At 43.0% G+C, this 53,525-nt stretch overlaps 3 protein-coding genes across 10 annotated transcripts; 1 reads left to right on the forward strand and 2 right to left on the reverse strand.

The window, feature by feature from the left end:
• The first annotated feature begins 8,977 nt into the window (after positions 1–8,977).
• On the forward strand, positions 8,978–23,272 carry LOC143165881 (F-box/LRR-repeat protein 21-like). Of its 8 annotated transcripts, none has more exons than XM_076349700.1 (8): positions 8,978–9,066; positions 12,729–12,824; positions 14,253–14,393; positions 14,799–14,920; positions 16,799–17,250; positions 18,523–18,645; positions 19,351–19,522; positions 20,907–23,272. In XM_076349700.1, the coding sequence occupies exons 5-8, from the start codon at positions 16,879–16,881 to the stop codon at positions 21,548–21,550; spliced, it is 1,311 nt and encodes a 436-aa protein (XP_076205815.1). In that variant the 5' UTR covers positions 8,978–9,066; positions 12,729–12,824; positions 14,253–14,393; positions 14,799–14,920; positions 16,799–16,878; the 3' UTR covers positions 21,551–23,272. The 8 variants fall into 8 exon arrangements, with proteins under 8 accessions (XP_076205815.1, XP_076205817.1, XP_076205822.1 ...); XM_076349707.1 differs by lacking the exon at positions 8,978–9,066 and adding an exon at positions 9,212–9,230; XM_076349701.1 differs by lacking the exon at positions 8,978–9,066 and adding an exon at positions 9,257–9,353.
• Positions 23,273–24,965: 1,693 nt separating this feature from the next.
• Positions 24,966–29,720, reverse strand: LOC143166043 (myeloid protein 1-like). The gene is made up of 7 exons (XM_076350058.1): positions 29,639–29,720; positions 29,022–29,154; positions 27,971–28,149; positions 27,261–27,431; positions 26,365–26,479; positions 25,640–25,791; positions 24,966–25,203 (listed from the first exon to the last, which is right to left on the reverse strand). Exons 1-7 carry the CDS (start codon positions 29,682–29,684, stop codon positions 25,013–25,015), a joined length of 987 nt encoding a protein of 328 aa, XP_076206173.1. The 5' UTR covers positions 29,685–29,720; the 3' UTR covers positions 24,966–25,012.
• A 7,138-nt stretch (positions 29,721–36,858) lies between these two features.
• On the reverse strand, positions 36,859–39,868 carry LOC143166044 (leukocyte cell-derived chemotaxin-2-like). Its single transcript, XM_076350059.1, has 4 exons — positions 39,808–39,868; positions 38,276–38,372; positions 37,988–38,133; positions 36,859–37,460 (listed from the first exon to the last, which is right to left on the reverse strand). The coding sequence occupies exons 1-4, from the start codon at positions 39,851–39,853 to the stop codon at positions 37,294–37,296; spliced, it is 456 nt and encodes a 151-aa protein (XP_076206174.1). The 5' UTR covers positions 39,854–39,868; the 3' UTR covers positions 36,859–37,293.
• Between the last annotated feature and the right edge of the window lie 13,657 nt (positions 39,869–53,525).

The raw sequence follows: 53,525 nt of genomic DNA on the forward strand, positions 1-53,525 counted from the left end.
AACAACCTGGCTGTGCTAAACAGTTTCCAACGCAGGAATCACAGGGCTGTGTGGGACGGAAAACTGTCCAACCTAAAAATAATCCTTCATTTTCCATCCGACTCTTCACACAGCTGGGAGAGGGCGAAGAAGAACAGGACTGTACCTGCACTGGGTGCCCTCAGTTAAGTTTAGGCACATCATGAAATTGTCCTTGGACAAGTTGTCGGTTTTTCTGTTCAAAAAAGCCAATTCTAAGCGCATTCATTAAAGGTATCTTTTCAGTCGACACCCAGGTAAGTACTTGTGGCAACATGCTTCATCCTCTTCAGATTTATCAATAATGAAAGGAAACCTGGCATAACTATGACTCCTTACAAATCTTGTCTGACCTATAATGAATTCTTACAAGATCTAGCCGAAACTTTTTCATACTAAATGTATGATCTAAATGGCTGTGTCCTCAAAATAGAAATATCTTCAAGCAGTATCTATCCATTCATATTCCCACTGGAAAATTTAGGGAAATTTTTTTCATTTTCAGCAACTGAAAACTAAGGAAAACCTCCTATTTTTGAATGAGGTGTTCTAAGAAAATCTTAGGAGAATTAATAACGAAGACTAAATGGTTTTTGTTCCCATTCAATTTTTCCTCAAAGTTTCTTGGCAACAACCAAACACTTCCACATGGTTCTACAGTTGGCACTCTTCTGGCTCCATTATGAAGTTCAGTTATCACCATGCTTTGGTTTTACTTCACACTTTGGTAACTATATATTTGCAGTCACCGCCACCAAAATTCCTGATCAAGCTGGAAGACCAGTTATTTCAGGTTAATCCACAAGGATGAGCGTGGCTGGAGCCCAGACTCACAGAGTAACAACAGTATCCTATCACATACTCTTTTCCAAGAAGGACCATCCAGTCATGTAACTTGGCTATATTTATTACAAAAAGACACATATACACTAGTAAAGGGCATCTAAAAGTATATCAAGACACAAAACAAGTCCAGATTCAGCAACAGCACACAAAAATATTACAGCAGTTAGAAGATACAGCCCTGGAAGGGTCTTCACCTGACAGTGTGTTTGTGCTTACATCCAGGTTGCAGTACCACGTGGTAAGTCCTAACAGCATGAGACATGTTCATGACTGTACACCTGGCTTGAGGTCTAACCTTACTATTTGTAATTTTCTTGGACTAATCCCAGACTTTTAAGATCTTCAAAATTAGATTGTGCAAACCTTATTCCACCAAGTTAAACAAACAGAACAATGGTATGCAGGTGTGGTGCAACTGAATTAATAATTGGATTATTTAATAAATCAGACGTGCAGATTACAGATAATGATTAGTTACGCATAACCTTCTCTTACAAGTTACAAGACCAGTAGCCCTACCATCTGATAGGGCTGATAAAACTGACAGATATCCATGTGATTTGTGGTTCAGTAAGCAAGCTCAGGTTAGGAAAGCTGCCTCTCCTATCGACAGTGCTTTTCACTGCATAAACAAGAATCAGCTTAACAGATTCCACTCTGTGCTTCTTGAAACTTGCACATCTCTCCAAACATCTACTACCAAATCCCAAACAAAATACATAACAGTTCTTCTAGGAATCAGCCCTATGGCGCAGGACACCTTCTCTTGTCTCAAGGACCCCAAATTCATTGCAACACACCACCGGTGTGTGGCCCAACATCCACTGCATCTGTAGCAGTGCCACCAGCCACGGTGGGGATGTTCTTCATGATGCTGTATTTGAAGGGCAGCAGTTTGTGCTGGTTTTGGCAGGGGTAGAGTTAATTTTCTCCATAGTAGCTAGTATGGGGCTATGTTTTGGATTCGTACTGAAAACAGTGTTGATAACACAGAGATGTTTTTGCTATTGCTGAGCAGCGCTTACATAGCGCCAAGGCGTTTTCTGCTTCTCACCCCACCCCACCAGCGAGCAGGCTGGGGGTGCACAAGGAGTTGGGAGGGGACACAGCCGGGACAGCTGACCCCAACTGACCCGAGGGATATCCCACACCATATAATGTCATTGCAACACACCACCGACGTGTGGCCCAACATCCACTGCATCTGTAGCAGTGCCACCAGCCACAGTGGGGATGTTCTTCATGATGCTGTATTTGAAGGGCAGCAGTTGTACAGAAGGAAAACTTGAAGGGAACTAAGGAACTCACAAGGTGTTGTGGTTTTTTGTCAGAGGACAAAACAAAATGTGCAAAATGGACATGATACATCTGAAAGACAAACCAACCAGGACTGCATGTTGCAACTATTATCCTATTACGTAGCTCGTGCTGGCATAGTGCAGTAGGTCTGCACTGCTTCACAGCCATGGGATAAGCTAAAGAGCCACTACAATTTGTGCTCAAGACAGCAGGGCTTAACGGATCTGTGTGAGGGACCAGACACACCCCAGGGGTGAGACAAGGTAGTTCACTTTCACACAGGAAGGTTGCTACCGATTCCTAAGAAACCAACCACCCTGAGCATCTACAACTCAAATACCAACAAATCCAGATCCAAATCCAGCTACTGAACTGTCAGGGGTTATCTTGTAAGCTGTGCAAGGGCTGTCTTCTCTAGCAGTTGGACAGAAACAGCAGCAAGGTTTCCAAGAAAAGTTTCCATACTGTGCTCAGTTTATTAGGGGCATTTATTATGTGCTTTCTTGAAGGAACTTGCAAATACATTAGCAGGATTGCTGGCCAATTGCTTGACCAGCGGGAACATCAGTGTAGGAAGATGTGTGACACCAAGTTCTGAGGACAACATTAATTCTCAGGTTAGAAAGCTCTGGATTTATAGGTTTGTTTATTTTAGAAAAATGAGCGTTGAGCAGATTGGATACAATCCATGCTGCTGCCACTGGCATCTAGCAGAAATTGAAAATTAATTAGTATTTGAGTTTGCTCCTTTAATGAACACAGTTAACAATCAAACAATATGCATGCACGTTCAGTACTATGAATTCTGGGACAGAACCCAAGTACAGTCAAGTTTTGGCTGTCAAAGGACTCTCTGCAAAGGTGAAAGGCGATCCTGGGCTCAAAACAGAAAGTTAAAACTAAGGGCTGCTCAAAACTATTGGTGAGAGTAACGCCTGCTGATCAGGCTCTGCTGGGATGGGGCGCGTTCTGCTCCCTCTGTGTCCTGATACCGTAAGTTAGTATGAGTTTTGAGATTTACAGAACTGCAGTGTGAGAACAGAGACAAGCCACAACCCATGAGCATATCCCCATGAGTGTAAGATATATACCCATGAGTGTATGAAAGTTATTTCTGTGCCATTCTAAGGCTCTTTTCTGCTGTCATGCCTGCTAGGGTTATTGTTCCTTATTTCTATGAATGGTCTGCATTCTTTGGTAACTAAAAGGTGTGGGTATATAAATATATATAGATTTATATATGCACACTTACACGTCACACACATGCATATCCTAACACATTCTTTTTATTAGTCTGCAGAGACCTCAGAGTTTTAATATAAAAAATAAATCATAGAGACCGATATGTGAGTTCCCTCTTGTGACCAAGTGATGCTATAGCAACACCTGAAAGTAAACAAATATAATATGTGTTTAAAAAAACAGACCTTTAGCAAGCAAAGAAACAATTCAAATTGCAGAGAACATGCCAGTTCTGCATTTTTTGTTCACTGGCCTTTCATCTAACACTTTGAAAAAATATTTACATCTGTGCATAGTATAGAAAAAGAATTAATAGAAATGTGTCTCTGGAAAAGATTGTCGCAAATATGAATCAAAAAGTAAGATAAGGTTGCTAAAGCTAAAAGATTATTTTATCTATGCATGAGCCCTAGGTCCCACAGACAAAATCCAAAGAGGGTGGAGGAAACTGGTCAAAACCCCTTTTATAACCTTTATCGTTGTTACAGTTTTCCTCCCTGGCAGAGGAAGTGCAACAAACCCACCTCCTCCTCCTGCCAACTTGGTGAACAGTTTTTCTCAAATCTGTGAAAAAAATGGGCATTTGCCAGTAGCATAAAAAGGAGATATGGACGTAAAGAGAGCATGAATGATCGAAACATGGGATTGAAGGGGAACTTAAGAGGTCACTGAATCCCTTCCTCTGCTCTGAAGTGGAGTTTTATGTATCTAGACCATCCTCGACCAAAATTTTGCTTGCCTGTTCTGAAATCTTCCAAAGAGGATTCTGCAGCCTCTGTGGGTAGCCTGTCTGAGCATTTACTAGCTACAAAAATTCAACCTTTTTCTTAGTATTAAAACTGAAAATGTTTGCTGCTACTTCAGCTGCTAACTTATGATCAGTTATTTCTATTATCAGCTGATCAAATTAAATCTTCAGCTCCTACTTTGGACAGCCTTAGTTCTCTAAGGTTGGTCTTTTCTTTAGTCTGGAGGGCATCTATTTATTGAAGCGGCTAATCAGAACCACAGTTATTACAGCCGACATCTTAAAGACAATGTCTTGTGTGCTCAACTCAAAGACATTTATCAGAATGCAAGTGAATACAGCCATTTCTGAGGATTTCATTACTCAACTCAGCCACACTGTGGTATTTACCAAATAGCTAATGACATAAAAAATCTGAATCAGAGAATCTCTTTTTTTTTTTTTTTCTTTTCCCAAAAATGACAATCTAGATATCAACACCAGTAAACAGAAGTTGAATTAGCTGGCAATTTACTCTTAACACTGCTCAGATAATATTCAATCAGAGGATCAAATAACCTGTGTTTTATCGATTAGTGGGCAGAGTTACCTATCAAAAGTGTCAGGGCCCCAACACATTAATACCCTAATCGGTATTAATGGCCCTGAGCAGCCTCACCTGGGGCCTCACCCACACCCGTGTCCCAGGGCCCCAGGTGCCGATTTAAGCTCAGCCCTGGCCCTTCAATCCCTCCCTGAGCAATGCTGGAGGAGCGTTGGGTCTGCAGCCGCTGCCACCCCTGCGCCCGGCCAAGGACCCTGACGTGGCTTGACCTTGGACCTGTCTCATCGCCAGGGACTCTTGGTTGAACCTGGCTGCCATCTCCGGACCTGCCTTGCTGAGCTGCCTGGGGAGGCCCCTGCCCAGCTGGCTGCGGTACCGCCCTAGCTCCCAGCCAGCCCTCGTGATGCCCTGGCTGAAAGCTTATTCAAAAAGTTAATGGTGGAAAAACTGGTCTCTGCCAGTTAGAGATTACACAATTTTTTTTTTTTTAGTTTAGAGATTAAAACACACTGGTCTAATGGGATTTTAATAACACGCCTATAGTATACCAAAGGAATAGAGCGTCTCTGCTCTACATAATTTATTTTCAGACAAGTTAAAAAACTATTAATGTGCCTTTGTGGTGGCTCTTTCTACAGAAAGTACAAACAGCACCTGTATCAATAATTTTCTTATTCTTGTTTTGCAGTTTAATGGGCACTGTTAACTGTACCTATTATCAATTTTGTCTGAAAGACATATGTCTAGTATATATATAAAACAATTGTAATATACCATCTTATATTCACACCATCAGACAAAAGGATAGGATTACAACATACTTGGAGTTACTCCCTTTAGTGATTCATCCTTATTTCTGGAGAGATACTATTAGACTGTTATTGCGTTTCTAAAAGCTTAATATCATCTCATGAAGATTTGTCCATGTAAACCCATGTTTTAACTCTTTCTTATAAAGGAAGGCATCGGTAAGCAGGCATGTAAATAAGCTATTATTTTCACTAATTTTATTTCAGATTCAGTGTGGATTATAGAAACTTTTACAAAAGAACTTGGGTGATTTCTATTCCTAAGACAGGTCGTTTCTTGTTGCCTGCCTGTACAGCAGCTGGTGTCTAGCAGAGAGCTCACAAGCCTCCAGCAAACATGGCATGCAATGTTTGATCACAAAGTTTGAGTATTTGGGTTTTAAATTAAGAGTAACAGTATGTCATTGTGTTTTCAATACTCTTGGTGAAATACATGGTTCTTTCTAAAATTAAGCTTTTAAAAGCAGGAGCTGCAACATGGTACTTATTTGGCTTAGCACACCGATACAACTGCAACTGCTTTCAGAGAAAAGCTAGACTGACTCTGAGTTATCATTCAGCATGGCAGCGATGGTGCCTGCGCGAAACTTTGGCCAAAGCCCTGCACCACGCTATCTTCCAAGAGTTCAAGATAGCAAGCGCGCAACCGTGAGTATCTTTTGGTTATGTGGATTTGTCAGAATCATGGTAATGATGAAAACGAAGCAGGGCTTGCATTAAAATGTAGAAGTCCTGCTGTGAAATTCAGTTATGCTGAAGCTAGCATATCAAAAAAGCTGGTAGTGATTTCTTTTTCTGAGAACTATTTGTATGAACTATTGTTGTACAGCACAATATACTGCATGGTTTCCTACTTGATCTGACAATAAACATCCTTGACTCTTTTTTCTTCTTTTTTTTTTCCCCAACTCTCTCCTCTCCTGGAGTCCTTCTGTTAAAAACTAGTTAAGAAATGGCCAATAATCTCAAGAGACTTGTCTTTAACTTTCCACACAGCTCTTGTAAATCTTTCAAGTGCATGGCGTACTGATTCTGAATTGACACGTGTTCATTCTTCAGTCTCAGGAAACTTTTGATTTCCTGAAAGCTTTCTTATACTAATTAACTCATGAGTTTACTCAAATTGTTTTTCTTGATTACTACTTCAAAGCCCAATGATAAAACACGTGAATATCACTGTTGATCAAAGTACAGAAAGGGAATATTATGAAACCTGTGTGAAATACTATGCCAAATATTCCTGTAACTATCATAAACAGGAGATGTGAGTAGAATATCTCTTTCTGTAAATGTCTCCAGGAGAGACAACCACAGGAGGAAGGCTAAGCTTGTCTTCGAGTGGCTGGATGATATGGGCAGCCCATAGTAGTGGGTTAGATAAGGAAGGCATATATCCAGCGGTGCAGCTTGCCTTCAGCTCTTTGCATCTTGTGTATGAGATGAAGGATCTGGAGACACAAGCAGCAGCTCTGTGCCAGGCACCTATTTAATACCTGGAAGATGAGTAGAAGATAGAAGCTCCTGGTGTGTGCCCATGTTTGTGCTTGTTTTCTTCCAGTACTGACAAATCCATAGTTCGGGGTTTTTTTTTTTGTTCGTATATGCCTGCAAGCATTTTAAAACAATAATGAGTATAGCTATAAAATGCATAGAATTCTTCTATACTATTCTATAGTTCTCCATTTTAAATTAGGTATATAATATGCCTCTGCTAGACTAGATCAAAAGAAGAAACTCTTCTATATAGAAAGTCTCAGAGATTATTCCATATGAATCTTTCTAAAGTACATTTGAACCTGTTCCTGTACAGCAGCCCAAAGGCTATTGGCAATGCACCAAAGAAACCCCTGACCGCTGGATTTAGATACTAGCTGCAAACGTCCATTCATCTCTGTTTACAGTCTATCCTCTGTTACTGTCTACAGATAGTAACTCCTAAGTTAAAGGTGCTTTTTGTAGCAGTATTTACTGAAAAATCAGTTTAAAAACATATACTAGGAACAAAAGACTTGGAAAAAATTACCTGGAACTTAATCTCCTACTTCCTTTCAGGTCTGAATAAAACAGTCGAGAAGCATATAGGTAAGAGTGGTTTTGGTAAGATTTTTCTAAACTAAATTGATTTTTAAATGTGCAGTGTGTTTTGTCATTCCGCTTGAAGAAATTGCGCACTTTGAAGAAGTCACAGTCACTGTATGATAAATATTCCTTTCAGTTTGTTTCATTAGCCCTTTGGCATGCTCATTTTCTAGTTTTTCAGATCTGCTTGAAGAAACTGTATTTTGATGTCACACAAACACCCAGTTGCATTTTGCCCGCTTTGCTTTTATATGGGGCAGATATAATCTACCACTGAAATGCTTCATATGTTTAGTATTATCTCTTCATAAAAAGATGTTATAAAGGCTTGTTATTGGTTCATTATTGCTATATGCCAGAGCCAGGAAATCTGTGGTTGTGAGCGTTTTGTAGCAGTTGGTAATAAAAACTGAATTGTTCAGATATAACTACAATCATAAAGAAACACTGACTAGTGATGAGCTGTTATGCAGTATGTCTGCAGAGATAAAATCTGCATTTTTAAAAATTATTCTTTAGTAAATCAGAGGTGTACTTTTGCCCTCTGGTTTAGACGCAGGACCCAGCGATCAGCCCTCTGTCCCTGGCAGGGTGATGCGAAGAGGCAGGCAGCGAGGATACGCAGAGCAAGCGGGGAAAGCCTTGCTGTTCACAATGAGGCCCTTTTTGGCCAACAGGTAGCTAAAAACGAGTAAAAGCTGCTTGTACTCCCATCTTCTTTTGAAGTCTAAGCATTCACCTGGGGACTGACCGGCCTAGGCTGGCTGAGGCTTCCCTTGAGGGGGGCAGAAATGCAAGGCTGCAGAGAGGGTGTCGCTCCTGCATCTGTTCTCAGCCTCCAGGCTGGAAGGACAGAGCTCCTTTGCTGCAGCGCCACAAAGCTGCTTCCCGGAGGCCTAACTGCCGACGGGAGGCACACGGGAAAGCCGTGCCTGGAGGAAGCAGCCTCCTGGAGAGGCTCCTGAGGCAGTTTCCAAAGCCCAGGACTGCCCCAGCTGAAGGAAGATACGGGGTTACACGTACTTTATGTCAGGAAATGATGCAAAATACGCGGGGCAGAAGATGAGTGGGAGAGAGCCCGCAGCAGGGGCCTCAGAGGAGCAACCGCCCCCGCTGCTTTGGGAGGAGCCCTCCCTGCCTGGCAGGGGAGCACGGCCGCCTCCGCAGCGGCAAGGCGTCACCCCCCCACCCCCACCCATTTTAGCCGCGGGGCGACGCTCGCCTGGGCGCGAAATGGCGCCCGCCGTCACGTGCCGCCACCGCCTCTCCCGGGGCGCGGGGACGGGGCCTCGCGCGGTGCCTGCGCGCTGGGACGGCGGGGCCGCGGCCGGCTCCTCCCCTCCGCGGGCGGTGGCGTGGGCAGGGCGTTCGGCGGGCCGTTCGGCGGGTCGGGAGGCTTCGGGGCTCTTCGCGGCTCCTCCCCGCTGCTCTCCGGCTGGCCTCGGCCCTGCCACTGAGGAGGGAGCCGCGCGGAGGCGGCGGTGAGCGGCGGGGCGGCGCGGGGGGAACCAGCCCTTGAGCGGCGGCCGGGCGGGGAGAGGCCGCGGGGTCCCCGGGAGGGGCCGGGCGGGCAGACGCACGTCGCGCCTGGAGACCTTAATTCTCCCTGAGCCGTGCGGAGGCCTGACGTCAGCAGGGCTCCCGCGTACGTGTGGCGTTCGTAAACCCTCGCCCTCGGCCTGAGGGGAGGTCACTGCCCCGGGCTGCGGTCAGGGATCCGGCCGCGCTCCCCCCCCAAGGGGAGCTGCGGAGGGCATCTCCGGGAAAGGTAACGCCCTGCCCCGGGCTGCGTTCGCTCAGAGCCGCCTTGTGCTGAGGGTTCAGGTGAAAGAAACCGCAAACCTCTCGGTGCAGGAGGGGCTTGATGTGCTTGATAGTCGGCTCGTACCCTCTCGTACGTCGCCTGGCCGTCTCCACGCAGGCAGAATAACTCGAGAGGGACCTGGCGGGTGGGCGTCCGGCCGAGCGCGTCGGGAGCGGGGCGCTGAAGATGCCCGGGAGCCGTCGGTTGGAAGAGAAGGGTTTTTTTCCGATGTAAAGAGCTTAAATGGCTTGTTAAAGTCGGGTCGAAACATTTCTGGAAAACCTATGGAAAGAACGTGCGGGTTTTTTCTGCCGCGTAATGTTTGGGTGAGCCCTCAAGAGAACGCTTAAAGAGCTGTGGAGCTTCAGGTGTGTCAGTAAAACGAGGGAAGTCTTGTGGTGTTCGTGGTCTAAAAGCTATTCAAGTGGGGGTGGCTTTCTTCTCAAATAGTGCATCAGCAGAACCCGAATAGCTAAATTTTGTCACCTAAATAACACTAAAAGTGGCAATGCATTTCTGTTTCTTCAGTTAAAACTAATGCAAGCTTTAAGATGTTCAGCTGAATGCTGTTATTTTTAGGTCTCTGAGGTTTTGTGATAAACATATTAAAAATGTGATAAATCCCTTGAGAGAGGCTCAGAGGCTCAGTTTTGAGAAAAATGAGGATTGGTATAAAAAAAATAATAAAATAATCCTGTTCAGAAGCAAAAATGCCACCCGTTGAAAGATAGCTGTGTCCTAACAGAAGCAGCAGCTTAATCTTGGACCTCATCACACTGGAGGACTAGATCTTCTGAGACATAAGCTTAAAATGCTTTTTTGATCTATGTTTTGAAACATGCTCAGCAATTGAATTTGAGGCTGCATCAGCAGTTGCAACAGCTTTCCTGTGCTGCCTTTCTTGTGTACAGTATCTGCTGCTCTCGCTCCCCAGAGGGACTCTGAATTCCTTAACGTTGTGAGTGGGTGACCTTGATACTATCACTGAACTGTGATTTCTTAAAGACGCTATGATTAATGTGACAAGTATTTCAGCTGTTAAAGGCAGATCCATAAACATTCATTTTCAAGTGTTAGAAAGTTAAAGCTTAATTACCACGATGCCTGCTTTATCCCAGTGGGTTTCCAAGCTTAGTTATTTGAAAGGTTTTTTTATTTCTCAGGAACTTAGTTTCTGCTGGATTTGTTTTGGTTTGGGGTTTTTTTTTTTTACTGTCTCTATTAGAAACCTGATTTTATGGTGTTTTATTTTATTAATTCCTGCTGAGTCCTGGTGTTGAGAACTGAAAGGGGAATCTACAAATCGGAGGAAGCAGTTATTTCTTTGTGACTTGAATCTGTAATATGTTGGGTTATAGTAATAAAACCTCTTTTTTGCAACTGACATTGTAGCGTGGGAAGTAGTGAGCAGCTGCTAGCATAACTGAGCTGCTGCTGACCGCTTCTCAGAATGCCCCACCGAGACCCCATGTCATGGGAGAGATTTTAACATCTTAATTTTAGCAGAAATTTACAGTTCTGTTACCAGGATAAGCTGCAGAAATTTAACTTGAATTTTTCTGGATCCCTGTTGATTTTTGTGGGTTTCAGTTTGTTTGAGTAGGATAACATGCAGCTGTGCAAAATAGTTGATCACAGGACACTGAGGTCAAAGAGTTTCCAGAGGGAAACAGCTGTATAGGGTGGTGCACCAACATTTGATACTTTGCTCTACATGAATGAGGATATGGATAGATTTGATAAAAAGTTATTAAGGGGTTTCATTTCAACGACTGTGGTGCTGCTGTTTATTTTTGATAATAATTTGGGTAACTCTGCCTTACAGTAACAACTCACTGTTATTTACGTAACAAGCTTCTATTTGATTGCACCTCTGATAACTAGTTATTTTTTATTATAAACATTTTTGCTTAGATGAGCTGACATAGTTTAAGCTGCTTTGGATGGTTCTTGTGGCCTTGGACACTTAAAGGAAGCATCATTAGACTGTACACCTGATTAATTTTTTTGTTGTTAACAAGAACTTTCAGTAACTTTTTTATTTCTTTTTAAATGTAGTATCTAAAATTTTGCCACTTTTATCTGCAATGTAAAAGTATAAACTTCCTTCTGCACTGAGGGATTCTAGGACAGGTCTGTGAAAGAGAAGCTCGTTTCATCGAGAGGTAGTCTGTGGTTAGGAGGAAGTGTTCAGCTGTTACAGGTAACCAGTTCAAATATTTGTGAAAGTCAGAAGCCTGCTGACTGTTGTAACTAGTCTTTATTGACTACATTAATAGAAATATATTTGACGCATTTCTTACTATAAAAGGGTATTAGTATCCTTTTCTTAATTTTCAGATGTTATTTTACTATTAACAATTGCTTTGCTTGCAGCCCCACTGGGAAGCGTTGGGAAGAATACTGAAATCCTGAGTTTAGGACAGATGGAAGGGTAGACCTTCCTTCCGCCCCCTTCCCCCCCCCAATAAGGATATAAAGTTTATCGTGAGGAAGATTTCAGTTATTTGGTGTGTTTTTATAAAAGCAAACTTAGTGATATTCTTGGGGGTAAAGCTTTGAATGAGTATTTATGATGGAAGACACTGAAACACAAACTTGCCTGTAATGTAGTATTAAAAGAAAATAGCGTGGAGGCAGGTAGGGGACTTTTAATCTAAGCCCCCTTGATGTGGTAGTTTGTGATGCACCCGCCAGGCTGTACAGACTGCCACCTGCTTTCTGGGAGCTCATAAACAGGGAGGAGGCTGCAGGCTGGGTGGTTTGTTGTTGATGGACTGCAGCTCCCGTCTTGTTCCTTGCCATGTGACTGTACCCAGGGCTGTACCAGGCTGGTGACTTAAGGCTGTTGCACATTTGGTGGTAGGAAGCTGTGCCACGTCTGTGTTTTGATCATCTGTCACATAGTTCCCTAGGCCAATAGACAGCCTTGCCAATGAAGGGGAAAAGGCAGGAAAAAAACATTTTGTTTTTTTTCTGTTTTCCATGACACTCACATTACATTAGTAGTTATAGACAATGTTGTTTACCAAACTTCACTACTAATGGTAATGGCAATGCAAATATTGAATAATTTACTGTTTACGTTGTACTGTTTACATTTGTTTCCCATCAGTTTTATGCGTAATCTGAAGTCACGTTTCTATCAATGACACAGTATTTGCAATGTGGGATAAGCTACCTTGTGTTAAGATGATGCCCTCAAGCTCCTTCACTAAAGCAAGAAAGTGCATAAATGGGTATCGATGTATTTTCCTGTAATTTTTGCATGGTATGTAATACAAGGATTTTTTTTTTTTTTAAACTAATAAAGGTTTTTGTGGCATTTTATCTGGACAGGAAGGGAAAGCAGACAGATGCTTGTGAGTGCCCCATGGCTGCAGCTGCCTCAGTTCATTCATTTATTGCCTATTGTAACTTGGAAGCATTCTTTAGGTAAGAAAGCCACTTCAAAATACATTGTGTGGTTCATAAACTTAAAGGTTCAACACAGAAGTGTATTAAATTTTGTGTTCTCAATTATAATGTTATTTATGTGTTCTGTTTACGTGTGTCATTATAAACCTATCTTCTATGTGTTAGAAACTGCCAGCACTTTTGCAAATGAATTCTACGTGCCATGCAGAGTTAGCAAAGGGACAGTCTGCTCACTTGACAGAAGAACACGTAATGCTCGTAGACTGCGTGCCATACAAGGCCACCATAAATTACAGACTTTTCAGATGCCATCTACGAACAGAGTTACTAATGTATATCAACTTTCTAATTATAGACAAGCATAACTATGCAGCTCTTAAATTTGCTGATGTGGGAGCTGAGCAGCAACATTACTTGCACAGACTTCAGTACTTGAGTTTGATTTTGCTTAGGAGATAGGGGCAGCTTCTCTTGTTGTATTCATAATTAACACGTGTACTACACTTGTATTAAACTCTACAACTATAAAGCTGATATTAACTGGGTAGTTTTTCAAAAGATGATGATATGACCTGGGAGAATCTAAAGCCTCATGTCTCCCATCTTTTAAAGAAAAATAAGAGTTCAGTGTTAGAAGGTTTCTAAAGATGTTACTACTGGTTGAACACAATACTTTGTAAACATCTTCAGATTTTAAACCTCCTTTTTCATTTCAAACCTGTCATGATCTAGTAAGATGTGTGGTGGTGTTCCTATAGCTTTCCATTAAACCATCTTCAAATAATGTAAAATGGGTAACTGAATTTGGAGGTTTTGGGTATACTTTCTTAGAGCAAACAAATATACTCTTCCATGCTAAGATACAGGGTGGTTTTCTTGTATATGAGTACCTTTGTACATCATCGGTATCTTTTTTTTCCAGATAGCGCTTAATTAGCCAAAACAGTTTGTTTACTGTAAAGATTATCGCAATGCAGTAAGCATACTTTTGGAGTAAAAGTGAGTAACGTTTAAAGCCAGAGTCCTTAAATTTTAAAATACTAGAATTCGTATCTTTAACTATTTTGATTCATGTGTTTTTGGTATACAGTAAGCTGAAAAAATTTAACGTTTCTTATCCAAGTTTTGTAATTTCTTTAAGTAATATTCGAGAATCCAGAGGTGTATCCGTGTTGCATAAGAGGTACTGATGTGACTGAAATTGTGGATAATGCAAGAACTAGATTTGTGCCAACAGTTACACCTTCCCATTAGTTAAACGATAGTTTTAGATAACGATTGGTAAAACTAATTTACTCGTCACATTCTGTTGTTCTACTTCCATGTCTGTCCTGCTGTGCGGAGTGTACTATTCATCTCAGTCTTTGTTCCAAAACTGAGTTTAGTCCCTCCAGAGGGTCTCCCAGACGTTGCAGAACAGTTTTTCTTTGGTTGGTGGCTTCACAGGTCAGTTCATCTTCTGGGACCAGTCCCTGCCTTCTGGTTAAGGAATCCATGCACACATACAGGATGACTCAACAGTGGGATGGATGTTCAGATACCAGAAGGGTGCTGGTAACTTGACAGGAACTTCCACATTCTTTGGAGGTATGCGTGCATGTAAACCTGTCATTGAATACTACCTGAATTATATCACATGGAACTATAATTTAGTTAACTTGTGTTTTAAAATACATACTCTTCGTAGTTTAGGTATTCAGAACGAAAGAAGCATTCACATTTTCACAGTAAATATTAGGGCTTCATGTCTGATAAAAACTTTGTGATATATAGCCAATGGAACCTTTTTCTGGCTTTGCATTCCACAGTGAGTAATATAATGTAATTTTGTTAGATTTAAAGTACTGCAATGTAGAATACTAAAAATAGAAATTCTAGAGTTACCGGTTTTAAAGGGATGTAGCAACAAGAACAAGTTACGGCCACGTTCCAGCGAGAGCGTAGATACTATGTACGCCATGCATACCTTGTCCCATCTCTTCATACGTCTAGACTGGATATGCTGCATCTGGTCTATAGCCTGGACTGTGGTTTAGGGGAATGGTGTCCTTTCTGGTAGTTCTCAGATGCCGAAACTTCTTTGTGGGAGCCAAAACAACACCCATGAGGCTCACGTAAGTTTCAAATAAGAAAGTGAAAATTTCCATTTTTTTCCGAAACTCACATTTTACCGAGATGTTGCGGATTTGCATGAGAATAGCAAAAGCATAGAGAAGCTTCTCAGACAACAGCATTTGTTTAATTTCATTTCTTTGTTCTGGACTTTAGTTTTAGGAAACAGCTAAATTTGTAATCCCTCCCAAGGAGGGAGGAGGGGGGAAAAAAAAAGCACAAGTGTTTGACTCAGGCTAAATTTAGCAAGGCTATGAGCAACTGGAAGAGAGAGTTATGTAGTGGTTAATTACTATATCCACACATAATGCTTTGGAATGCCCATTCATTGTGTGACTTAAAGCACTCAAAAGTCAAAACATGGTTGTGTAGATGATAATTTGATAAAATGGTCTAGCAGCAAAATGTTTATTCATGCTGAGCTTGCATCTTCGTTACATTAGTAACAGTAATGTATTGTTTAGAAATACTGCTTTGTTTTGGAGCATATTGTTCTTCATTCTCTGACTTGCTGCCTTTGGTTGGTAATGCAAGGCATGTGTCTATTCAGGGAAGAAAAACTTCTGTTATTAAATAAAATTTAAGAGTGTTACTAGCTTATCCTTCTGCATATCACCTACCACTGTCATAAATGGAACTTTAAAGAGACTAAGTGAAGATTTCTGGAAACATTCCAGGTCAGGTTGGACGGGGCTCTGAGCAACCTGATCTAGTTGAAGATGCCCCTGCCCATGGCAGGGGGGGTTGGACTAGATGACCTTTAGAGGTCCCTTCCAACCCAAACTATTCTATGATTTCTGAAGACTGCTAGAATAAATTCTTTGGTGGTTGAGATGATTTGTATGGAGAACAAACAGTAGTGAAGCTGGTCATAAAAACAGCTCTCGATTAATTGGCTAGGTTGTTCTTTCCCACTTCTCAAAGAATGCACATGCTTTCTTTCCATAAAAATGGAGTTACACTTGCGTGTCAGACACGTCATCAGCCATACACATCAGGTTATCATAGAATTGTTTAGGTTGGAAAAGACCTTTAAGATCATCAAGTCCAACCAGGCTTTATAAGGTGGGGAAAATGCCAGATAAGTTTCTGATAGGATAGTCTGTATTTTGGCAGCTGTTTCTGGATTTTGTTCTGCTTCATCATGTGAAAGCAGAGCTTTTCCTTATGCTGCTCTTTCTGACCTCTGGCTCATGTGGCAAACGTTCCTTAGTGAAGCAGATTCATGCAGTTTGCTGTATTCCAGGATCACTGTCCTTTTCTCCTGCTGAAAAATGGCATGTGAACCTCGCTTACTTTGCCCTGTTTTGATAAGTGGCCTCTGAAGTTTTTTGGTGTTAGTTATACAAACATTTTTTTTCCTCTGCCTGGCATGATGTAAAAAACAAAACAACCAACAAAGCAAAGCAGTGGGGGAGGCGGGCAAAACTTTTGAATCTGACTCTTCTGAACACATCTGTTCCAAGTTCATCAGTGTTTAAAAAGAGAGTTTATGAATTGGGTTCTGTAGTTGATAAAATTTTTCTAGAAATCGTGAGTAGATTCCGTAGTTTGCTGAGTTTAAACTTAAACGTACACAATCTGCTACTGTTAAACTAAATTGCTGTTACAAAGTGCTTTATATGCTGTGAAGTACTAACACATGAAACTACACTTGGTAAATTAACAAACCCAAGTTCTCCAGATTCAAATCAAGTTGTACGAAATAAAAGGTATCGAGAAAGAAGGTCCTTGCTAATGTCTGTGCACTGGATATTTACATATGGACATACCTTTTTTCATAGTAACATGCTAGATTTAAATTTTACTGACTTGTTCTCTCTTACTGTGTTTTCACTGCCTTCTCTCCCTTCCTCCCCTAATCTTCCGTATTTTTCTAGAGACCTACTGTACGTGAGACCTTTCAGGAAACTGTGCAGTTTGAATACATCGGATCGTTCCGGTACCTGAAACTTTCACGATGAAGAGAGCTAGGCAGAAAGTTGTGGTTGAAAATGAAGCTCCTCAAACATCACAGAAAAGCAAAAAACAGAAAACTTGTTTATATGGCTCACTGTTTGGTGAATCTGACTCGTACACCTCAATGGACTGGGGAAGCCTTCCGCACCCTGTTATTCTGCGTATTTTTCAGTTTCTACCTTTAGTAGATCGAGCCAGGGCATCTTCTGTTTGTCGAAGGTGGAATGAAATTTTTCACATCCCAGATCTCTGGAGGAGATTTGAATTTGAACTTAGCCAGCCAGCTACTTCTTACTTAAAGTCTACACATCCTGATCTCATTCAGCAGATTATCAAGAGGCATGCTGATCATCTGCAGTACGTCAGCTTCAAGGTAAGTCTTGGATGAATGGAGGCTTGTTTTGTCACATTACTGTGCATAATGTATGCAGCTTCTCTATGTCGGTTGGCTCAAGTGTTGTACCTGGGAAGTCTTACATTTAAAAACGCAACTCTTGCAGCAACTTATTTCCACACATGCACGCTGTCTCCTTCCAATTTTTACACTCTAATTTCTACAAAGTAAAGAAAGAGCTAACCTTGTGCAATACGGTGCTGAAGATTGAATGATATGTTTTCAAAATATGCAGAACACGTAGTTTCTGTGAATCAGTGTTAGTGGCAGTCTGAGTACTCAGCAGATTATTGTGCGTAACAGTAAACTTGATTTAAGTGAAGGCTCTGTTTGTGGTCTCAGGATTGCATAAATGTGGGCTTGTTTCATTTGAATACTTAATACAGTTTACTCTGTTTATCTGAGAAGATCATAGTTGGAGTTACAGGTGCTTTGTTCACTTTTGGCAGATGCTCCTCCTTAGAGGATGTCATAGTTCTAAGCTGTGAAGGAAAAGCAGAAGAAAGGATTGATATTAAAGCTAGGATGAAAATCAGAAGCTTCTTTTTTTCAGCACATTTGGAGATACCGTGATTTGCTTGCACAGCAGTTCATGGATAATCAGTTATTAAATACTTGTAACTTCTGCACTTCATATAACAGATTATCATGAATTGGCATTATAATGTCTTAAAGCAACTTTTATGCTTTTTCAGCTACTCTTTTGTCATCTCGGCTCCTACAGAGGAGGAAAGTGAGATGAAATAGTGATTTGTCCAAAGTTAGTTATCAGGCTTATAGAAGAATTGCGAATCAGTTCATTATTCAAGATGCAAAGGTGTTGTCCCTGCAGGTGAAATTGATGAGTTTGCTGGAGTATACCTAGGCTTTATCAAGTCTTTTTTCTACTCTGAGTTTAGAATTGGCATTTAAAAAAAGGTGCATACACACTACTGCCTATCTAACACGAATACTAATTACAGTTGTTTAGGAAGGCATGAGGTTATCTGAAGACAAGTCTTAGGTTTAAGTTCTTTGTTCATACTGGAAATACCCAGCGGTCATACTCAGGAAAATTTTCGAATAGTAACTTTCCTGAACTCTTTTCTTGTCTTGAAATTTCTAATTAGTGTTGCGTTTTGTCCTTGTGGTAAATCCAGTCTGGTGCAGCACAGCAAAGTGGATGTGGACCTTGCAGCCTTGGGTATCCATGATGCTGTTTTCTAAATAATGATGAAGAATGGCTTCATGATTTTTAAATTGCTTTTATAGGTTGATAGTAGCACTGAGTCAGCAGAAGCAGCCTGTGACATCCTTTCTCAGTTGGTGAACTGTTCTATCAAGACACTGGGTTTGATTTCTACAGCAAAACCAAGCTTCATGAATGTCTCTAAGGTAATGTTCTACAAACTGTAACTAGAGTGACTTAACTCTTAAACCACTTCAGCTTTCTTACTGTGTTGTTACTCAGTTGATGGTCATTTTTATGAAACAGTCTGTATTTATTGGTGTATCTTCTTTAATTTGTGGCATCCATTAGTATTAGGAAAATAGTTAAATGTTGATTCCATTCATTAAATTTAGTAGTGTTGATACTTTTTAGTGTAGAGATGGGGAATCATTTAGAAGGCTTGAGTTTCCTCATTTCTAGATTAAAAGATGCGATGATCACATGCTGCAACATATTCTTAAAATATTGGGGAGATTTTTTTCTTCGACTCTGTAGGTCACAGCAGAGTTACTTTCTGGAAAGTAAAATAAATGCCATTTCCTTTTTTCTGCATATAAATTCTAGATACTTCAGGCTCATCACTATGTCCATTTATCCCTGTTTTATTACAGTGAAAAGATAAATCGGAGTGGATGAGTTAACTACTGAGTTTAAAGTTGACTTTTGTCACATGCAGCAGCATATTTTTAAACGAAGATTTCCTATGTTCATGTTCAAATAAGCCTGTCTTTGTTACACAAGAAAGGGGATGCCTAAGAAGTGATTATTTTTGTACTTTCTGCGCATGCAAAACCCGAGATTTAGATGCTGAAGTTCTGCCTATCTTTTCATAAGACTTTTTTTTTCCCTTCTTCAATTTCTCCAAATAGGCTCATTTTGCTTCAGCACTGACAGTAGTTTTTGTAAACTCTAAGTCACTATCATCAATCAAGATAGATGACACACCACTTGATGATCCTTCCCTGAAGGTTCTTGTTGCTAACAATAGTGATACTCTAAAACTGCTAAAAATGAGCAGCTGTCCTCATGTATCACCTGCTGGTGAGTAGTGAATATATATGAAAAATGTAGTAGTAAAGTATCATAAAACAATAGTCAAGCCTTAGTTTGAAACAAGTCATCATAAACCTTCTAGTGCTCTTCTGAGTCTCTTAGCAGAGGCCTTTTATTGACCTAGTCTTGGCTTTGGACAGTTGGAAGGGGAAGAAGAATAATGTCTTTGTGTTACTGAATGAGTTGGATTAATGAAGTTGGAGGTGCTCCTCGCTTGACTGCATCTTCTCGAATCCTGGGGATTTTTTTTACATCTTCTCAGCTGCTTCAGTAGCTCGGATGATAGGCCTTGAGGAGGAAGAGCCTCCAAAATTAGTGCAAGCCTTTAACACACGTTCCAAGGACTTGATGTTCATTGCCCGTTCTGTGTAAGGGTAACCAAATGTGTCCTGCTTAATGTGTGCAACTCGGTAAACTTAACTAACTGGCATTCTGTGGGAACACACGTGCAAAATCCCCGACCCATGAATCAACTACTGGTTGGTGGGATAACGGAGATGAAAGCAGTTGTCAACAACTGTTTTGCAAGGTGCTGTGAGTTTAACTGACTGAGCAAAAGTGTTAATACTTCGAAGTTGCATTTAAAAAAAAAAAAAAAAAATGGAGTGCATACAAATTTCAAAAACTAGTAGTGTTAAGACTGAGAGCCTTTCACTTTCTGTAGTGCCCTCGTGTGTCCAGATCTGGTAGTATGAACTTGCTCATTTTAGCATTAGTTGGTGAAGGGCTCACTCCCTTCAAAATACAGGCTTGCCAGAAAGTTCAGAGGGCTTTTGGGTCCCTTCTCACTTACCTTTCTCCTGAAGCCTTGGTGCTAGAGAAGGGGAATCCTGGTCTGGTCTCTTTCCCATATTCTTATCCAGAGTCTACAAAAGGTGATTTAATCTGTGTATTTTGTATTCCAACAGATTAAGAACTTGTTTATGTCTTAATTGAGGGAAGGGTCTGTTTTAGCATAGCTCTTAAACTAGGCTGCTGGTGGTCATTTAAATAGAATGCTTAGATGAATGCTGAAGGAAGGAGTATTAGGGAAGGGAACAGTGGCAACTCCAGCTGGATCTTACCCGATTTCAGTTGCCTCTTCAAAGTTGAGGAAATTCTGCACAGGGAAGGACAAAGAGGAAGAAAGATATGCAGATCGAAGATGAATGTGACTAGTTAGACTTGCTTCTTTTATTGATAAGTGTTTATGGCCAAAACCCCATAAAAGGATGTGGATATCTAGAACTTGATCATATTTCATGGTTTTTGGATATAGGCATGAATACTCAAGCTAATAGAATTAGTACTTGCTTGAGCTTTACAGCAAGCAACTGTGCTTATATTCACTTTTCATTTTACAGAGTAATTTTTTTGGTTTTTTGTTCCTCAGGAATTCTTTGTGTTGCTGACCAGTGTCATGGACTTAAGGAGCTGGCTTTGAACTACTACATATTAAGTGATGAACTGCTGCTGGCTCTTTCAAGTGAAAAACATGTTGATCTTGAACACCTTCGCATAGACGTTGTGAGTGAAAATCCCGGACAAGTTGAATTTCACACTATTAAAAAGCAAAGCTGGGATGCTCTCGTTAAACACTCCCCCAAAGTCAACATTGTGATGTATTTCTTCTTATATGAAGAAGAATGTGATACTTTCTTCAGAGAGGAAACCCCTGTTACACACCTTTACTTTGGTCGTGCAGTAAGCAAAGCAATGTTAGGTCGTATCGGCATGAATTGCCCAAGGTTAATTGAGTTGGTTGTGTGTGCTAATGGACTTCAACCTTTGGATGACGAACTTATTCGGATCGCGGAGCGCTGTAAGAACTTAACAGCAATGGGACTTGGTGAATGTGAAGTAACTTGCAGAGGTTTTATTGAATTTGTAAAGATGTGTGGAGGCAGGCTTACCCAGCTTTCTATAATGGAGGAGGTACTGATTCCAGATAATGATTATAGCTTAGATCGACTTCATTTAGAAGTCTCCAAACACCTTGGAAGAATGTGGTTTCCTGATATGATGCCAACGTGGTAAATTCTCTACATTTGTGGATAAAATGGTAGAATCAGGGTGTTGCTTTCTATGCAAATAAAGAATTTAAAAATGAAATATGAAAACTTCATTTCCAGATTTGAGTTTTTCTACCTTGAGAACCTCTAGTATAACAGCAAAACATTCTAGAATGTTAATGGTATATTGAAATAGAAAATAGATTAAGTGTACTTAACACTTCTGAAAGTATGTCTGTGGTTTACAGGTGCTTCAAACTTCAGTGAACTTGGGCTTCTCTGAGCTTCAGTTTAAATGTTCCATTCACATTAAAGATTCTTTTTTTCATGTCTGTGTTTACTCTTTTCAATGTAGTGAGAAGAGGACTAGAGAACCTCTTTTCCTTTAGCAAATCTAACTTTATAGGAAGCTGGATACAACTTGGAGTTCCGGAAAACCGTATTCTTTGTCGTGATGTTTTATGCAGCTATTTTTCAAAATATTAATGTTATAAATATAAAAGCTAGTACATTAATATACTTACACTAGCCCAGGTTACTGAAATATAATCTAGCTTAAACTCATGCCACTATATGAAAGTGTTCTGGTAAGTAAGCTTATGCTTACAAAAAACCATTGCAGTTTTAAATTGCACTTTCAATAGTTTTGTCAGATTAGCTAAACTGTATAGACTGCATTGTACAGTATGTTGTTTTTCTGTCTTACGCTTTAAATGGATGGGGAAAAGACCTTGTTAAAATTAATGAGTTTGGAAGTTTGGTTCTAGATTGATTGCTTGGGTGAATGACAAAGCACTTTGGAAACTGCCAAAGTATAAGGAATAGCTTCTGGGTTTGAGAGAGTTAAAGTCTTTGATTACAGAGATTTGATGTCTGAATACTGTTCCATGCTTTCATTATTAAGAGGTAAGAAGGATCTCATAAACGTGGCTAGTGAGAAGGGAGGATCAAATGGAATACAGTTGTCTTCGATCACTTTCTGTCTGGAATCAAGGGTTTAGAGCACTTTAAAAAAAAAATAATAAAAGATTATTTGCTAGTTAGAGGCCAAAATGGCCTGTAGTAATCTTGCCTGTATCTCGCAGAGCTGTGCTGTAAGCTCCAATTTCTAGAGTAAGGATTTCTGGAGGTGATGCTGAAATTTTTAATTCAGGACTGTTTAATACTTGTTGCTATTAATTGGCTTTTGAGGAAGAAAGTTTCATTTTATTTCTTTGTTTTCTTTAAAGGGGAAAGGAATGGTGAGTTGATGTGAATTAGAATATGTATTTTTGTGTTGACATTTTGGAGACTGTAAACTGAAATGCATTGTATACAAATTTTACTGTAATTATTTTCACGCTGTAGTTGTTGTCTTCCTATTTATAATGAGAAGTCTACATTTGATTTGCCACATCAGATAAAATGTCAGTTTCTTCCACACTTACACTTCTTTACTGCAAAAATAACAGCTAAAGGCTTAAACCACCATTGTCTTGGACAGACTTGTTTCCAGTTGCAAGCTAAAGGATTTAAGATAACATATAATGCCTCTCTGAATCAGTAATGCATTATTGCCTCTTGAACAGTTAAGAAGCATCTGACTGGTTGCTAGCACCTGTTACCCAAGCACTTGCTTCCATAATTGAGGGGATTATAATTGTCTTTTAAACAAAAGACTGAAATATTTCTAAACAGTATTTGGTTTAAGATGTGTGGTTTGCTTTAAATGTAAGTGTAATAAAGTGATCTAATATGTGCACTGCTATTAGACTCTTATCTATCTGTTGCACTGCATCCTCCTGTTAGGCAGGGTTCTGTCCTGTTAGAAACTATATACTTGACAAACCTGGGGAGAGGCTGTAGAAGCGTTTAACTCTTGGATTATAGCGAATTAGTCCTTGTCATCTCATGTTTGTGCCTCAAACTTGAGGATTTTTGACATGCTGAAACTGTAAAATGGATTGTGGACAAATCTTGTAGATGGTTGGTAGAGTTCTAAAGTCCTTCATGTCTCTGTAGCCAACATAACGGCATTAATGAAGTATCAAACACTAGTGGCTATATACAGAACTATAGTTCAGGAGGAAACTGTTAAAAGGCTTCTTTGAGTATTGTCCCTTTTTCTGTCCCTCTTACTAAAGCAGCTTTTCTGTGAAGCCACGAAGGTTAGCTTGCTCCAGCTCCAAGCTTCTAGAAAAATGGGCCTGCATTTATTAATGTTGTGAACTTTGTGATGATTTTTTTGTGCATTTGCTCTGCTAACTAATCTTAACAAGCAAGACCAATTGATACTTGAGTTTATAAATAAATGCCAACAAAATTGATACGTTAGTCTCAATGTGAAATATTGATTCTTCACTGGTAGTGTGGGAAGCTAATTTTAATTGAAAGGTAACTTCTGACATGTTAATGTTGAATTTTATAGTTGTAATGTTAGATTTGCAATGTTAGATTTGTTTAGTGTTATGTGTTGGTGCTAAGGTATATGCATTGTGCTTTGAGGAGTGTCAAAACACTGCCCTGTGTAAAGCAACATTAGTTCTTCTTTTCCTTCTTTAGTAGGTCATCCCGAGAGACTGCAGTGGAGGTATTGCACTTGGCAAGAGCCTGCAGATAGCTGCCTGCTGCCTTTACTTCCTACTATCCCAAGAGTAGCCTGTACTTCAGAGCTCTGCCTTGTCCTAGCTAAGGCAAGTTTTGTTTATTTTATTGGCTTTTCCTAGTTTCACTGCCCTGCAAAGGCTTTCTAAAACCCCATCTCTAAAGTGTATAATGCAGTGATACAGTTTGTTAGAGTAACTAAAACCCTCAAAATGAAGTACAGAATTTACACCCGATAGGCTAAGGAGGTTTGTAGGGTCACTAAAAAGTCCAGGTTACAGTGAGAAGCTAGCAGTAGTGCACCTTTTCTGCCACATGAGGGGGTGAGCTAGTTTTCATGCTCACTGACTTTTCAGACTCCTTGAGAAAGCTTATAATTAGTCATTGCTAATTTCCTGAATCTCTTGTAAATGCAAATTCCAACAAAAACTCAAATCTTTTTTCCCTTGCGTGGAGTCCCTTTTGCCATCCAATAGAGACACTGGTGGTTCTGGCATGACAACTCCAAACAGCCTCTCTTATGCCTTGTGGAGTGTTTCAATAAATTTCCTTCTACTCTTCCTCAGTTCAGGTGCCTTCAAAATCTAAAGTAATCTTGTTTGCCAAGGTGCAGTAAAGTTCATCGAGTAGCCCAAGATACAATGTTTGCAACAATTACAGGTACTTAAAAAACCAATACCTAACTGATACCTGGAGTGTATATTAATGTTAGCACCTTGCAATATTATGTAAGGCCCAAAGTACTGAATCAGTAGTAATGTAAACTTGTGCATATTGTATAACTTTTTTAATTCTGTAGAATACACTTTTCCCTTCCTTCACTGAGGGAGGCTGTCCATGTGATAAGGAAAAACAACTTTTGGATGCTGAGATGAATTTATTTGGAATTTACTACGTTTCCATTTCACACTCTTTGCCCTTTCCCCCTTTCGAGATTGCTAGTAGGATCTGAGTGATCGCAGTTCTCAATGTGAATATGAGATGTGATCCCAGGAAATACTCTTTGCATTGGCAACATTTTCCCAAGGATTTGTCCCTTAGAAATTCTACCGTTGTATCTGATGGGATGGATGCAGATTAGTTTTACACAGAAGCCTGGTGAAAACAAGAGGAGGGAAAACATCAGGTGACTGATGAAGCATTTGTTCTTCTGTACTAACTCTATTTCAGAAATATTAACATTTTCTGTCTTGTCCTTTCCACTGAGATAGCAATAGTGGAAATACCAAAATAGCAAAGATGCTGCGGTGATAAAAAAAAATAGAGTGGTTGGAGTTGTTGGCTTGGTGGAAGAGGGAAGATGGGAGGCAGGGAGAAGGTGGGGATTCCTGCTTTAGTAAAGAGAAGAGCTTGAAGACATTCTACAGAACTCAATTATTTGCATTCTAACTTCTAGCAAGAAGTTCTGCATGTAAATAAATAGAAGATGCAGTGTTTCAAAACATGTACCTTGCTTACCTTGCAGCTAGCCAAGTAGTTAATACATCCTATATTACCTCAAGACAAAGAAATATTAAAAATAGCTATTTACCTGATCCCCTGAGTTGGACGCCATCATCAATGGTATTTCCGTTGTGGAAGAATTTAATGGGTCCAGAGAGCTCGCCAGAAAAGGGAGCGTACACGGTTGCTCCATCAGCACAGATGACATCCACACCCGTGTGCTTTCCTTTACCGTTGCGTCTGAAAACATACATAATTAGAGAAGTCTCTTGTCAGGCCTAACATTGTCTAGAGATAGATGAGTTAGCACGCTGCAAGATCTGGAAATGGGTTGTTTGTACTGAGAGAGCATTGACATAGTTGACTGGCTGAAGAATCTATAAAAGTGTTTTGGTGTAGATGATGTAATACCATGTAGGGTTGATGATCTGTTAGAGTTGCAGTTTTGCAAATTGGAGGGGAAAAAAAAAAAAAGCCTTTCTTCCAAGCCTTTAAATAGAACTGTAGAGTCACAGAAGTGTTGGTTGGCAGGTACCTGTCGAGGACATCAAGTCCAACCTTCCACTTGAGTCAAGACTGTTCCCAAGACCAGGTCAGGTCTGGCACGGCTTAGTCTGAGTCATAAAAACCTCCAAGCACGGGGGTTTTATGAACAATGTGGGCAACCTGTTCTGGTGCTGCATTACCCCTGTAGTGAAAATGCCTCATGTCCAACCTAAACCTTCAAAGCTGTAATTCTTAAATGGCTTAAATAGAGTTCAACTCTATTTCAGTGGAGCAGCAACAAACCCCCACGTGTTCCACTTGTAGTACCTTGGAGCTCCGTAGTATCCACAGCCGTATCGATCGCAGCCTCTTAACTCGTTTGTAGGATTCCCGGAGCACACTGTTGCCCAGTGTGTGTCTTGTTGTGGGAATGGAGGAGAATCTTTGAAATACAAAACCACAGCAGGTCAAAGTTAACTTTCGGGTCCTGTTTGAAGTGTTGCATGTTTGTAACTACTATGTTTTAGTTAGATAGGAACATACTGGAATTACATCCCACGCATGGAGTTGGATGTCTTCTCCACAAAATTTGTCATCCTTTAGGAAATGTAAATAGAATGTAGACCTAAGGCTGGATTGTAATATTTCTAGATTAGGGTTATCTCATGTAAGGAACATGCTTTAAAGACAAAAATTCAAAAAGAGTATCACTGTTCCTAGAGTGTAATCTGAGGGATAGGAAAAGACTCAGTTTTGTTTCTTATTCTATGCCCAGGCTGCTGGGACTGGACTCTTCAAGTCCTCTTCTCCATTACTATCAATGTAGTATTTGCATTTGCAAAGAATCATCCCAAAGTCTGCTAAGATGCAATACTGAAAACATTGCTAGTAGTTAAAAGGGTACAAACAGAAGAGATGTCTGACTCAGTTTATTGCTGAGACTTGATGCTGCTGCTGCTGTCATGGGGGGCAGGAGATAAAATTTGATAAGCTGATATATTCTCCTTCCTGTAACACTGTCTACAGTCCTGTTATGCTGTATTTATATTGCATATTTTCTCTTTCAGATGTTGCTGTCAGAACCTAAGACAGAGGGGACTATTGCTATTTGATATTGTCCTTATTTGAAATGAATTAATAACTTAATTCTCGTTCATTATACTACTTATTCTGGGGTTGGGGGGGGTTGTTGTTGGTTTTGGGGTTTGTTTTTTTTTTTTTACCAGGCGTAAGTAGAGGAGTAGGATCAGAGTGGTCGCAGTTCTCAACATGAATGTGAGAGATAATGCCAGGAAATACTCTTTGCATTGGCAGCATTCTCCCAAGTTGTTGCCCTCTACGGATTTGGCCGTGGTATCTGATGGGGTGAATGCAGACAAGCTTTACACAGTAACCTGGAAGAGACAGGGGAGGAAGCGAGGTCAGGAAACAGCAGCTGCATCTGTTCTTGGGGTGAGCAAGAACCTTTCTGTGCTAGCCTCTTATTGGAGACTGTAGTGATGAAGCAGAAATGTAGTCAAGGTACCAATGATCCTGAAATCAAAATTACTTGGATTGCTATGGAGAAGAGGAAAAGAGGGAGTTGGAAAATAGGGACAGGAAGACATCCTCTCAGCAAAATTGAGGGCATATTTCTGATACTTTATTTTTACTGTTTCCTTTTTTTTTTTGATTTGGGGTTGTTGTTTTTCTGCTACCTGTTTTTCAACTCCCTTCCTCCATTCTCTCCAAGAAAAGCGTAGGAAAAGGACTACATCCTGCTGGTGCTGACTTCGATATTTCTTAGCAGCAGTCTAGTTGTGCTTCAGTGTAGGAACTAGAGAGGGCGTAAGATTAATCAACGCTTTGCTTGAACTGAAGAGCCACAGAAATCTTGAGTAAATAAAATGATTACTTGCGCATGCCTCACAACCGATCTGCTGTTATTACTTGCCTGATCCACTGATTTGGACTCCATCATCAATGGCATTTCCATTATGAAAGAATCGAATGGGTCCGGAGAGCTGGCCGCTGAAAGGAGCGTACACCGTCGCTCCATCAGCACAGATGACATCCACGCCCATGTGCTTTCCATGCTTTCCATGCTTTCCATGCTTTCCTTTACCACCGTGCCTGAAAATATAAATATGTAATTAGAGAAGTCTGTCAGGCTTAACATTATGTATAGATAGATCAGTTAACACGGTACGGTATCGGAACCTTGTCTAACAACATTTTTGCATCTGCAGTGAAATTGGAAGGAAATCGTTTATTATTGCAAAATGTTCGTATTACTCTGACCTTCTTTAAAAGGGGATGGGATTTCAAATTTTAAGCGCATTTTTAATTTTCCCAAGTTCATGGGATATTTCAAGCTGTTACAGAAAAGTACCCCTGTTCTACCCCAAAATACATCTGTGCCGGTGTAAAATAGAATCTTATGTTTGGCATTTTCTCATTTGGAAATTTGGAAGTTGCATGGTGAGGATGGACACTTCTTATAGCGCCTGGGGAGAGGAGACGACAGGAAAACGCAGGGAAGGCAGGAGTCAGTCTACGTATTTTTCAGGGAAATATAACCTGTTCTGTTATGAGGTGCCTACTTAAAGACAACAATGCTGGCAGACCTTTAGCTTGTGTAAATTAATCTACTTAGCTTCCTGTAAGCTGTTGCTGAATGTTAGTTAAATAGCTGGTCTATACGCAACAAGAATAAATGAGACAAATCCTTGAAATACTTTCCGTTTCCTTTACTCTGGCTGCTAATTTGTGTAACGGTCTCGCTTCTTCACCCATGCATCAGTTAGTAGCGGTGGTATTACTGCACTTCTGCAAGATGGCCAAGTAACGTCCCAAAAACGACTAAGAGGTCCTGCAGACAACAGTCTTCTCTCATTCTAAGTGTCAACTGGTTAAACTCCGCTCTCTCTCCCGTGTGAACATTTCATTTAGGAAAGCAACAGCAAACCCCACTGCTCCAGGTTCCCGATGCCCCGCTGTGGTACCTGTCAGCGCCGAAATAGCCGCAGCCGTATCTATCGCAGCCCCGGATTTTGTTGATGGCATTGCCGCTGCAGATCTGTGCCCAGTGTCTGTGTTGTTGTTGGGGCGGGTACGTGTCCAACTGTTTGGCGAAAACTTCACGTGCAAAAGAGGAAAATGGGGATAATTCAAACTTCTTAGTACGGTACAACAGAACATGTTAAGGTGCAAAATCGGGTGTTTAAAGTGGAAGACATGAGCTCAGGGGAGTTTATAATTTCAGAAACTGTAGGTAAAAGAACATTGTACAACCTGCTATATAGATTTGATCCCTTTTTCTTGAGGTCTTAAGGTACATACACTAAAACCAAAGCTATAGAGAAATTTTTTTAATATAAGTTTGTGAAATAAGTCAAACTAGTTTCACTTTCTTCATGAAACCTCTAAACACTTCAATATATGACTAAATGCACATCTAATTCCGTATTTTATAATAGTCATAACTGTGCACATTACCATAATTCTTCATAAAACTAGATTGAAAAAAACTTTACATTATTTATGTTTGAGTGAATTTCAATAATTTGTTAGTGTCTGCCTAAAACCCGTCAAGACCAACTGCAATATAGCATCAACTCACCAGTGGACACCAAGCTGACCAGAGCGACCAGACTGAGAGCCGGCATTTTGTGGCTGTTTCACCGGTGTTCTTTGATCGAATCAAAGACGTTGAGCAGTAGCTGCCTGGGGCATTTATGTGTTTTCGAAAGCCCAAGTCTGTTGTCTTGGCCAATCACTCTTGAGCAAAGTATTACAGCTCCGGGCAGGTGGTGTTGCCATATTAGGCACTGAAAATGTCTACAAATTCTAACAAACAGTTGTTAGAGCTGGTTGGGAAAGACTGATAAAATAATTGGTCTCTTAGCACACAGTAGCAGATGGAAATGAACAATCCCACGTTTCAGGAAGCTCTGGTTGAACTGTTTCTTAATACCTTTTCTCCCCCCTCCTGAAGCAAGGGCACTCTTTGGCCGAAAATGGTAGGAACCAAGAATACGGTCCAGAGGACTGAGTTGGAGGGGAAAAAATGGGCAAACTTCCACGGTGGATGTAACCAGTTTGTCCTTCGCTGCTCATTCTTGTATCATTTGTCTCATTTTGTATCATTTGTATCATTTGTCCTTCGCTGCTAATTCTTGTATCATTATCACTGCCTGGTGCCGGGTCCTGCACTTGGGTCACAACAACCCCATGCAGCGCTACAGGCTTGGGGAAGAGTGGCTGGAAAGCTGCCTGTCGGAAAAGGACCTGGGGGTGCTGGTCGACAGCCGGCTGAACATGAGCCGGCAGTGTGCCCAGGCAGCCAAGAAGGCCAACGGCATCCTGGCCTGTATCAGAAATAGTGTGGCCAGCAGGAGTAGGGAAGTGATCGTGCCCCTGTACTCGGCACTGGTGAGGCCGCACCTCGAATACTGTGTTCAGTTTTGGGCCCCTCACTACAAGAAGGACGTCGAGGTGCTGGAGCGTGTCCAGAGAAGGGCAACGAGGCTGGTGAGGGGTCTGGAGAACAAGTCTGATGAGGAGCAGCTGAGGGAACTGGGGTTGTTTAGCCTGGAGAAAAGGAGGCTGAGGGGAGACCTCATCGCTCTCTACAACTCCCTGAAAGGAGGCTGTAGCGAGGTGGGGGTCGGTCTCTTCTCCCAAGTAACAAGCGATAGGATGAGAGGAAACGGCCTCAAGTTGCGCCAGGAGAGGTTTAGGTTGGATGTTAAGAAAAATGTCTTCACGGAAAGGGTCGTCAAGCATTGGGACAGGCTGCCCAGGGAAGTGGTGGAGTCCCCATCCCTGGAGGTATTTAAAAGACGTGTAGATGAGGCGCTTAGGGACATGGTTTAGTGGGTGGTGGTGTTGGGTTGATGGTTGGACTCGATGATCTTAGAGGTCTTTTCCAACCTCAATGATTCTATGATTCTGTGATTCCAGCACCTCCTCCCCAGGTGTATGTGCCCATTAGAGCTTTCTAACAGAGTGCCAGAGAATGCACGAAGCTGTAATGTTTGGTGTAGCATAAGTATTCACTTAGGCTAAGAAATACAGATGCTTTTGCATGGAAACACGTCTTTTTTTCCTGTTCAGCTGAAATTATCACCTAGCCTGGGCTTAAATCCATGAAGTCTTTTCACTGAAACCCTAGTTTTTGACAACTAAATTCTTATTAAAACATCTTCAAGCTCTGAAACAAACAGTTGCAAACCCACGTTGCATGGCATAACTGACATGGAGCTAAAAAATTCTAGGTTTTAAAATGATTCGTTTAGTATCTGCTTGATTTCAGCTTTTGTACTATTAAGCAGGCTCCTTAGTGTCTCTTTTAATCCTTCAGTTTGATTTTTCTGCACTACTTAACAGAAAAGCATTAGATTTTCTTTACAGACATGTCTTAGTTAATATGAAATTTAAATGAGTCATGGCGCTTTCACATACACTATCTGATATTCCAAGTTACAGAAACCTCTGGAAGTCCTGCAGGTTTTATTCACAGGAGAAACAGATGTCTCCCTGCCCCACTTCTAGTTTGCAAAGAGCATCTGTACGTTGTGTTTTCTGAAAATCTCCATGGAACAAGCAGCTGGAGACAAATTTTTTGCTTGTGGTTCCAAGCTTTTTTTACAGCCAGCGTTTAAGCCCCAAGCAATCTTTTAGCCCTCCCTGGGGTTATTACAAGTGGCTTTGCTGATTTTATCCCTGCTGCTTTCTTCTGCATCCTGCCAGAAAGAACGGCTGGTTTTCACACTCGTAGCCACCAAACGAGTATTTATATAAATGTTATGTCCCCTCAGCCTAGTTTTGATGAGGCTTTTGGTTGTAATTTGCTCAATATAATGGAGTCTGGGCTTACAAATGATACAAGGTGCTGGTAATAGCTCTCGGTGGGTATTCAGGATTTGGGGATGCTGCTTACCCCTGAACTGAAAGATGGGGGGTGTGGGTTTGTGTGACCCTTGCCAGAAACAGCCTTTGTCGCTCGAAGCTGGGAGAGCTTGTGTAATGTGCTTTCCAGGCTTATTCACCTTCATTTGGCACGAGCCCTCCGCAGACCCCCTCAGCTCTCCTTAGCAGAGAGAATCAGCAAGGGAGGCAGTATGGGTGGCATCTTTCAATGAAGATTTCATACCGTAGAGGTAGTAAAGTATTTCTGAGCTTGGCTAGCTTGATACTAGCTGCTGTAAGCTTTTTTCCCTACTGGAAACAAAACCATTGAAAAATAAAGACTTTATTTGGGTGGTGCCTGGCCGTTCCCAGTTGAGGGGTCTCCAGTGGGGTTTCTGCAATAATGATCTCTCTCAACCAGGTTTTATTTCTGATTTATTCCTGACTGCCAGTTTGCACTAGTAGATTTTTAAATACCTCATTATACAAATTTTACCTGGGGCAGACCTGCCTTGAAAAGCTAACGATTTTTATAGACTTTTGTGAACTCACATGCTCCTAATTTTACCAAGGAATGAATTGCAGCACCTCAATCCGCTCTACAGTGTCTTGTGAAGGAAAGGCCGGGTGTAAAGCCAGCCAAGCTGGTAGGCACGAGGAGAGAAGTACAGCTGTGTTATAGGTGCACAGACACTGAAGAAGCTTTTCTCTGAGGCCTGTTTTGCAGTCTGGTATTTTATAAAATGGCTCTAAGCTGCGATTCTTTGCAATTTTTTCCATCTCATTTGTGTTACAGAGGTGACTCCAAATTGCTCGTAGCTGTGTACATTTTTTATATTTTCTCCATAAGAGATCTTAACAGCATTGTGTCTTGCTCTGTTCTTTCTAAAACATGTCAAAATGTCATTTGCTACAGTAATATATCTAATGCACTTCTGGTAAAGTATTCTTAATAAAACAGTTTTCAAGTGTATGATACTGCAGTTGAGATTTCTCAGTGTGTTCCCCATCTTTCCTGGGCGAGCTGGAAGGTGCAGACCTCTCACCTTGGGCACGAGGAAGCTCTGAACTGAAGTTGGTGGGATTCCTGTGTTGGGCAACGGAGATGCTAATATAACAGTTGGTAGGTGCAGTTGTGAAAGACGCGAACTGGCCGCTTAGCACACACTAACAGAAGGATATGGAACAACCAGCCGGCGTTGCACAGCCCCTGGGAGCTGCAGTTGCACCGTTTCCTTCCCCGCGGCGGGGAGCGGGCAAGGAGATGGAGAGGAGCCAGCGTGCAGCGCTGCGAGGAGCACGCTGAGAGCAGGTGGGCTGGCTGGGGAAATGCTGACTTCTTTCTCCTGCGTGAATGGTGCGAGTTCCCTGTTTTGCCCCTTTTATGTCAGTAGTAACTTCCCTAGCTGTGTAAGTCCCTTCGAGGTCTTCTCATGGACTGAGCAAGAGCGCAGCGAGCACATGTGAGCATTTGGGCTGATATCAACAGGCAGTGAATGAGTTAAGCCTGATGCTGGCCAGGAGAAATCCCTATTTTGCTATTCAGCCTTTCCAAAGATACCGTGACTCTGCTGTGTAAATTATGTAGTCTTCAGGAGGGTCCACTGCCCACCAGGGCTTTTGGATAGATGGTACCTGCCATGCGTGTGTCCATAAACCTTGCAAACGTTAGACTAGTCCCTCTTAACATATTAATTATCTTAACATCAACTCTTAATGAGAAAATGGTAAAATGATGGAATAAGGGGTTTGGAGGAAAAAAGCCAGAAAACTGTGAGACACACCTGGGCGATGGTAGTGGAGTCTTTGAGCAGAAACATCAGCAAAAGCCGGGGCCAAACCCTGAGCCGGGGCAAATCCAACCCCCCAGCCAAGGCCTGCGGTTTCCTCCCAGCTGTGCTGCCATCCTCCGTTTGTTGCCCACAAGTGAGGGCTGGTTTCTCCATCGTTTCCTTTACACGTGTTTCAGCTTGGTGGGATTCAACCAACGTCCAAAAACTGATGATTTGGTCCACCAAGTCCTTCCTCTTCGCAACCTCTGTGGGGCTGCAGCCCCAGTGAACCGGATAAATGAGCGCTGCACATCTTATTTCTTGGTGATGTTACAGTACCATAACTGTAGGTTTGCCAGGCTTGTTAGCAGGCGGTTGAAAAGGTAAATTCTCTTCCTAGCTATATTTTGCAGAACAATTGGCTTTGTCCTTCTTGGCTAGCCCGGTGTGTTCAGTGTGGGAACAAGTCAATGCTGAGCACTTGCCCCCCAGCTGATCTGCGCACATTATGTTATTAAAGAACCTTAAAAGCTGTTTCTCTGGAAAATAAATAATATTCTTTGTGCTAATCATTAAAAACAAATTGTGATTTAAAAATCAACCATAGAAGAATTTACTTGTGCAATTAGCAGCCCAGGCTTTCACGGTAAAAATCAAGCTGGCGCAACGTAAAACAACTTGCACTCGCTATTTACTCAGGCTTCTGATCGCTTGACGAGGCTGAGATAAGAGGAATTTTGCCACAATGATTAATTAAGCTTTGTGTACGCGGCTTATATTGTAGTATCGTTGGAAAATCAGCAGGTCGCGCTAGCTGGTCAGCCAAAAGGCATGCTTGGGCATGTCATTTTAAGGAGATAGCAGGCTGTAGGAGATCTGAGTATGTTGCTTTTCTTCTTTGCTAAGTATGAGCTGAAGACGAAGCTGAAGTTGTGCTGGTGCACAGTTCTGATCGAAGACTCCATCTCGAATTTATTTTGCCTTTTTGATATACTTGCTAAGCCTGAGCTAGGCAGGTTTTAATGGGGAGGATGGAGGAACATGAAAGAAAATCTTTTTTGCTACCGATGTCCTATCCTGTGGGGAGGACAAAGCTCCGGCTGAATCCTCCAAATGTCCTTTAATGCTCGGGGAAATGGAAGGGAATAGTGCAGATTTGGGTTGCAGCCTCAGGCAGTTAGGACTTTCACAGTTTGGGACCCCAGCTCATCTCTCTGTCTGGGACCTTGTGGTACAAACTTACAAAATGAAAGGGATAGTGAGGAAAAGATCCCTGCAGAACTGGTGCAGAAAAAAAGCAATTCTGCATGGCCTGAGTTTGCCAACTCTTTCCTGAAAAGCCTAGTTGCCCCGTTACTTCCCCCAGCACCCTTTCCCCTCATCTTGAATATTTCTAGAGCTGTGTATTTTACCAGCCCTTTATTTCCTTCCCAGAGTCAGCTACAAATTGTACTTTCCCTTCTTCTACAGCCATTTTTTTTTTTACTAGACTGAAAAGATAAAGCTGGATTTACTTATACTGTTTGCCCCAACTGCTCTGTAACCTGAAATAGAAAGTGTTATTTAATTTTTCTTCTCTGCTGCTGGGTGACAGCCCCAGCTAAACCAGGAACTTTTAGCATTTGCCCTCTACCTCTCTCAGGCACCTGCCGGAGCACCCCACATCCCTGCACCAAAGCACTGCACCTCCCTGCGCTGCTGGAAAAACTCGGATTAAATAATAGCTCCCTGAAAAGGTTTGTGAAACCACTCTGTGGGGACAGACCAGAAAAGTGCTGAGCTGTTGTCATTAATGTACAGGTGAAAATGTTACTTGTAGAGGAGCAAAGCTGGTGAGTTCGGAGCAGCTCCGTCACAAGCCGGGGGGACCACGAGTCCCTGGGAGCGGGCGCTGCTGCGTGGTCTCTCTGGACTGCAGGAGGGCAGGATGCTCTGCCGAGGGCAGGGAGAAGGCAGGCTGGGGGCTCTCAGTGCTGTTTTGGCATTCATGTTCCTCCCAGGGCCCTGATGATACCTGTGTGCTGTGCTTCAGAAAGGAGGTGATGGGATCTTCTGTGCCTATTAACAGGTTCCTGATGCATATGACAGCTGAGGGAGGAGGAAGGAGACAAGTGTGACCCAGGGAAGAGCTTACCTGCCTTTGCTGGGGAAAAAAAGTGTCGGATCATGTTTTCTTTCCCATACAAGGACTAAAATCAAGTAAAAATGTTGATTTTGCAGTCGAGTGTATTAAGGCTGGAGGCTCGGTGCCCTGCTCAGTCAGCAGGGTCAGCTCAGTGTTTCGTTAGGTTTTGCATGGAGAAGTGGGGGCTTGATTGGGACCTTCCCTCTTCAAATGTGAGAAGTTGATAACTGGGTTAAAACCTGGGATTTTAACCAAGTGAAACTTAGATGGAAGTGTTTCTTTTCTGCAGGCAGCCAACTTCATGACAAAAATAAAAAAAGAATTGGTCAAAACTGGAAAACCCTGGGGACTTTTGCTGAAATGTTTCTGCTTTCAGTATAAGGAAAAGGTTTTTTCACAGAAAACCCAGTTGTATTGACTCACCATCAGTGTCTGGTTGCTGTCTGCCTCTGCAGGTTTGGGCTGCGTGTTTATATGGACGTGCTGATGTTTCATTCACAGCAAAGTTAAAGGACACAGCAGGTTAAGCACTTTGCACAGATGTGGCAAATATCTTTCTGTAGTTTCTTAGGAAAAACAAATCTGCTGTCAGGACATACGCAGTTCCCGCCGAAGCAGCTTCCCTGCTTATCCGAGGCTGCAGTTGCGTTAGTAAATACGTGAGAGCCTGCAGCACTTGTAGAGCACTTTAGCCCTTGAGACTCCCGGTAGCATGTTGGTAGCCTTGGCCTGAAAAGCCCTGTCCTGTTAACAAGAGCTTGTTGTCCCGGGAAAGTCTTCAGCTGATTTACTAGTGGAAAGAAATGCCTCACTTGGACAAAAAGAAACCTGGGTGTGCCAAGGCAATCGTGAAGCAATCCCGAGTCTGGGGAAAAGGAATGAGCTACTTCATTAATGTTGTTTCATGTTTTTGGTCATGGGCCCCAGGAAAGATTTGTGTTTCAGCTTTATACAAGTTTTTTCCCCCCAGCTGCATTAAAAAAGCAGAACCCAGCCCAAACTCTGTGACAGCACCAAAGAAATTCAAAGCAATTTGTAGTGAAGCAGCTCTTTAATAGTGTGATCTTTCATTTGCAAGCAAAGTAAAATTTCTGACTTATTAAAGAAATCTTTGTGTTTGGCTGCAAAGAGAGCAGAGAAGTCCAAGACAAGTGAGCTGCAGCACGGCTCGCTGCGGTGCTGCTGAGCATCGCGGATCCACCATCTCTCAGCCACTCGTCCACTGCCCGCTACTTCAGCCTTCATCTGCGAGTGCAGTGATGTGCAAGACACGATAACAGCTTTAAAGCATGTGCTATACCTTACTCTGAGTCTGTTCACGTTCAGATAACCACCAGCATTTTGTTCATGGACACTTTTTAGGTGGAACAACTGTTTGAGGCTCAGTGGCTTCCGCTAGAGTGACTACCTATGCCCAAGCAATTTAATGAATATACAAGGTGGGGGGCTGAAGGCGCAGCCGCCCGTTTACAGGTTGGGAGTAGGATCCGTTAAGTCACAGTTCTGGATATGGACATGGGACGTAATTCCTCGGTAGACCCTTTGCATGGGCAGCAGGATGCCGATTTTCTCTCCCTTCTTGATGGGGCCGCGGTACTTGACGGGTTTGATGTAAAACACCTTAATGCAGAATCCTGTTAACAGGGGAGAGAGAAGAGGGGGAAACTGTTGCTCCTATGAAATGGTTTAAAAGCCTGGCAAAGTCATAACGTTCAGTAGCAAAATACAAATGACAATAAAATGATAAGAGATTCAGCAGCAGAAAAAGTTACAGAAAATGCTGTGACGCTGCTGTAGCATCAAGAAGAGAGAATAAGAAAAGAAATAAATTAACATGGAGGGGGGTGGGGAAGGGGATTAAGGTGGGTAAAATTCCATGAGCAAGTCAGAGGCTGTTCCTTTAATTATCCAAAATGTGCAAAGGGACCAGCTTCATCCTTTGACTTTTTTAATAGAGGTGAAATGCCATAATACTTTCAATAAATTTTCCTGCATTAACAGAACCTGGATTATAAAGTTACAGTTTTTGCTTGGATTCACGTACAAGCACACTGCAGTTCAGGTTGCGTTCATGATTTTTGGCTCAGTTTAAAGCTCTATAAAGGAGTCGGAACATTTTGCAATCAAGCTTGGCAAGACGCACGTCTTCCAGCTCTGGTACCTGATCCTGAAAGCTGAACTCCATCGTCGATGGCATTGCCGTTTCCATAGGGCCTGGCTTGTCTGTCGATCTTCCCCGTGAAGGGTGCGTACACCACCGAGCCGTCCTCACACACCACGTCCACTCCCATGTGCTGCCTCCTTCCTCTGAAGAAGAAGAGCAAGGCGGGTTAGCCCGCGGCAGAGCGCCTTGCCAGCTAGAAACCCTCCTCTCACCCATTTTTTCATGCTTATTTTTATTTTAAGAAAGTTTCAAGCACAGCCATCTCCCGTCATCCCAGCCCAGGACCTGGAGCGGTTGTATCCGCCGCAGCCCTGAGAGTCGCAGCCTCTGATTTTGTTTGCAGGTTGACTTGAGCAGATTTTTGCCCATTGTGCTGCAGCAGCTAGAAAAGAAGAAAAGAGAAGAACAGAAGATGAAACCCACAAACTAGAAAGGGGATTTCCCAGCCCGTGATGCTTAATCAATAGCAAGGCCCCTTTGGACTTTGCTGTAACGATGGATCAGGCTTCAGGGAACTAGAAAGTTGTGCATCTTTTAATGTAGGTTAATTTTAGGGATGCAATGAAATAGCATTTTTTTGTTTTATGCTTTGTCAAATGACGTTTGAGGGTACTTAAAGGAGCGACTTCAAAGCAAAAATGCAGAACAAATAGATCTGGAGGGGACATCACGGAGTGACCCACTCCTCTCCCATTGCCCCGGGGCAGTTGTGCTGCATTCACATAGCAGACGTGGGGCTGGAGCTACGGGATGTCTCTGCCTGGAAGGTGACCTGAGCCACCTGGGATCTTGGAATCCTAAACTGTAACTGTAAAAAACAGGACTGAGAGAGACCCACCAGGTCCATTCCTATTCCCTAATGTGGGATCCAGTCAAAAATAAAAGCTGTCATCCAGCTTTTACTAATTGCATTTTCTATCTCCCAGTGTTTCTACATTACTGTTTCAAAGTAGCAGCCAGTAGGGTAACAGCCTCGTATTTTTTTATTCCAGACTCCAACTATCATCACCCACAGCCAAACCCGTGCTGATCTCATGGCCCCAGTGATGTCTGAGAGAGGGAAGATGTTTATAGGGCGGCAGGGAGGAAAGGCAACCCCTGGCCTGGTACCTTCTACAAGCCTCTAACAGCCCTGCTCCCCCCCCCCAAACTACTAGGGTTTCCCAGGGGATGCTCTTGGGGCTCCCTATGGAGAACGGGGCTGGTCTAGCAAGAAGCAACGAGTTGAGGTTTATCCACGTGTGTGAACAGCTCGGCAGGCACTGTCCCCGTTGGGCTCTGGGAGTGTAGGCACAGAGGGGCAGTGATGTGCTGGCGCTGAAGGTCTGGTGCTAAAAGGGTGCAGGAAATCTCTAATGCCTTCCTTGAGCAAAACAGCCCTTTGTTCTAGGTAGTCTTCATTTATTTTGATGAATTGTGTATTCTTTGTGAAATCAAAGGTGATGACATTAAACACAGAAACATCTCTGGGAACACTCTGTGCTTAGCGGGCTGATCTTGAAGTAAAAGGTTTTTAAGAAAACATGCATGCTGTTAGTAATTGATATGCCTCAGCTGATTCTTTCTTATTCAGTCAACATCATTACTCCAACAAAATTTTGCCACAACTCTTTACCATATCTAAAAAGGATTTTTCCATGGAGGTTCCTATGCAATGCGAGAGGGGTTATTTTCAAAAGCAAAAAATGGCAGAGAGCAAATCAGTTCCTAAATCCTTACAGATACACTTCATTAAAAAAAAAAAAAAAAGAAAAGGAGAGAAAGAAAAAGAAGGCAGGTTACAATGAGCAATGTTTAACAAAATTCAGCTAACTCACCACTGGAGATCACAATTGCGAGGATGACTGCTGTGACCCTGTGCATTTTCACGTGCCTTGAGAGCTCTGCTTTCAAAGTGAAAGGTCTGAAATATTTTGCTTTCTATTTATACATCCCGACAGAGGCTGTATCCAAATTTTTCCAGCCAATCAGAAAATTTATGTGGCCTCGGTTCTTGTGCTTGCAGATTCAGGCCAGCAGCAAGAACTGGCAGCAGCCCTTGAGGTGTACCACCGGCCTGGCTAATTGGCGGTGTAGAGGCTCCAACCTATTTAGCAATAGCAGCTACGTGGGTTTGCTTGCTTTTGTTTACAATGAAACCATGAATATTAAACCCAAATTTTAAGGACAATTTGTAACTATTTCTCTTCATTCCTGCCTGTTGCACAATCCTGAAGTTTAGCAAGATAATTTGGGTGGAGAAAGGGAAAAGAGTTCAAATGAGCTTAAAAAAATATCTGGGCAGATGGATACCTTGCCCTCCCACCATGGCTGTTGCTTCATGGAAAGAAGTTCAGCCAGGTGGACACAGCTCTGTGCCACGCATCACACCCAACCTCATGCTGGAAAAATCGGATCAGGCGACCTGTGAAGTGAGACCCTTGCACCCCATTTTTATTAGCCGGCTTCATTAATGCATCCCAGATATTACCATGTTGCTGATGATGAACCTTCAGCATTAACAGTGGGAGAGACACATGTTTACAATCTTCACTGTGCCCCAATGGAAAATGTTAGAAACCCTATAATATTGTGGCTGAGCAAAATTACGGGAAATTGAAGCAGAAGAGAACACTGCAGCACAAACAAGGCCACCTCGAGTGTTGTTTCTGGGAAGGGAGGGAATGCGATGTCCTGGTTTACAGCCAGGAGCTGGAAGTTGTTTGTCTTCTCAGCTCTTTGGCTGCCCGGTCTGTGCCACTGGGAGCCACTGACCATTTTGTTTCCCTGTGCAATAAAAAACAGGAGCCCGGGTTACATACGTCTTTGGGTCGGGGTTCTCAGCCAGGATGCTGTGCCCTCGCTGTCTCTCTCTCGTGGCACCAGATGGGTGAAGACTGGCCTTGCATCCCAAAACCGAACCAAGAGCGGTTCTGCTGCACAGGATTCAAACCCATCTTTGCCAGTGACAGAAACATCAGCTGCCGATGGATGCCACTGACCAGAAGTTGTATTTCACGGGAGAAGAAGGTGAACCCCTCAGGATGTCTTCGAGACACACGCGCTGCCTTCTCCTTTCCCCTTCTCCCAGTGAAGTGTCATCCAGCTATGTCACTTACGTCTGTCATACAGTAACAGCGACAGGATAACAGCTTGGCTTGGACAGAGCCAACACCTGAACCCAGCTGAAGCCTGGCTGGAGTGGGCTTCATAGCCTGGTGGAGACCACGGGAGATGTTTCAGCTCCAGACAACCCACCGCAAATGAGCAAGACGAGGAGGAGGGTTGTGCCAGTCCTGCCACACGAGGGGTTTTAAACCTGCCGCCTCCTTCCCGCACCCCGCACTCCCATTTGAATCCCTGCGTGATTTTTTCCTCCAGAAAAAACACTCCTGGTTTACTGTTTTCTTGCTCATCAGATGTTATGCGTAGAAAGGGGAAAAATCTGTTTGACAGTAACATTTTGAAACAATATGTGTTTATTAATATATAATATATAAACAAAATATGTTTAGACAGAGTATGTAGGAAAAACAATTACAGTACCTAGCTCTCTGTGCAATGCTTCTCATGCCCAGAGCTCAGCTAAACCAATCCAGACAAAATTACATTATCTTAAATTCATTTTGTTAATTACTAATTTTGTTAGAGACCTACCAATTGAGATCAAAGAGGAGAAAAGAATAAGTGAAGTAATTCTGTGCATTTCCTCAGAAGCTCAGAAAATTAGCTTTTTTTCCTAATTCTGTTACTAATAAATATCCTGAAGGCCAGATACTTTCTCAGTTTCAAGTTGCAGACTCAGTTTAGTGCAGCGGAGGTGAATGTACCATGGAGAGATGCAACAGGAAAACCCACCAGCTTCAAGGGCCTTCTTCAAAAACAACAGTAAGGCCTCTTGGCCGCCGGCCCATGCCACCTCTGATATTCCCCTGACTCATGAGAGCAGCCACAACAGCTAACTTCTGTTCAAGTCCTAAATTAGCGGCGTCACCTATACACTCGGCCACGTAGACTGCAGAAAATGCATCTGCTTTTGTGTCACACTGGGAAATTGGGCTTAAGAGCTTTTTGGAAATCTGGATTTCCAGGCTGGATATTGATTTCTCCAGGATCTTTTAATAAACTACTGCCTTGCTGCCTCTGCTGTGTGGAGGACGGGAAGGCTGCTAAGGTCTGCAAGGCTTGACTCCCTGCACCCCTCCGTGACACTTTTTGGCTTTGTTTTGATTTTGCTAACTGAGTTGAAAAGTTTTTACAGGGCTAATTGAGTGACTTAAACATGGTAAAGACTAAATTATTTGCTGACATTTTACATTATACCCTGAGATAAAGATCAGGGAGGTAAAGTGATTAACGTAGATTTTGTGTGAACTGTGCAAGAGCAGTGGATGCTTCGCTCGCCTTCTCTGCGCCCACCACACTGCAGTTCACGGGGGTTACAGCCTTATTCTGTGCCTGAACAACATTCCAAGGACTGAAGCAAAGCACATAACCTACCAATTTCTTCACATTTTGCTTGCTGGCAGCTGCAGCCAAAGTTGGTTGGTTTTTTTTTTTTCTTTGCAGAAAAACCGGTTGCAGAAATGTGGCAGCGATTGGCAGTTACTTAATTTTGCACTGACGGCAGGTGTGTGAGAGAGTTAAAGCAGGACAGGGGGAGCAAAACCAAGGGCAGAGCCTCTGCGATGCAGGCAGTGAAGGGCTCCGTGGGGAGGGAGGAGATGGGGAAACCATCTGGGAGGTAAGTGAGGTGGGACAGGGCTTTTCCTCATCTCGCCCGGTGCTGGGAGCCACTGAGAAATAGGGGTTAAAGTGTGTGTGTGGGAAAGGCAATCCTCTGTAGCAGTAGCTGCGGAGCCTAGGTAGCATGTATGTCTGGAGAGGAAAAGAAAGCCCAAATGCTGCAGCTTTGCAGGCTTTGCAGGACACCCTGTGGTTTCTGAACACCCGCTGTGCTGTGTCTGGGGGTAACACCGGGGCAGGTGGGTGTCTTGCTTGCAAAGGGGTGAATAAGTAGCAAAATCGTAAAATGCTCATACGCAAGTAAGCACCGCAGCGCAATCAAATTAAATGTAGTTCGAATAAGATCAAATTTAAAAGACAACGACGTTAAATCCTAGCTCCAAACCCCATCAAACTCACTAAAAGCAATTTCCAAAATTGTAACCATGCTGGGATCTAATAAAGTTTTCATTAAAGAGGAATGTTTGACTCAGCCTGTCACTGAGCAATATGAGAGGGTTTTTTTCCCCTGCTTATGGAAGGGATGCAAATAGCTGTAATAGCTTCCTTTCTGTTTTACCAAGTACCGAGGCACGACTGAGTTTGTTGGCAATGCTCTAAAGGCTGTGAATTCTCAGCCCAACTAACTTATGCTAAAAATGCTCTTTGTTCCTCCCTCTCACCCCTTCAGTTTTGAGGTTTTGGTAGCACAGGTATGCTGAAGCTCACAGCCTGCTCTGGTTTTTGCTTTACTGGAATTACCCAACATGCAAACCCAACAGACAGGAGCCTTCTCATTTTCTTCTGTTCATCACTTAGTACAACCTGAAACACCTAAATATGCTTAAAAGACCTGCAGATTAAAATAGAGTGAAATCCCTGGGTATGGGTAGATTGCAGTAAAGAAGAGAGGGCAGTTTGGTTACCTAAATGTCAGGTTTTTGAAATATCCAGACTTTGCAAGACTCTAGTTTAATTTCTAGGGAAGTAAGCCCCAAGGCATGATACTACAGATGTCTGTTATCAATGTCTTATTTTTCTTCTCTTTTTTTGATGGTGGCAAATGCCGCATATGAGCCGCTCAAGGAGGTGACAGGCTGTGATCCCATGTGCCAGCACACTTTACCCTTGCTGTGCTGGGTTGTGTTGCCCAAGTTTCCTAGACACTGCCGAGTGCATAAAAGAGGGCCTGAATTAGTCAAAAATCTGTCTATGTGGATAACAACTTATTGCTTCTGTTAATTATGCTTATAAAAAAATAAATTGGAAGATCAGGGCATTGTAGAGAGCACTTTGGGGTCCAAAAGCAGCTGTTTCATCTTCCTCCCCTTCTCTGATAACATCTTGGACCTTTAAAGAAATAGGACCTAGTATTTTTTAAATTATTTTTTATTCTTTTAAGAGGCAACATTTTTGTTGTTAGCATGTAATGGATTCCTGAAATGCAGCATCCAGCTGGTGTAATGGGCACTGAGGGAAAGGATGGTAATGAAACCCAATTTAACTAATGAGTGTAATATAGAGAGAGACTTCATTGCAGTGTTTCACAGGAAATAGTTTAGAAACATTCGGCCTGTGGAAAAGAAGGGTTTTGTGGTTCCTCAAAAAGCCTTGCTTCAATCTGTAGAAACACATAGTGGTTTTTTATTAGTTAACGTGAGCAACTGAAGACGCTGTGTGCAATCGCGAAAATGCACTTGTCTCTCCAGCGCTTCCCTAGCCGACGGAGAGCCGCCGCTGAGCTGTCCTGCAAGATGCCCCTCTGAGCCCAGGCGAGGTGCAGCTTGTGAGGCTTTGCGCCCAGTATTTAATTTAGTCCGTTCTTAGCTTTAAACCCTGCAGTTTACTGTGCACAGTTGCCTATTGGCTTTTGCAGACAGAAACTTCTTTGGGGTCCCGGGTCCCCGTCAGCGTGGCAGGGTGCAATGGGATGAACTGCACAGCCCCATGTGCCTTCCTCCCCTCCACGGCGAGTCAGCCCCGAGACGCCCCTCGTGTCCCAGGGTAATGGTCACCCTCTGTGTATCCTCCATCAGAGAGAAGAGCCTTGTCTCTGCTCTTGTCCTCTTGCTGGGTTTGGGAGTATTTTGGTATTTTTTTTTTTTCCTTCCAAAAAACCTGTTGAGCAAGAGCTCATCTTGGCACAGCTGGGCTCATCCAGGAGAAGCCTGTGGAAACCTGAGCCCAGCCAGGTCTTGGCTTTGGACACCTGAGAAACAGGGAAGGGCAGCACTCATCCTCCACAGCATAAAGGTGCTCATGAGATGAACTGGACTGTGCAGGGGACGGTGAAAATGGCTGGGCTGCCACTGCCCTCTGATGGAAAGCAGGTGAATACAGTCCTGCCAAGCAGCCCTTCCTTGTCTCCCTGGATCTTTATATCTGCATATACAGATAGAGATAAAATGTCTCTGTGTGTGTATACATATTTGCCACCTGTACTGCTCCTTCTCTGATTAAGGGAAGCCCAGCCCCAGTGCTGGGGTTTATGGGGATGCCCACCAGCATCTGCCCACTGGGACTGGGATGAACTGGTGTGTGCAGCCACTGGCTGCTCAGATGCCCCATGATCCTTTTTTCTTTCTTTTTCTGCATTGCATGTGCAATCCCTCCCATGCCCATGTGCTGAGGAAGGGGTGCATAGTGCAGAATGAATCCCCTGCCCCCTCCGGGGACGTGCTCTTTATCTGACATTAAATGCTGACCTGGTGGCTGCTATTAACAGAGGTTTGTGGGCAGAAATGGAAATGTTGCTTTGCTTTTCCTTCATTGCACGTGGCTCCCACACCTCCTGCCATCCAGGGCTGTGCTCCAGCACCTTTGCTTTCATTTGGAAGAAGGAAGAGAGGCATTCATCTCACCACAAATAGTTTAATTTAAAATCCCCAACCAGGTCTTGTGGTGCCCAGGATCCCAAATCTCCCCTCTCCAGGTACCCTAGCTTCCAGGATCAGCCCACAAACGACTTCTCAGTACTTTGGCATTAGCAGCACGGAGAACTGCAATATACTGGGTATTTCAATATGAAAGCGCATAAAGATGACTATAAAAATAAGTGATACAGCTATTGTGGTGATTGTCACTCTTTCGTGTTCAGCAGATTTTCTTTTACACTTTAAGAGGAGCTGTTGTTGGATTTTAAAAAGCTGCAGACAGAAAATGTGGTGCAGGAGTTGAGGCTGGTTTTGCTGATAGGCAAAGGCGGATACTGCCTATCCCCCTTGCCTTTGGGCTCGCAGAGCCCTGCCCTCTCAAAAATAAAGACTGTGTGAGAATGGCCCCTTGGCAGGTCTCTGAACGGAAACCATATAATTATAAACCACTGTCTAGCCTAAAGTACTGCAAAGTGTTTAAGCTATCGTATTTCCATGGCTCATTCAAGGGTATTTTTAGTGTTGGTGGAAAAAGTTGCTGACTCTAGGTCAAGTAATCCCTCCTAAAGTCTATGGTCCTGATTCGGGAAAATAAACCATTTGCTTAAATGTTTGTTATGGTGAAGCCTCTCTGCCTTCCTCTGCCCAAGCCTTTCCATGGAAGAGGATTGGGCCCGGAGTACAGATATGGAGAAAGAAGACCGGCTTGCATTAACAATCAAAGTAGAGAAGTCTGCTACCGCTAAAGTGTAGATATCTGTCTAAATATAATTTCTCTTACATACTTCCATTGCACATACCTGCTTTTGCCAGAGTGGAGGCAAGCAGCAAAGGAGCTGCTTCCATAGGCAGTGCCTTGGCCAAGGCTGTTCATGGCTCGTGAATCCAGCTGTGCAGCAGAGCTGGCTCAAGAGCTTTGATTTGTTTGTTTTTAACACAAGTCTCTTGGTAATGATGGGAAGGCATCGTTAAACTGTCGCTCATCCGGCAAAGAAAAAAGCCAGAAGCTGGAAGTTTGCGTGGTATTTGTTATCCTGTTTGTGTGTTTGGTGATTTATTGCTCCATGGTCATGGCTGATGGTCCCCCATCACACCACTCTGGTCTCTCGTGCTCAGGGCTGTGTGAAAGCCCCCTGAAGGAGATCTGTGCACAGAGTGAGCTGTCTGGTGGGCTGGACCCACAGGAGGGTGAAAGCAGCAGTGAGACCATGTTGGCCAGCACCATGGGCGAAGGGCTTAGCCTGCTTTTTCATAGGTGTCATGGAGGAGCAAACTTCCAAGGGACATCTGAGGAGGGTCGCTGGGTGATGGAGAAGAGGTCTTCTGCACACAGCCAAGCAGCGGGTAGGGCAGGGGACCTGCTGGAGAGTTTGCTGTTGGCAGCGGAGGCGAGTGGTGCTGGCAGTTTGGAGGTGGGCGCTGATGGCTTGGCAGCGTGTGGGAGATGGCCAGTGTGGGGATGTGCTGTGAAGAGCCTTGAGATGGAGATGAATCGACACGTTTGATGAGACAGAGTCTCCAGCCATGGAGAGAGGAGTGTTGTGGTTACACTGACAAGCCAGAAAATGAGCCCAGGCTCCTCTGAGTGAGGAGACATCCTACCTTGGAGCCAGAAACACTGAAGCCAGAGTGGACTGTTGAAGTCACCCAAATTAAGAAATTAATTCTAGTTTAAACTAGAAAAATCATCCCATTTAATTTATACGCTGCTAATGAGTATCCAGCAGTAACTCTTTCTTCTGAGCAACTAACCTCAGACTTGAGGACATGAGCACACCCAGGGTCCCCCTTGCTGCACTTGAGGTGACATAGCTGCTTTGTGATACCTTAAATGCCACTTCAGCGGTATCAGCCCCACGCTGCTGAACGCGTACTTCAGGTTAAATCTCTATGCTGCACCATTAAGAGAGGGTTTGTAAATAACTACTTCTTGCACCATTAAATCCACAGTTCACTCCCTGCCCTTGTATTTTATCGCTTGGGTTGCTGATAACTTTCCTGTACGGCTTCTCTCGGAAAACAGTCTTTCCTGCTATGCATTTCCTTCCGTTGGCGCATGAGGGTTAATTAAAACCTCCCTAGGCTTTGCTGCTTTGATGCAACGAGGGCTAGGGAAGCTTTTTTTTCCTTTTAAGAAACAATCAAGCGTCTGCAGATAGTCTGCATGCTCCTGCAGCTCTCATAAGAAATTCCTACTTGTTTGCAAGGTCCTTCTTGGACACACAGCTTTGGTTTAGTCGGTCGTATTGTGAAATGGGGGAGACCTGTGGCTCTGGAAAAACTTACGGTCTAATGGTTTGTTATGGAAAACCCAGAGCACTTTATCTCAAGCCATGGTTATCCAGCTCAGGAGCTTGATGATGCCTCTCAGTTTTGCCCTGTTGCCCCTCAGAAGCAGACCATGTCCCACCAAGAGCTGTGGGGTGTGTCCAGGTCACACAGGGCTGTGGATCTCCAAAATCTGGTCCAGGGGGGAGGATGCCCTGGGCCGTTTTGGCTGGCTGATGGGTGCTCCGTGGGCAGCGAGGGGTGCTTGGCCCCTCTCTGGTGTTTCTGACCCAGATGTGCCCAGACCAGGACCGCTGGACGCATCTCCCCTGTTTGCTCCTGGATGCTGCTGCAAGGCTGTCCCCTGAGCCACTCTCAGTGATACTTAGGCTAAAAGGTGCTTAATTTTAATTATTGCTGGAAGCAAACTTGTCAGCTGCCCATCCGCTCTTACTCATGGCTTGATGCTGGATTTATCGCTCCTGGTACCCAGAGCACAGTTTGTGGCCATCTTTAACTGGGATGAGAGCTGCTTTGAGCCATGTTGTGGTTTCATCTGTGCTGTACGATTTGAAAAACATCTTCAGGAAAAATTAATTTCTCATGTACAGGACACCATATAATGTATGTAGCTTGTCTAGTTTGTCTAAAGGACTCCTCTCGGCAGTGTCCGGCAGAGGGTGCAGTGGCTTTTTGTGCCTGCACAGCTGGTTTTCCGGAAAACCATGTCTTCATCCCTCACTTACGTTTTTTTTTTTTAAAAAAGGGAAAAAGAGATTGCAGGGCCTCTTTGCTGTCTGAAAATGGAAACTATTTAATGCCCATATCAAAACCAATCTCTACTTAGAGAAAAGTATAGCAGTACTATAGTTCATTCAGAAAACACTCTGATACTCAACTATGAAACATTTGTCAACAGGCAATGGATGGGAGGTTTATAAGTGTCCTTTTATATTTAATTTTATATGCTTTTATAAAGCCTTTACGTATCAAATTGTGTTGGGGTTGTTAAAATTTTATAATGCTTTTTGGGATGTGCTGTTCCCAGTGTTAGTAGCAAGGGTAGGATATTGCTTTCCCCGCGTTACGAGTTCTCAGTGTCACAGATGCCACAGGAGAGTATTACCTGGTGGATCATTTGAATCTTTATACTCCTGCTTTCAAAATGCAAATACTGTGCAAAATTAGCTCTCCTTTAAAGCAAATATGAAACCTCTCCCAGTGCTCAATGGCTGCTCCTTCCAGTGTCGGTATGGACCGACATGAGCTTTTCCCCCTGGAATAACAGGCTTTAAAAACTGCCCACACAATACGCACAGCTGGGAAGGAGGAACTTGATACCACAATTATGAAGCCCTCCTTTGTAGGACCGGGTTCAGAAGTTGCTTGGTTATGATCCTTATATCAACCAGTCATGAATAATTTCTCTGCCACCAAGGGTCAGCCAAACAGTTCTGGAGAATTACCAGGGATCAAGCAGTTGCTTTGGCCAGCAAAGTCTGTTTTGACGCTTTAAAAAACCAAACCAAAACAAAAAAACAACCAAACAAAAAACCCCCCAAACACTGGTCCTGCAAAAAGCTGGTGGGCATTTTGCCCCTGCTTGGGCAGGAGCAGCGCTGATGTGAGTTGGGTAGCCTCGCTACGTGCTTGCCCAGGCACACTGCTGCCTTTGTACGCTGGCGCCTGGTGAGAAGTGGCAGAGGATAATTTCACTAGATTACAGACCAGGGCTTGATGCTGAAGGCTGAGTTGATCAAGGCCTTGTTATTCTCATAGCAGTGGGCTTTTGTGCTGAGTTCACCCACTGGTGAGCAGTGCGACACGAGTGCCAAGTCTCCAGAAGGTTCCCAACCCCTTTGTAGCGCTATGGGGATTTATTTATTTTATCGTGCCAGTTATGATTGACAGAAATTGGCATGGCGATAATGAGGACTGCTGCAAAAATGATCTGAGGGTTTGCAAAATCTGCTCTTTGCAAACATCCAGCATGTAAACTGTACATCTCAAATGGGATCGGGCTTTTGTGGTCTCTTTAAGACCTGGAACATTGCAACTCAGTGCAGTCTAATTGGATTCAGCCTCCTAATTCAAGTCTATATTCTCCTCATAATGAGCTACAGATCTTGCAAAGATTATTAACGGGATATCGGTGAGTGTGTTGTGAGCAATGTGCCAAATTTATTCCTCCTGCAAAGGAAGAGAGAGCCAAGACCTCGGCAATGCTGTGCGCTGGCTGCACCCAGGCAGAGCACCCCTCATCGCCTCGGCTGCTCTAACAGCCATGTGCGTTAATCTAATGAGGGCCAAAAAGTGATCTAATTCCTGCAGGAACTGCACTGAGCAATTCAGCTCCCATATTCAGACCTGCTGCTCCCACTGACATCTTAAGGCCATGCCAAGGACCTCAGGTCTGGGTACAGCCTGGGACCACGTGCTCTCCTGCTCCTGGCTGTGTGATTTATCTATTTATTTTGACCTGTCTCTAGACATCACTAAAGGGCTTGCTAATGTGTTTGAAAAGCCTATTATTTCTCTAAAAAGAAAAAATTCCCTCCTTTAAATGTGACACTTCTTTGTGTTTATATGTGCCAACATGATCCTTGTTGTACACCAGGACTTGGACAACTTCCACTGAACCTGCTCAGATGTGTTGGGCTCAGATGATCTGGCTGCAAGTAAGAGGCACAAATTCAGCTGTTCTCTTGGTAGAAAGAGAAAATGAGTCATTTCTGCTTCCTCCTTTCCTTCCCAATGAATGGGCTGAGAAATTGGGTGAACTTCCCACATCTCTGAAAGAGGAAACCAGCCAGATGCTGGTCAGTATTCCTGCTTCCCCATTACTTGTGCTGTGAGTCAAAGCTGACCCAATAGGAAGTGGCAGTATTTTCATTTTTGATGGTCATTTCTCTGTAGAAAGGCTGTGAGCCCTCCCTTTGCTGTTGAGGATGTCCCAGAAAGCTGTGGCAGAGGAACCTGATCTCTGTAGGAAGATGGCATCAAAGCAGGTTAGGATGAATTGATGGGGAGGAGGACAAGATGAGATCATTTCACCCATTTCTCAAATTAAACACTTGTTTTCCTTCTTCCTTGCCTCCCATGGCCCCTTGGTTCAGAGTGGAGCCATGGTGGGTGAGTGCCTTAGCAACTCTGTTTCAGCAAATGCCCCACGGGATGCTCTGCATGATTTGAGCCCCAGTGGTGTTTCCAATGCGAGAAGGAACCAAAAAGGGCACGAAGGCCCCTGAGAAACCTTCCTGTGAGATTTCTTACAGTCTTGAGGAAACTCAAAATCTTACTCAGACGTGGAGGGAAGAGGAGGGGAGTTGCTAGGGCTCTTCTGCAATGAACCGGAGGTGTGAGCTTGCCTCTGGCAAAAGGCTGCCCACTGATGCTCTGATGATAAACAGTCCTGAATAACCTTCAGCCAACTCTTGCTGGTAATTAATAGGTGACTAATTGGTACTTGCAGGTTGAAGTCGATAGTGGGTATTTCCCTAATGACCAAAGCAAGCCGAAGCCGTGGCGTGCAAGCGTGCCGACTGAGCTGCATCCTGCGCTCTCCATCCCTTCAGGGAAGGAAGCCTTGCTCCACCGGCTCGCCATCCTTCCCAGCAAAAAGTTCAAATCCTAACTTAATTGTATATATTTTCTTCAAAAACGATGAAGCAGTGTTTTCCTACTGAAATGTTACTCTGCCCCTCCCTGCATGTGAGCCTTCATTTTCATTCTCTTTGAAAAACGTACATCTCATTTCAGCTCTGTCTCTGTCCTGGTCTCAATCTTTTGCATTTGCAGTTAATTTCCTACTTCAAAGAAAAACAGAAAAGTCTTTGATTTACTAGATTGGCTAAATTCAATATCTTTCCCAGAAACAGTGGCTCAGTGTTTCCTAACAATAAGTTCAAACGTTTGAATGATATAATTTCCTCACTTCTGACACTCATCAAAATCAGCATATTGTATCCAGTTTGTCTCCTTCATATCCCTGTGGCAAGCTTAGCATAAATTTTATCCATTTTAAACAATAGTTGTTTGCCACACAGTGTCCTAAAGCTGCAAGGTCTGATTCGTTATACGAATAACATGCACAGTTGGACACCTACATTAAGTATGTATGATGAGATCACTTCCAGTAAAATCTTGAAATGCAGTAATGTGAAAAACATCTGGTTGTTGTGCGTTTGATTTAAAGTTGGAAGTCTTGGACAAAGGGACTATACATTTATTAATGAGTTCTGTGCTTTATGGATGTTTCCATGCAATTTACTCCTTAGACTTCAAAAGCAGGAAATTATACAACCTCTTGCTTGAAATTGGCTTATTAGACATCAAAAGTAGGAAAATACATGATCTCTTCATGGAAATTAATTATTGCATTGTTTGTTTTTTTTTAAAAAGTCTGAATTTAACATAGCTATTCCCTCCTATGAACCCACCACCGATGCAATACGTGTGTGTGTGTTTATGCACATGCGTGCTAAAAATGAAATGGGGAAAAAGATTTGGATGTCGGGAGTTGGCCACACCAAGCCATGCTGATTCCTTAGCTGGAGATGCTGGTGCATGTACAAGGGGTAAGGCCAGAAGAAGGGATCCAGGGGCTCCCGTGGCACAATCCTGTGGCCCTTGCCAAATGTCTAAAGCCACGTGGGGTGGCTACATGATGTCTCTTCCCCAGAGCAAGGAGAAGCAAGGATGAAGCACCATCTCTCCCATCACCTCTCACCTGGGTTAGTCCCTGCCATCACCTTGGGGCCCTCTGCAGATCCCGGCACTGGCCGGTGTGGGGCTCGGCTGCAGCCCGCTGCTCCGGGCAGTTGTGCAGGAACGACTCAGTGTCTGCGTCTCCCCAGCAAAAATGTACAGTATGTTTGAGGCGTATCAGTAGTGAGCTGTGGTAACCATGGCAATCCGGCTGTTTAGCAAATTGTAGAGAGGAAAATTCAACAGAGATGGCCAAGGGGATGAATTAGAGCTGCCCCTTGGCAAGCACGGCATAGAAACTGCTGGTTTTTTTCTTTAAAAAAAACAAACAACATGTATGCATGTGAAGTTTCTAGTTTTTCATTCATCGCTGACTGTCTGCTCTGAGATGTGGAAAATATTTGCAGGGGCGTTGCAATGTCTCCCACATTTCTTTTGTGGTCCCGCCTCGCCTTGCCAAGATGGCCTCTCCTTGCACCGTGGGTGCCGCTGTGGCGAGGTGTCCCTCACCACCTCTGTCTCACAGAAATGTGCTCTTGGCAGCTCCAAATTCAGATGCTCTGAGGGAAGATCCCCAAATATAGGGAAAAAGTTGCTGGAAATGCTGCCAAGGGCCAAACCAGCATGCAGAGGGGCTGAGGGTGTGTGACCCCTTCGTTTGCCCATCACAGCTGGGACCTCTCTTTCCATACATGAATCTTTGTATTTGATCTCTCTGCTGGTCTCCCGTTGTGCCCAGTTGCTCACAAACATCCATTTATGGTGTTTTGGTAATTTTTCAAACATGGGAGCTTCGATGGCAGATTAACTCTAGACTGGAAAAATCTAAGAAACATGGATTATGAGAGATATTGGTGTTTCTGAAATTTTGTGCTATATTCTCTTTGATGCTGCTTAAAGGTGCATTTGTTTCTGTATTTTATTTGGTACTGCTGAGGATTTTGCTGCATTAATCCTTCGCTTCTTATAAATTGCTATATATA

The sequence above is a fragment of the Aptenodytes patagonicus genome, chromosome 12 (assembly GCF_965638725.1).
Source record: "Aptenodytes patagonicus chromosome 12, bAptPat1.pri.cur, whole genome shotgun sequence".
NCBI classification, from domain to species: domain Eukaryota; kingdom Metazoa; phylum Chordata; class Aves; order Sphenisciformes; family Spheniscidae; genus Aptenodytes; species Aptenodytes patagonicus.

What these genes read in the sequence shown, in the direction of transcription:
- LOC143165881 (XM_076349700.1), top strand. Translation starts at nt 16,879, where the DNA reads ATGAAGAGAGCTAGGCAGAAAGTTGTGGTTGAAAATGAAGCTCCTCAA. An exon ending in TGCAGTACGTCAGCTTCAAG is followed by an intron (nt 17,251 to 18,522) that starts GTAAGTCTTGGA and finishes TTGCTTTTATAG; the next exon opens with GTTGATAGTAGCACTGAGTC. An exon ending in TCCTCATGTATCACCTGCTG is followed by an intron (nt 19,523 to 20,906) that starts GTGAGTAGTGAA and finishes TTTGTTCCTCAG; the next exon opens with GAATTCTTTGTGTTGCTGAC.
- LOC143166044 (XM_076350059.1), bottom strand. Translation starts at nt 39,853, where the DNA reads ATGCACAGGGTCACAGCAGTCATCCTCGCAATTGTGATCTCCAGTG. An exon ending in CGCAATTGTGATCTCCAGTG is followed by an intron (nt 38,373 to 39,807) that starts GTGAGTTAGCTG and finishes CTTCTTTTCTAG; the next exon opens with CTGCTGCAGCACAATGGGCA. An exon ending in AGTTCAGCTTTCAGGATCAG is followed by an intron (nt 37,461 to 37,987) that starts GTACCAGAGCTG and finishes CCCTGTTAACAG; the next exon opens with GATTCTGCATTAAGGTGTTT.
- LOC143166043 (XM_076350058.1), bottom strand. Translation starts at nt 29,684, where the DNA reads ATGCCGGCTCTCAGTCTGGTCGCTCTGGTCAGCTTGGTGTCCACTG. An exon ending in GGTCAGCTTGGTGTCCACTG is followed by an intron (nt 29,155 to 29,638) that starts GTGAGTTGATGC and finishes TTGCACGTGAAG; the next exon opens with TTTTCGCCAAACAGTTGGAC. An exon ending in TACTCCTCTACTTACGCCTG is followed by an intron (nt 26,480 to 27,260) that starts GTAAAAAAAAAA and finishes TGTATTTCAAAG; the next exon opens with ATTCTCCTCCATTCCCACAA.